Source organism: Misgurnus anguillicaudatus, chromosome 19 (genome assembly GCF_027580225.2).
Source record: "Misgurnus anguillicaudatus chromosome 19, ASM2758022v2, whole genome shotgun sequence".
Taxonomy (NCBI): Eukaryota; Metazoa; Chordata; class Actinopteri; order Cypriniformes; family Cobitidae; genus Misgurnus; species Misgurnus anguillicaudatus.
This window is the reverse complement of record NC_073355.2, coordinates 38,443,918-38,516,006: the sequence shown is the minus strand read 5'-3', so window position 1 is coordinate 38,516,006 and position 72,089 is coordinate 38,443,918. Positions and strand designations below refer to the sequence as shown.

Here is a 72,089-nt window from a genome sequence, read left to right as displayed (position 1 = left end):
TCATTCTTACAAAATGATTCATTAGTGTCTAAAAACTTTCATTTAATTTGATCTACAAAAGTTGATTGAAGCAGAAGCTTTGCTGCTTTAGTTGAGTAAATGTCTTACTGACATTAAAGAGGGGTTCAATGGTAAGTGTGCAAAGTGTCAAAAGAGCAGTTGGACGTGTTACTGAGTATTTCTGTGCCGAATGCACTTCGCCTGGGTTCGTACAAGTTTCGAAAAGTTTCTTTTTTCAATTACAGGAACTGCTGACGTTACGGGGTACGCTATATGTATCACTTCTTTTTATGAGCACTTTCCCGGAAAACCACGCCCACACGCCAATCAGCTGTTTAATAGCATATTGTGTGTTCTGTTATATTAAACATTCAATGTGGCGTCTTTCCTCCACCCTCTTGTTATCCCATTATTCATCTGGCTTGCGTTCCTATCTCTTAAATGGTTCCCTTTGGTTCTCTCTTGTACTAAACTGTTGTGTAAGCTGACCACAGTGTAAGCTGTCTGTCCTCAAGTTATTTCTCCTAGTTTATCCAGTTTATTGGTATGACCTCTAGTTAACTCTTTCCTCTTCAGTTTAGAGTAATGACTCCCCTTTAGTATGCTGATCCATTCCAGTCATGTCAGTCAGATGAACCATCAAAGTTTACGGATTAAGTGCTCATGCTGTATGTTTGAAATAAACACGTGCGATTTCAGAGACAGAAACAAGGCATTGGCATACACAGACACACAGGTGGTTTAGAAGACATGAGCTATATGGTTTATCTATTTTGCTCGCAAACTGAACTTAAACAGATCTCCCTCTGCTCTTAATATGCTTTTAAATAAATGATTTGTTATGAGCTTTTTGTTTGATTTATGGCCCACCATACCAAAATAACGTGTCACCATGGTTTCATAAAGCAATAAACCCCAAGAAGCAGTGGGTTACCAGTGCATTTTATAACAGCTAAGGGGCGTTGTTAGGCACGACGCGAAGCGGAGTGCCTAAAACCCCCTTTGCCTAAAACCCCCTTAGCTGTTATAAAATTACTTCATATGCATAACGTTAGCGGGATTTTATAAAATAAAACACAAATAAGTTGTATTTATATTACTACAAATATAACTCTTCCGCCAAACAAAGTAGTTCCTCAGAATCAAGTGTGGCTGCAACAGAGCGCAGTTCCCAACCAACAGAGATGCAGCAAAGACACAATGAAAATATGATTTAAGACTGTGGTGTTTATTTTATAAATCCCCATTCATCTAATTTATACATTAACATTTATATCGTGCAACTGTTGAAGTGATCATTAAATATGCTTGGAAGCATGCTGAACTCTTTCCCCGTCAGCGTTTTTTTTTTTTAAAGTTGCCACCCAGTTTTAGTTTAATGCCTTGCAGAAAAATTATCTTCTTTAAATAAACATAAAATATCAAATGAAAGAACAGACCATCCGCTTTCAAACAAAAAACAAACAAAAAAACTTTTGTAAGAGATCAGATTCAGAGCCTGATGAAAACACGCTGTTTTTAGTGTTGAGTGAATGCATCAGTGTTTAAGTTGGGTAAGATCGCCATCTAGTGGATAATAGCGGACGTATGAACTTGAGTTATAAACTCCTCAGACAACGTTTTCTCTTTATCGACGAGATGACTCAACAATAGACATTTATCTGGATATCGCCATTAATTGTGCAATTGTAGACAAATTAAAAATATGATTAAAGACTGTGGTGTTTATTTTCATAAATCAGTACGCAGCAACAGTGGCACAGTGATACTCTTGTAATGTGGTCTGAACCGTGAGGTTACCGGTGTATTTTATCACGGCTTAGAACGCGTTTCAAACAATCAGAATGAAGAACCGGAACTGCCCGTTTTACAATTTTGATTTTGCGCTTGTGTTTATGAGTTTCACGTCCATTGAAATGCATTGCAGTTAGTCAGTTTTCATTCGTTTTAATATGTTTTTCTTGTCATTTTAAAGGCGGAGTCCACGATGTTTGAAAAACGCGTTGGAAAAGGAGACGGGCCGACTACCAAAACACACTTATAGCCAATCAAATCAAATCAAATGCCTGGTTGCGTATGTGTGGGGCGGGTCTATCAACAGAAGGTCCAGATTCTATTGGGGTAGGGGCGTGTTTGTTTAGGCGATTTCAAATATCAACATTGGCTTTCAAACATCATGGACTCCGCCTTTAAGTTTAAAATGGTTAAAGGAGTGGTGAATCAAATACAAAATTTTAACTTGATAATTTGTTATATAAGAGGTCATCATACTTAAATGAACATCCTGCAAGTTTCAGAACTGAAAACGTTCGTGCTACTGAAATATGACAGTTTTTGGCACCAAGCCAGTAGAACGTCCGAATGAGGAATTCGGAGAAATATGATGTCAGAGTAGAATTAAAACACCTCCCCAAACCCAAAAGGACACCTCCACTTTTGTAGCCCCTCCCACAGCTTCGTGTGACACATGTGGGCCAGGGGCAAAGCAAACCATGCAGTGTCTCAACAATCAGTATATGTCTTTAGAGATTGCCAAATGTAACCAAAATTACTTGAAATAATTTTTTCCTGAGGGACTTTTATTTTGACGTGGTGATCTATTATGAGTAACCATGGAAACTGAGTCTTCGGTTGTGGAAGAACCTACTGGGAACAACACAGACGCTGTATACCTTTACTCAGAGGCTCGGAACATAACATTAGGAATGCATGGATAAAGTTTGTTTTTGATGAAGCTCCAGCTCGTATGGGGAGTTTTTGTTTACTTTGTGTACCGCGGATTCATTTGTAAAAAAAGCCAAAAGTCGATGCTGGATTTGCAGAGAGACTGTGATTAACTCTTTCACCGCCAGCATTTTTTTAAAAAGTTGCCAGCCAGCGCCACCGTTTTTCATGATTTTCACCAAAGTTTAATGCCTTCCAGAAAATGTTCTTCTTCAGATATATAAACATACAATATATCAAATGAAAGAACAGACCCTCTGCTTTCAAACAAAAAAAAACCGTTTCATCCTACCTTGAGCAGTTCTTTTGTAATCAGCTTTTGAATATGGGTAGGTTTCTGCAAAAACACCACATTTTGAGCAAAAAGCAGAGATAATTCCATTTTTGTGACGGACTTTTCATAGAGATCCCATTCAGAGCGATCTTTAAAACAGACACGGACATGCAGCAGCATGCCAGAGGGCAATTCTTCCGGGTTTAAAAAGTTGCGGAAGGGCGCCACCTGGTGGATAATAGCGGTATTGCGGAAAGACGGAAAATCTCGTCATTGGCGGGGAAGCGTTTTCTCTTAATTGACGAGACATCTCGTCAATGGCGGGGAATGAGATAAAAGCACCACTAATATTGGATCTGACAAAAATGACACAGTAGTATACAATGTAAGTAATTTTTTTTTTTACTTTATTTAAGATAACATTACTACGTTTCACTATTGCTTTGTAAGAGATGTCCTGTTGTAACATCTGTGTCTAAACACGTATGTTTGACTGTTTTAATTTACTAAAAGCATTAAACGATTAATAAAGGTGCAACACTTAACAATACGACTGTAATATAACGGTAGTAATATACAAAGTTAGTGATAAGGAAGGACTTACCACCCGCAATTTAGATTCTGATGCCAGCTTACTGTGTTGTATACGGTATGTTAGGCAAAATGCATTTGAAAGGTCCAACACTTAACAAAGCTTTTTTATCATATAACTGTGGTATGTAACGTTACGTGTAAGTAAGAGCAACCTCACAAGCACAATAAAAATATACAAAGTTATTGATAAGAACTTATCAGCCGCGGTTTAGATTCTAATGCACGCTTACTGTGTTGTATATGGTAATTTAGTTTTTAATTTTGTTTCTACTTTACTATACGTATTGTCATTTATGTGTATCATCTTTAGCACCCAGAATCTTTTGTGGCTCAAACATATATGTGTTCGGCTGCTATTTTTACACATTAATGCTTTTTAAACATTTGCCCACATGTAATGATGGGGAATGAAGCTGTCCAATCATAGCAGTGGGCGTTTACCTCCAGGTCTTCAATGCGGCCCGCCCCTTCAAACGAACCATTTCTCCATAGAGCCACTAATCCATGTTACAAAATGACCTATTACTTATTGCTTTTGATGTTTTTGAATGTAAAAACCATGCATGCATCATAAGTAGACCTCAGACAACAGTATAAAACAATAAAATTGACAAATTCATGGCCCCTTTAAGCGGTGTGCATGGGTACATGCAACTCCGACACTAGGTATCCTGAGATCCTGGGCGACGTTGTGTATTTTTTTTACACATTTTTTTACCCTTTCCCAAGCCACATCAACCGAAATAAGTGTTTGCTCTAGATTAAGTTATGCGGTAAACCACAACACCAGGTAAACGTGGATAAATTAAATAATGATGTCTATATCTGTTCTAAGTTAAGTCAACAACGTATTTGAACGTTATCTTCAACATCTTTAACGTAACATTAGCCTAACATTAGAAACCGTTAACTTTAGCTTCTAGCTGCGTTGTACATCATGTCACTTAGCTTCATTAACGTATCTGTAAATAAACGAGATAACAAATGTTATTTGTAATAGCAATGTTGTGCTGAATGATTCATGTAAATACTGAAGCACCAACCTAATGCAGAGGTACTCTTAGTAAAGATGGTAAAAAGACTTGAGGCAATGAGACGCGGTTTATCGCGTTTACACTGTGACCTGTACATTTTTTCCTGGAGCTGAAACTTTTCATCGCCCTTCTCAAAAATAAAATTATTAATATAACCCTCCAATGCATAGTTAATTCCGTTTTGGTGACTGCAAGATGATATATAGTCTTTCTGTCTCCAAAAATCATCAATTGCCTCCTGTGTAATGTCTCCTACTGTGACAGCTGCCATAGCACCTGTCACCGAATGTTGATTGTTTGTCCAAGTGAGTGGCTTAGCCATAGGTCAATTACAGTCTTGAGAGCAGTGGCGGAGTGGCAATTGGGAGAGTCGGGGCTTTTCCCGGTGGGCCGGTAGTGTTTTAAGGCTGCGAGTTGCACCCAAAAAACTATTTATCATATATTTAATATGCTTCAGCGCTCAAAACGTATCTGGCCGCACCGCTCTCTCTCTCAAGCCCGTCTCCCCTGGAGTTCTATCAGCCAATCAAAAAAAAGAAAGAGGCTACACAATAGCCAATCAGAAAATAGCACTGTTGCATCTGGGTAAGATTTAACGTAACAACCAATAAAAAAGCATAGCCTCGCACACCCACAGAGGAATGGAGCTCCGAGCATCACTTTGAGCAGCACAGAGTAAGCCTGATCTCCTATTTTAATGTTACAACAAATGCACAACTTTGACACAAACAATGACAACTTGACTGCTTTTAGAGAATGTTTCCCAGACAATCAGCATCAGCTTTTCACGAGTGTATGTAACTTAGCCAACAGTTTACAGCCTGTTCACTGACAACACCTGCTCAGAATATGTAAGTTAGTCTAAGCCTCGTTATATTTTCGTTATCACACGATGACTGACATCTTGTCACATAAAACATCTCTCTCCAAACAGGCTTAATAATTTTTTATACAACAGTTCTTTCTGGTTCTCGAATCTGATTGGCTAAGAGGCGTGCAATATTCTACTGATAACGGCACAGTAACCGCTTCACCTTTTGTATCATTCCGCCACCTAGTGAATGGAGGTCCTCTAAACAGGCTCATCTCTGAATGGAAAAACTGCCCACACACGGACACACACAAACGCGCTGTTTTGAATCACTCTACATGTGTCTCATTACTTCACTAGCTTGTAAATCAGTGTGTGAATCCCAAGTTATTATCCCGTCAAAGATCAGCGCTCTTGGATGTTACATTAAACTTAATGGAAGTTATGTCTTGTCACATCGTGTGGACGATTAACACTTGGAAAGAAGAATGTAAACTATTTTTTTCTGGAGCAATATCTCTTCCCAGAATGCGAAAACACAGTGGAACTGCAGGTAAGCACCACAGCTTTTAAATGTGGACATTGATCATATATTTAATCACAACGTGACTATTAAAACATGTTATGAGATATCGCCACTGATATATTCATAAGCAGCATGCAAAAACATCTCTCTGACACTTATAAAAAAACGTTTTATATAGTACTGACAAGAACAAAGTTTAATAATAATCGAGTGCTCGTATCGCGTTAAGAGTAAATGGGAAAGCAATAGTAACGTTATACAAGTATAGTTTTATTAACTTTTACCTCGCGCCAAAACAATAACAACACAAAAGACACTAAATATGAATAAAAAACAAGTACTAGTTTGATCATGACACCAAATACTGCTGATTTTATCTCATTTTGACGATCAAAAACAAACAAGGCCAACATGAGAGCCATGGAATCCCTGTCAGAGATGTAGCCCAGAGAGGGCGGTGGTCAACGGGGCGAGTGAACACTGACGTCCGCTCATGCTTTGGTTCTCATTCGTACCGAATCTCGCTAAGCAAACGTTCAAACAGGGGCTATCTTTACTAATCGACTGCAGATTTAAATATAATACATATACATTCTCGACTGAACTAATCTTAAAACTACACTTTGTGACCAAGAAACGGTAATATAAAGAAACGGCTTTTCCGTCCATTGAGTTGTTATGAGATTCAAAGCAGCCGAAAGTGTTACCTGTCATTCTGGCCGCCCTCAAATCCGTGGCGGAAGAAGTAGTTCTCAAACAAAGAGGCTTTTAAAATAACTCCGTTGTTGTTTTAGTTTTCGTTTTTCAAACGTGTGCCGTCGAACTGTTGTATAAAAGCAGTATCGCTCTCTGAGTCGTGTGATATAGCTCTATATCATCACGGCTGTGATTGCCTTCGGCACTTGGCCTACGGCCTTGTGCCTCTGGCCTAATCACAGCCGTGATGATATAGAGTGATATCACACTCCTACTCGAGCGATATTGCTTAAATAAGCAACTGCTTTGCAACTATAGTAAGCTTAAGCTTACCTAAAACTAGGGAACTGTTGTTGACTTTAAGATCTTTTAAATAATAATTATTACACTTGGTATTTCATGTTGTTGTGCAGTCATTTTATTGTAATTTTAGATTTCAGCATTTTCTTATTTACAGGGAACCATTTTCTTTTTTCCTTTTTTTTTTGACCACGGAGGGCTGGTGGTCTATGAAATTTCCCGGTAGATTTTTGGGTCCCACTCCCCTGCTTGAGAGGTTAATTGGTTCTCTTTTACCCCTGTACACTGCACAACAAATGACACACAACTAAGCTCAAATTTGGCAACTCAAAACAATAAGTAACACAACCCAGAAATCAGCTGTAATTCGAACGAAAAGTGCACAGTATATGCCCGGTTTTAAATGTCGCAGGATTTTTCTTGCTTTTCAGCGAGATCTCCCATTGGTGGTCACGTCGCCCCCTTTGACTCTCCTGCTACTCTTTGAAAGCTGATCGCTGTAATTAATAAATCTCAGTCTCATTCCTGACAACTACAGGTTGAAATAAAGTTTGTCATAATATAATGAATAAGATGATGATGAATAAAGATAAACAGACTCACCTGATACTGTCAGTGTAACTGCATTACTGATGTGTGAGGATCTTGATCCACCAGTCTCTGTTCCTCTACAGGTGTATTTACCTGCTTGAGACTTAGTAACAGAACTGATTTGGTAATTCTGGAGTTTACTGACATTGTATGATGATGAATCTTTATTCCAGCTGTACTGCCAGCTGCTGACTCCTCCTTCATTGATGACACATGTGAGATTGACAGTTTCTCCTCTGAATACATGATCATCAGGCCAAACAGACACTTGAGTTGTTGGTCTTTCTGTAGAATGACAACAATTCATACTGTAAATAATGTCAAAATATATAAATATTTGATACTCAACCATTTGTGCTGTATTATATTACAGGATTTATCATCTATAACTGCCACTAGTACATTCTCATATGAAATAATGTTAATTGTTCTCAGAACAAAGTGTATTATGCGCGTATAAATATTTACTCTCTACTGTCACTGTTATTGGTTCACTGTCTTGTGTGTAAACCTGAGGGTCTCCTCTTCCAGCTCTGCACTTGTACTCTCCTCCATCAGAGACTGTGACTGTTGATTGCACAGAACTGGTTGTTGTAGTTCCTGTAGCTTTATAGTATTCAGTGTTTGGAAGTTTGATAAAGAAAAACTCCCATCCAGTGGCCTGATCAACCTCACAGGTCAGAGTAACTGAGTCTCCAATGAACACAGACGTCTGTGGCTGCACAGTCAGAGTTGCTTTTACATCTGTCAATATAAAATCAATAGGAGTTGTAAAAGTACAGAAACAGGATTTGGTAAATCATTGGGCAATCCAAAAGCATTTAAACGCAGCTAAAAACGGCAGGCGGACATCAACTGCAGGGTAGTGTTGACACCAAAGCATTTATGCCGGCGGTCGGTGTATGTTTTCAATTCACGCATTTGCCTTTTTTTGTCAGTGCGCCGAGAGTTAAAAAAAAGTTAAACTTGAGAAAGAATGCTAAACTCATCAATGTCACTTCTCACTCGCCATCCAATTACAGTGGAGGAGGGGCGGAACAAATATCACAACAACCAGCAGTCACATCATTTAATGACTGAGAAACAAAGCAAAAGTACCTCAGCAACCAAAGCGCTCAGCTGATAAAAGCTGGATAGTGTCACAATAGGCGTCTGCCTGGTGTTTTCAGCTGCATTTAAATGCTTTGGTGTGCACGCACCCTAATAGCTTAAATACGGGACAGCTCTTGATACAGCTATTCATTTTCTTCTAGCATTGTTATCAGTCTTACTCAAATCATTAAAGTGACAATGAAATTGAAATGATAACTTTTATGGAATATATTTATATACTTTATGGAATACTTTATGGAATATTGTGAGATTTTATGAATGACTTTTCTGTGAGCTTCATTGTTTAAAAAAAATGAGTATGTTGTGAGGACAGTGCCGTGAGGGTTTTGAAAAGCATAATGTTTTTCATCTCAGCATATTCAAAGGTACAAAGTCTGTATGGTAGCATTTAGAAATAAACTTTTCAAAATAGATTCAATATTTGCATTTGTCTAAAGCAAAACATATAACTACTTACCAGGCTACAGCTGAAGCAGCTCTTTACGCCTTCTAACATCTCATAATCGGTCCTCATTTATGTCCAAGTGATTTAATAATAATCTTTTACATTTTAATCCTTGAATTTTTCATTTTTAAAAACAGTTGCTGCTGCGCATCCATGTGTGTGATAAGCAAACGCTCGTTGTCGTCCCGTTTGTAGGCAAATATTGCGCTTATTAAATAACAAAAAGAATATTGCACCATTGACTTTAGACTAGGTTTTAGTTGATCAATGGCGTAGTCTATTTTGGTTGCCTGAACACACCTCGTTTTTAGACTAGAACCCCCATGTGCACAAAATTGGGCACAGATGCATTTGCTACAATGTAGCGCTAAACATGAAAATGAACATTGCGCCGGGTTGAAACTAGCAAAAGACACTTGCATTGCGCTGGGTGTATGATAGGGTCCCTTTGTTTTATTTCATTATGTAAGTTTTTTGTAGTTAACAGCGTACAGCAAACATTCCAGACCCCTCCCCAATTGCTACATTTGGACTGGATTTTGGTGAGTAAACATAAAGTGTCCAGTCAACCAGATAAGACTGTCAATCAGATAATGGCCCACACCATTTCTGCTTCTCATTCTTTCAAACCCCCCTTCAGCATCTCATGAAGCCATGATGATCGTTAACATTCCTTAAGGAAAAGCATTTTTCGAAGTATTGGCTTACCAAAGAACAAATCTTTACAATTCTTCCACCACCAAAATTGACTTAAAACCATCACCTAATGACTTCATACTCGTTTAAAAACATCCACATTCCATGAGCTTCCTCTGACATCAACAGCCAATCACGGTTCCTTATTCTGAGTCTCCTGCCTGCATGCTAGAGACTGAAACAGGACACAACAAAATCCTATACGTGCTAGTGACGTAAACAGAGTACTGCGGCTCCTGACAAAAAGGGACATTAACAGAGTACACCTACGTTTTGAGTCTCAGGCCCTGTGCTAAGACACTGAAACCGGACAACCCACATTGATCAACAAAGCACCCAACTTCTGAATCTCCCGCTAGGAGTGACAATAACAGATCATCCGAAAACCAACCAAGTTTGTGAATCTCTCCTTGAGATTTTACAGCTCCTCGTTCTGAGTTTGACAACAGAGACTGAACCAGATCAACCACAAGTTCTGAGTCTCTGGCCCATGCGTCCACAGACCGAGCGAATCACCCCACGTTTCTAGCCTCATGTTCAGAAAAGTCAATAACCTGCGTCTGCAACAAGGTGAAGCTCAGATGAGCAAACCTACACTTCAAGAGGCTTTTTATCTGCATGTTCCAGATTTGTTAAGGACCTTCACAGCACTTCGTGTTCAAGGCTGTTGAACTGAACCGGACTCTTTCCCCATTGCAGAACGAAAAAGCCTGACACGTGGCCGATGGGCCACCACCGGACACCTTATTCGAACGCACAGAACATAAATATCACATAACCCAAACTCTTTCCTGAAAACATGGCATTGGTCAATTCTATTAGTAATTATTAACCATAGACGCTTCTCAATATTGCATAACTGATTTCTTTAACATTTTTTCAGAAAATTATTTGATTATTTGGGTTATTAGAAATAGGTTTTCATCTTATCAGAAACAGAAAACATTCTGCCATAAATTCAACTCAGTCACTTAAATTTCCTATTCTTTGCATTTTAGTTTCTATCTTTTTATATTCTTTAGTATTCTATTATCATTCATTAGTGTTTTTAGCTATTCTTGTTTATCTTTTGTTCATAAATTCCATTTTGTGTTGATAATACAGTTAAAGGGTTTTACAAGCTGGTCCGAATCTCACAAAATCTTTCAGATAAATTAGATGACAAACTCCCTCTAATTTACATATTTTCTTATTTGTTAAATGATCTATTTAGATCATTCTTCTTGTTAAAGTGAAATTCTTTAGCTGATGCCCCAAAGTAGAGGGGGGAGGGTTCATCTGACACACACACACACGCACACACTTGAGGTGAAACCTTTAGTGTCCTGTTTATGGCATACTAACTAATAGTTGCCCATGTGAAAATCACTAAATTAATTTGTGCCAATGTCAAAATCACTACAGTTTCATGTAATGTTCAAAACAACCATAACAAGCGAGTGTTACCATAAACAAGTGAATTGCCCTACAGACGCTATTACTTTCACATTTGTTCACAACACTGTTGTTACGTGGTTTCTGCGTCAGTAAAGGCGGTAACAAAGGGTAATACAGATATTAACGTCATTGACAGGCGCGACTGCACTGCCCCGTGTCACTGTTTAAAATTATTTTCTCATAATTTACAAGTAATTGAAAACATAGAGATATTATTAGTAATCAGCTGGATAAAATATATAATACTGGCCTAGTGGTTTTTGGACATTTTACTGCACATATCTTACAAATTGTAACTTTAAATTGTCATTGTCAAAATTTGTAATAGAGAAAACTTAGATTAATAAATAGTTTATATACTGTAGCTTCCATAATTGGAATTGGGTTCCATGCCTTGAAACCCCTAGATTTGAGCTAAGCCCCCAATGTCTACAATGTGCTGCTACATGTTCAAAATCATTCTTGTATAAATTGCCCCATTTAAAGGTCACATTCTTTCTGATCCCATTTTTTAAACCCTAGTTAGTGTGTAATGTTGCTATAATAGCATAAATAATACCTGTAAAATGATAAAGCTCAAAGTTTACTGCCAGGCGATATATTTTCTTTAAATGAGTTTACCTTTCAAAGCCTACAAAGAACGGCCGGTTTGGACTACAGCCTTCTACTTCCTGCTTTAATGACATCATTAGAACAATTTTTTGACTAAACTCCGCCCACAGGAATACGTCAGTCACCAGCTAAGCTAACGGCAAGCTAAGCTGCTATCGAATCTCAACAAACTAAACAAGCTACACAATCAGAACTCGATACGTATTACTGAAACAGAGACCTCATAGAACAAGACATACATCAGCCTGTTTTGAGGACAGTGAAAACAGCGCTATGGAGATAAGTAAATTGTGTGAAAAACACTGCGTTTTTTAACACGTGAAACATAAACATTTGTTATTTTGCGCACTGCAAACACTCAAAGCACAGCTTCAAAAACACAGAAAAAACAGGACCTTTAATTCAAAGTATTAAAAGTTTCATCCTCATAACTCATTCATTGTCATATGAAATAGTGTTCGTTGTTTTCTCAGAACAAAGTATATTATGTTAGTATAAGTATTTACCCTGTACTGTCACTGTTATTGGTTCACTGTATTGTGTGTAAACCTGAGGGTTTTCTTTTCTGGCTCTGCACTTGTACTCTCCTCCATCAGAGACCCGCACAGCTGTGATTGTTTTAGCTCCTGTAGTTTCATAGTCTTTAAGGTATGCAGTGTATGGAGGCCTGGTAAAGACAAACTCCCATCCAGTGGACTTCTTCACCTCACAGATCAGAGTAACTGAGTCTCCAATGAACACAGGCTTCTTAGGCTTCACAGTCAGAGTCGGTGTTATATCTGTCAATATAAAATCAATAAGAGTTTGAGATCTCCAACTGGTAAATCATTAGTGCATTTTAAGTTCACAGATGAAACTGAATACTCAACTGATAGATGAGATCTTATCTGATGTGTGTATAGTACATTATGTACATTTAACTCATTCTCCGCTAGCCTTTTTTTTAATGACCCGCCAACATTTTTTTGTGATTTTCACAAAAGTTAAAAAAAAATATTCTAAAAAAAACCCCATACAAATATATCAAATGAAAGAACGGACCCTCTGCTTTCAAACAAACAATAAAAAAACTTTCATCCTATATATTTTTTTCTCTATGCTTATAACTATGCTTTAACTCTTAAATATGTTGGTTTTTTTGTATTCAAAAATATCTTTTTTAGCAAAAAGCTGAAATAATTGCATTTTTTGTTAAGAGATCAGATTCAGACCGATTATCAAATCATAAACACAGTGTAACATTTATAAATGTTGTGCTTCAGTTTTTTTTATTGAGTATGAGCGCCATCTAGTATTACAGATTACCCTAAAAACTCATCAGGTGTTTTCTTGCTGACAATAACATTTAGGAACTAAATCAGTATAAAATTGAATATGATCTTCTTTATATAAAATTTATTTATAATCAAAATATTGAGTGATGCACTGCTACCATTAAAATGCTGCACTATTTAAAACAATAAAAACTGAACAAGATAAATATGTGTGTGCATTTTCATAATCATTTTAATACATATTGTCCCATTTAATCCAATACATTATATAATTCTAATCACCACTTATAAAATAATGTTTATTGTGATCTCAGAACAAAGTATATTATGTGAGTATAAATACTTACCCTGTACTATCACTGTTATTGGTTCACTGTCTTGTGTGTAAACCTCAGGGTTTCCTCTTCTTCTGGCTCTGCATGTGTACTCTCCTCCATCAGAGACTCGCACAGCTGTGATTGTTTTAGTTCCTGTAGGTTCATAGTCTTTAGGGTATGCAGTGTACGTACTGGTAAAGACAAACTCCCATCCAGTGGGCTGCTTCACCTCACAGGTCAGTGTAACTGAGTCTCCTATGAACACAGGCATCTGTGGCAGCACAGTCAGAGTTGGTGTTATATCTGTCAATATAAAATCAATAGGAGTTGTGAAAGTTTTTTAAGAAGATCTCAAACTGGTAAATCATTAGTGCATTTCTTCGAGATGTTATTTGATGTGTGTACACTACAGTGTGTACATTTAAATAGACAATATTAAATGGTGTTTTCTTGCTGACATTAAAATTGAGGAACGAAATCATTATATATAGAATTTAATCTTCTTTATTTGTTTATATATACACACATTAAAATTAATTTATAAACAAAATAGTTAAGGATTTATTACTACCGTTAAAATTTTAAATTTAATCTAAAACATGAAAAACTGAACAAGACTAATCTTTGTGTGCATTTTCATAATCATTGTAATATAAATTGCCCCATTTGATCCAATACATTAAAAATGTCCTTTTTAATTGTAATCACCACTTATTCAATGATTTATAAAATAATGTTCATTGTTTTCTCAGAACAAAGTGTATTATATGAGCAGGGCTTGACATTAACTTTTTTTGTTCACCAGCAACAGTGGCCAGTGGTTTTCCAAAGTTACTAGCCACTTAACATTTTCGCTGGCCACAATTTTCTTGTTGGAAAAATACATTTCATATGATTAAAATTGACATGCTAAAATTACTTTTTAAAGATTGGCACCCAAATTGAGACTACATACTGTATAAGCTGGTATATACCTGGTATTATTACAGATCATATCACAATCTGCAATATCACAATCTGTTTTTGAGTAACACTTTATTTTACGGTGTCTTTGTTACGCATGCTACATGTAATTATTATAGTAATAACAGTTAATTATGCATAGTTACATGCAACTAACCCTAAACCAAACCCTAATCCTAACCCCAACTCTATAGTAAGTATATGTTGTTAACGATTATTACTTAGTACTTAAATATTTAATTACACTGTAACAGTGATGCCGTAAAATAAAGTGTGACCTGTTTTTTTATCTAAAAACTAGACTTACTTTCTTAGGTCATTTTGCTAATCAAGAAAATACATCTTGATTTAAGATTGTTTTATATTTATACTAAAACAAGACAAAAATAATAAGTAAAAAAGTGTTGGTTTTTTTCAGTGCAGTAAGGCATACACTGCAAAAATGATTTTCAAGAAAAAAATTCTTGAAATTTTTGTAGTTTTAGTAAAATATCTAAAAATTCTTAAATTAAGATGCTTTTTCTTGATGAGCAAAACGACCCAAGAAAATAAGTCTAGTTTTTAGACCAAAAATATAAAATTTAAGTGATTTTGTTTATAAAACAAGCAAAAAAAATCTGCCAATGGGCTAAAGAAAAACATCTTGAAAATTTTTCTTAACCTGATAAGGAACATTGTGCCGTACACGGTACACCCCCTCCCTTGCATGTGATGCTGCATTACGTCATTGTAACTTTGAAGCATTAAATCTTCAAAATATACGGTCATGCGGCACATCTTGTAAAGCTTAGACTTTCAGGATTCCATTAAGCGCACACACAAAGCATAATATGATTTTTAGCAGTCATAAAACTGTAATCTAGTTGTAAGTTACCTGAACCGGGCGACGCCAATTTAGGATATTTACTTCCCTTTAAAATCTTCCCTTTATCCGCTTCGGTCAAATTGTCCAAAACAAATTGTTCATAAATCCCCCAAAGTCCAAGGAAATGGAATATCCAGGCCTTTTTATCCAAAACGATTTGTTCATCTCACAATCTTGACATTTCTGATCGAATTACGATATAAATAGTGTATACAATTAGTTCACTAACGGACATTCGTTCGAATCTCACTTTTCATTCACGATTTATAATGAATATATTTGAATGTCACGTTTATTGTGCAACGTCTGAGGAACAAATGCGCCCCCTTGTGGAATTTCAGCCGTTCCATAAGAGGCTACACACTAAATTCAAGAAAAATTCAAGAAAAATTCACTTACCCCATTGGAAGATTTTTTCGCTTAAAAAATGTATTAGCTACAACAGTAAACACTGCTCAGTTAGAAACATGTAGATTAATTTTACTGTTTATGCATATTGTATTTCATAAGCTTGATTATGGTTTCTTTTAAGTGATTTAAGACTTCATTGAGGGCATGTTGGGTGAAAGTAAAAAAGCACAGTATGATGCGCGAGTGCGTATCCCTCTCCTAAATGAATAGTGCTCTTTAGCACCTCGCTTTTTCCAATGCGTGTTGCAACTACGGTAGCCGTTATGAACTCACTGATCTCCTTGTCAGTTTCAGCTGGTTCACGTTTTTTGAATGAAAATGCGTTGTGGGAACGTCTTAAGGTAGGATAGTACTTTTTGTCCCTCTGCTATTATAGTTTTTCAATATGGCGGAACGACATGGTAGCCACCTAGAACTTACCCGCTCAATGTAAGTAAAGAGAAAAAATTCTAAGCTTACAAATAAAAGTGAGCTCATTGGCAGAGATTAATGAAACCAATGAGGACATATTTATGAATAAAGACATTAATTTTGACTAATAAAATACTTAAAAAAAAGGACACATTGTTTAAGGGTTTCATTTGCCATTGTACAAAACTGGACATGCGCTCTTATCTGCGCAGATCTCCATGAATTTCTCTCCGCTCTTGCTCAAAGAGTATGCACATACCTTAAATGTCTTTAATGTAATCGCATATCTTTCCTCTTGCGCAAAGTGTATGTGTGTGCAGTCATTGCTTCCTGTGCATTCGTAAATCTATCAGTGCTTGGTGCAGGAAGTGCTTATGAGAGTTGTAGTTTCGTAGTGTCACACAGCGCACTGTTTATTATTTCACATGGCTTTAAAGAAAACTACAATTAAAAAATTATATTCAACCCATCAAAGTTGCCAGTGGGAGTGGCTATCCTACCGGCATTTGTTGGTTTGGCGGGTGTTAATGTCAAGCCCTGTATGTAAGTATAAAATACTTACTCTGTACTGTCACTGTTATTGGTTTACTGTATTGTGTGTAAACCTGAGGGCTTCCTTTCCTGGCTATACACTGGTACTCTCCTCCATCAGAGACCCGCACAGCTGTGATTGTTTTAGTTCCTGTAGGTTCAGTGGATTTAGGGTATGCAGGTCTGGTAAACATAAACTTCCATCCAGTGGACTGCTTCACCTCACAGATCAGAGTAACTGAGTCTCCAATGAACACAGGCTTCTTTGGCTGCACAGTCAGAGTTGGTGTTATATCTGTCAATACATGATGTTTTATTAACGTAGTTCGGGAGGAACACGTCAAATAAACCACTTAAGTACTTCCAGCTGTCTATAATCAGTAATCAACAAATACTCTAGTACCACCAGCTGTCCTCAATCAGTTATAGTCATATCTACCAAATCAGGACAAAGGCAAGCTATATATAAGTCACAGTTTGACTCTGCAAAGATCCATGCAGACTTCAGAATCCCTCCACCACCCCATCACCTCTCACTCACCAGGTTAATTCCTAAACTGGGGGGGGGGGTACTCTGCGTTCGGGCCCATTTCCGAGCTCAGAGCCCTCTCCCCGGACAGCACGCCAAATACGTTTACTAATTTAATCTAACCAACTTATTTGTAAGTGTGAACTCGTAAAAAAATCAATAGGAGTTGTGAAAGGTTTTTTTAACAAGATCTCCAACTGGTAAATCATTAGTGCATTTTTACAACCCCAAAACAGAAAAAGTTGGGACACTGTAGTAATTGTGAGTAAAAAAGTAATGGAATAATTTACAAATCTCATAAACTTATATTTTATTCACAGTAGAATATAGATAACATATCAAATGTTGAAAGTGAGATATTTTGAAATGTCATGCCAAATATTGGCTCATTTTGCATTTCATGAAAGCTACACATTCCAAAAAAAGTTGGGACAGGTAGCAATAAGAGGCCAGAAAATTTTAATGCACACATAAGGAAAAGCTTAAGGACTAATTTGCAACTTATTAGGTCATTTGGCAACATGATTGGGTATATAAAGAGCCTGTCAGAGTGGCAGTGTTTCTCAGAAGTCAAGATGGGCAGAGAATTACCAATTCCCCAAATGCTGCAGCGAAAAATAGTTTTCTGAGTTTCTCAGAGAAAAGTTGCAAAGAGATTGACGTTATCATCATCTACAGTGCATAATATCATCCAAAGATTTAGAGAATCTGGAACAATCTCTGTGCGTAAAGGTCAAGACCGACAAACCATACTGGATGCCGGTGATCTTCGGGCCCTTAGACGGCACTGCATCACATACAGGAATGCACTTTTAATGGAAATCATAAAATGGGCTCAGGAATACTTCCAGAAAACATTGTCAGTGAACACAATCCACCGTGTCATTCGCTGTTGCCAACTAAAACTATATAGGTCAAAAAAGAAGCCATATCTAAACATGATCCAGAAGCAAAGGTGTTTTCCCTGGGCAAGGCTCATTTAAAATGGACTTTGGCAAAGTGAAAAACTGTTCTGTGGTCCAATGAATCAAAATGTAAAGTTCTTTTTGGAAATCTGGGACGCCATTTCATCCGGACTAAAGAGGACAAGGACATCCCAAGTTGTTATTAGCGCTTAGTTCAGAAGCCTGCATCTCTGATGGTATGGGGTTGCATGAGTGCGTGTGGCATGGGCAGCTTACGCATCTGGAAAGGCACCATCAATGCTGAAAGGTTTATCCAAGTTCTAGACACATTTGATTCCATTTAGATGTTGTCTCTTTCAGGGAAGACCTTGCATTTTCCAACATGACAATGCCAGACCACATACTGCATCAATTACAACATCATGGCTGTGTAGACGAAGGATCTGAATACTGAAATGTCCAGCCTGCAGTCCAGATCTTTCACCCATAGAAAACATTTGGTGCGTCATAAAGAGGAAGATGCGACAAAGAAGACCTAAGACAGTTGAGCAACTAGAAGTCTGTATTAGACAAGAATAGTACAACATTCCTATTCCTAAACATTGGTCCTCTTCCAGCTGTTCCTTATATGTACATTTATCTTTTCTGGCCTCTTATTGCTACCTGTCCCAACTTTTTTTGGAATGTGTAGCTCTCATGAAATGCAAAATGAGCCAATATTTGGCATGACATTTCAAAATGTATCACTTTAAACATTTGATATGTTATCTATACTCTATTGTGAATAAAATATAAGTTTATGAGATTTGTAAATTATTCCATTCCTTTTTTACTCACAATTTCTACAGTGTCCCAACTTTTTCTGTTTTGGGGTTGTAGTTCACAGATAAATCTGAATATTCAATTGATATATGAGATCTTTCGAGATGTTATTTGATGTGTGTACAATACAGTATGTAGCCTACATTTAAATAGACAAAATTCAAAGGTGTATTCTAGATGACATTAAACTAAATCAGTATAAAATGGAATATGATCTTTCTATTTGCTAATACATAAACATTAAAATGTATTTATGATCAAAATATTGAGGGATTTATTGCTATCACTAAAATGCTGCACTATTTAAAACATGAAAAACTGAACAAGATAAATGTTTATGTGCATTTTCATAATAATTTTTATAGAAATTGCCACATTTAATCATTTAATCGTATCCTCTATAATTGCAGTCTTATTTAATGATTTATAATATAATGTTCATAGTTTTCCCAGATCAAAGTGTGTTATGTCAGTATAAATACTTACCCTGTACTGTCAATGTTATTGGTTTACTGTCTTGTGTGTAAACCTCATGGTTTTCTTTTCTTCTGGCTCTGCACCAGTACTCTCCTCCATCAGAGACTCGCACAGATGTGATTGTTTTAGTTTTAGCTTCTTTAGGTTCCGTGAATTCAGGGTATGCAGTGTTTGATGGTGCGATAAAGATAAACTCCCATCCAGTGGACTGATGAATCTCACAGGTCAGAGTAACTGTGTCTCCAATGAACACAGACGTCTGTGGCGTCACACTCAGAATTGGTGTTATTTCTGTCAATATAAAATCATTGCGAGTTGTGAAAGTTTATCAACAAGATCTTCTTAAGCATATTATAGCAATGAATACACTGTAATGCACACAATATATGAACTTTGTGTCATGGTCCTGTCTTCAAGTCTCAGTTTTCTAAGTCATAGTGACAGGGTCATGGCAGTCCCATGTTTTGTGTGAAGGCACTGGCTAGAGTTTTCAAGGCGACCCATGGATTCGGGCCGAGTTCGGGTCAAAAATATAAGCAAATGAGTCGGGTCGGGTCGTACCTCGGGCTTCATTTTTTACGCTCAGTGAAAAAATTAATAATCATCACTGCTGTTCATTGTAAAGAAAGTCTGGTCTGGCTGCTGTGTACAACATGCATCAAGGAGAGGGGCAGGGGATAGCAATAAGCTCTGGGGCGGATCCGCAACGGATCCAGACCAGAGCTGCCGGCTTCAGAGCGGATCTATTGTGGATCCACCACGGAGCTTTTTGATATCACTGCGTGCACGCCTGTTGCCTGGAGAAGAAGAGTTGGAGAAAAGTAAACCTGCTGCAGCCGTTCCTTGCTACTACAGGAGGAGAAGCAGCTGGCTGGGTACATGTTTGAGTTATTTTTATTAATTATTGTGTGATTTTTATTTAAGGCATATTTATATAGCCTATATTTAAAGTTTATTGTTTCAGTTGTTTGTATTGTTAAAAGGCTTGAACATTAAAGGTTGATTTGAATTCCAATCTGCTGGTCATGATAATAGACTACGTGTATGAGAAAAAAGGGAGGGGGGGGTTGGCGGCTTCGGGCCGTGGGTCGGGTTCGGACAGATAAATCACGTTGATGTGTCGGGTTACATCGTCAGCTCCGGGCTTTAAAAGCCACAGGCCGGGTCGGGTTGTAATTTTCAGGCCCGTTGGGAACTCTAGCACTGGCTTTGTTTATTCGGGCCATGTGCCTTCTGTCTCGTCTCCTGACCCCGCCCCCTCGTCTCTTCGTTAATCACCTTGTTATAGAGCGTATGCATTGAGGTCACTTTTCCATGTGACCACGCCAGAGCTCGCCTTGTTGAGTGGCAAACATTAAACAAAATGGCTGGTTTTCATAGAGGCTGCTGCGAAAATGCCAGTAAAACTGACTATTATCAGCTTAAATTGAATTTAGTTGGCCTGAACAGTGACCCTAACAACTTGCCAAACAACCAGTTGTCTGTGGCCAGACATTGCTTTTCCTGACATATGTTTGTCTTGCCTAACTGCCACACCAAGATAAAGGCATTTGAAATTTTTTTTATTTGCATTTCTTATCTCCTTATGTCACTAGTTAACACAATCAATGTTTTTTTTTCAACACATCCCATCATTTTTTTTAAAATCGGCCTCTACCAAACGGTTGATATGTCACTTAAAGGAATTCAAACACATACTAAATTAGAAAATATGAACTAATACTAATTTTTTACAAACATAATCAAAATAAAATGGTTTTGTATATTAAATCTTCTTTATTTATTGAAGTATAACATATTAAAATATTTCAGGTTTTCATTTTAACACAGGAAATGAAATGTTTTCATGTTTTTTGCAATAAAAATGACTAAAAGTAACAAAAATAAGGACTTTCTGTATTTAAAACCAAAAATAAAAGAAGGCCAAAGATAGTAATACAATGGGATTTTAGTCTTTTATGATTTAAGAAACACACTGTCAAGTGTGGTAGTGCAACATATTTTTTTTTACTTTTTAAAGATAAATTAAAGGGGTCATGGCATGAAAATCTGACATTTTCCATGTTTAAGTGCTATGATTGGGTCCCCAGTGCTTCTATCAACCTAGAAAATGTGAAAAAGATCAACACAGTAACTTAGTTTTGGTAAATCATTCTCTGCAAGCATGTGAAAAAAAAGGTAATTGAAATTTGGCTCCCCTTGTGATGTCAGAAGGAGCTCTTATTATAATAATTCCGCCCCTTAATTTGCACTTTCCAACCACAGCACTGCCATTTAGTGGAGAGAGGGAGAGACAGAGAAAATAATTTACAGCACAATTAAGTTTCAATTTTAACAAACCACCATCATTGTGATCAGTGTTTGCACTTCATCCGCTCATTTGCATTTAAAAGGACACACCCAAAACGGCACATTTTTGCTCACACCTACAAAGTGGCATTTTTAACAAGCTATAATAAGTTATTTTTATGGTATTTTGAGCTAAAATATTTAAAATAAACCAAAGCTTTATTTGACATATTAAAAAAGTCTTGTGACATGGCCCCTTTAACATTTATTTGTAAACCAGCAATGCTGTGTAGAGTAAGCCAACGTTACAAACAATCCTTCAAACAATTTAAAACATAATTTAAGTAATTTTTGATTAATTAATCAGTAATTATGATTTCCATACATTAATTATATGAATTCATTATAGTTATTTCAAAAAAATATACAGAAGTGGCAAAAATACATACTTATTGAATATATTGAGATCATTTCTTAAGAAATAACAATAGCTGTGTCATATTCATAGCTGTGAATGATCAGAAATTTATATTTCATAGCAAATAGTACATTCTGACTGCAGAAATGGATGATCTGAAAACATTACTTTAGCTTTTCTACTTTTACCATAAAGTGACAAATCAACCGTTTGGTTGAGCATGTTTTTGAAAAATTATTCAAAACATACAAACAAGTTTTTTCAGGGCACCAAATAACATAATTTTGTAAAGTTAGGGCTCTTACAGTGTAATATGTCAAAAAATATGGTTTCCTTGAAAAAATTCAACAAGAACAGTTCACATAGCAGGAGTGATTTTTTTCTTTTTGACATCCACATAACAAGATGTGTTGTGACAAGTGCTGTTGATTGACACATTGATATCTAGTGGATTTTTTTGGCATAACATATCTTAAAAAAATAGTAGAGATGGCTCAATCAGCTTAAATTAAGTTAGGTACTCCTCTCAATAAAATATAGGGACTCAAAATGTGCTCAACCGTTTGGTTGAGCTGGCAGTTAAAGGGTTAAACCATCCCACCTTTGTAGAACACAAGGCTCACCATAATGGATGTTTTTTAAAAAAAAGGCTTACTGAGAAAACAAAACAAAGGCGCTCTGTTTTTATATTTCAACAGAATTTCATTACACTGCCTATGAAAGCTGTCCGAATGCATTTCACAGAGCTGCCTGTCCCTGAAGTCATTGCCTCAATGACTTTTGCTCAGCAGGTTTGTTTCAGAATATGTGAATATGTGATAAAATAAGTGAATCAATAATGAGTGAATCCTCACCTTCAGCTTGTCCAAAGTGAATGTTTAAAATCAGCACTGTAAAGAACAAAGAGAAAAACTTATTACAGTTTCCAAAAAAGCTGATATGTAATAAAAAATAAATGTATGGATCATCTTGTTTCTGTAAGTACAAATATTATCAGTGTTGATCAGAAGGCTAAACAAACTAAACACACTGTTTCTATTTCAAAGCTACATACTTTCTTTCAATCTTTTGACATATAAGAGGTCACTGTACTATAGGTTTTAGACCTCAACAGTTTCTCAATAGTTGAAAAACTTTAATTATAACCAAGCTAAACACTCAAAGGCAATTTCCCGGGCCGAGTTTAGATTAAGCCAGGACTAGGCCTTATTAGGACATTTAAGTAGTTTGTACAAAGATACCTTACAAAAAAAAAACAATACTAACACAAAACAATGGCACTAATATTATATTTTTTAAAAGATGTCAGTGTACACTGTTTTCACTTAAGACAGCTCAAAAATGCATTATAGTCTGGGACTAAACTTAAACCCTGGCTATTTCTCAATGTCAAGGAAAGCATCCTCGAAGTGCTGGCTTTTGAGGATCCATGTCATCGACATCCGTCGAAGGACTGTTCCAATATCGATGATCCGCGGAATTGCAACCAAGGACTGAGTCCTTCGTTCGAAAAATATCCCATATACAGGAAAGCATGCATATGTGTATCCTTTGCGCTCTTCGCGCTCTCAAATCACCCACATAGCCTCTGAAGGAAGTGACTTGGAAAGACCAGTCCTGCCAAGGAAGTATCCTTGACATTGAGAAACAGGAACACCCCTTCATTTAAAACATTATAGTGCTGCTAAAAACTGCCTCGGCATAAGATCAATGCCAACTTACAATGTCTCTTAATCCCCGCCCACATATTTATGCTTATCGACTTGTTAAATCTGACATCATGCATTGCTTCCGGGTTCAACTGATTTCAAATGCCATAGGGAAATAACAAAACAATCACAATAACACACACTCATATTATAATGCAAAACTCCAAAAAACACAAACAATCCTAATCTTTATCTCCATAACAAAATCCGAGATGACCAGACATGGACTTATGGACATGTGTTTTTACCAAGTATTAATATTTTGCTTGCAGGGATTCTGTGAGTATGGAGACTGCTGTGAACACTGTAAGTTTATAAAAATGTGTGATATGAATAAACAGTGCTCATAAACAGCTGTTATTCTCTACTGCAATGAGTGGGGGCTTGGATCTGAAAACAGAATTCCTTACATCATGACTTAACAAGCCTACAGCGGAAGGTCAGGATAACGATAAAGTAAGGAAAACAGGATTATTTGAGCAATAAAATTATAGAGATGCCTCTGAGGATTGTGCAGTGATTTTAATGTACACCCCCCCAAACAAGGATTACTAAATACTCACCTACTGCAATTTAACACGTTTACATTTAATTATTGCAAATATTAAAAAAAAATATTTTATTATAATATGTTTAAATAAAATATACTCTGTGCAGCCAGTTACAACATGCACTGCGAGTTCAATTCTGCTTCTATGTGTGTGCACTTAATCTTGGATGGAGGACAAATTCTGAGTAGGCTACTGTATGTGTTACGGTACATTCACAAGAGGTGTCAGCAATAAACGCTTGGCAGAGGGCGGGTTTGAATCGTGGGTCTGTTGCTTTCATCATAGTGGCAACAGCTAGTCACAGTGGCCACTACATGCTCCTCTGTTCTACAGTCTTGCATAAATGCAATTGGCTGGCTCTACACTAGGTTATTTGCATAAGGCAATCTGGTTGGCTGATGCCTTTGTTGTTGCTTGAAAAGTTGAGAAATGTTTAACTTCTGCGGCCAGTGACGTGGCGCTGATGGATCCGCAATTCAGTTTGACAATGTATGACATCAACCATTCAAAGTAAATGAAAAGCAACAAACCTGACGCACCATATACAGATTTTTACAGACGCTAGGACACATTTCTAAATATTAAGGTCACTTTTGCTAAACTCTTCACACAGTGAGCACAACAGAAATCTATAAGTCTATGTGGGCTAAACTGAGGATCAATTATCATTGCTTTGGCACAAAATGCATTCAATAACTACATCTTTCAAATTTCAGGAATTATTTTCTCACTCAGACACAGCATCTGCCAAAACTCTTTATATACATTCAATAACTACATCTGTCAAATTTCATGAATTATTTTCTTACTCAGACACAACAACTGCCAAAACTCTTTGTACGTACAGGCCAATTTGCACATGCTTACATACTGTTTTCAAAACTGTTAAACTTATGTTCAAAACAATAACATAATACAAAACTAAATAAGACAGCACGTTGGTACATTTCTACAGTAATATTTGAATTAAATATTTAAATCTTAAAATTAAATGCTATGAAAACAATTGGCCAAATGGAGAAGAATGAGTAGATTAGCATTATTATTGTATCTGTATCAGTGGATGGTGTGTTTAATTTTTTTGTATTTTGTAATTATGCGGTGCAAAAACATAAAAATAAATAAACAACATAAAATATTGAAGAATTCTGCATCATGTCTGATTCATTTCTGTAACATTGCAGTGAATTATAAACAGAGATGTGTCCTTCTTACACAAGAAAACATTGTATAATGCTATATGTTGTTAGTGTTTTTTAGGTCATTGTTTTGTGGGTTACCAAATGTGTTTGTCGGCAGTCAACCTTTGCTAGTGTTCTGGAAGAATGAGTTGATTTGAAACCTGAATAAAGTGTTTTGGTAGTTGTAGTGCATTTTGAATGTAAAACGAACTGCTTTGCCAAGCTGAAAGTTGGATAGGAGAACTGTGTGAAGAGTTTAGCAAAAGTGACCTAAGTATTGAGAAATGTGTCTTAGGGATTGTAAAAAAAACTGTAAATGTACCAAAACACATACTTAGAATTTGTCCTCCCATCCAAGTTTAAGTGCACTTACATAGCAGAAGAAGTGAACATGCACAGAGCAGTTTTACCAAGTTGATCTGGTAAAAGCCATCTGGTCATTATAAAACATTTCAATTTACAAACATTGTCACAAAAAGCCTAAAATAATTATATGTTCTTCGTATATGTATATGTATATGTTTCATTTTTAAATAACCACCCTGCAACGTTCTAGAAACGTTATGGGCTGGTCTAAGGCAAGAAACTCCCACTCCGGCCCTAACTAACAACACTATCATTACACAAGCTGTCTCACACAAACATCATGCACTCATATATCATGAGATAAAGACATTTAGTAAAAATACAGGAGCAGTAAATTTCTTGATCCTGTAGACAATGTGACAGTATTGATGTGTAGTTAAATTCATAGAGAGAAGATAATACTCACAGAGAACTAGAGGAAGAGAAATCAACTCCATACTGATCTACTGATGACTATCACTTTGACAAACATTAAACACTCTTTGTTAAAACCTCAAGACTTCCTCTATAACACCACGTACCTCCCCCACATCAGAATTTGTGTCCTAATAGTATTCAAAACTACAATTATTGTGTCACAAATCATAGTATTTTGCTATGACAGTAAGTTCACCAATAAATAATCTTTAATGTAGGGGAGAGCAGTGTTGGGGGTAACACATTACAAGTAACACGCATTACGTAATAATATTACTTTTCTGAAGTAACGAGTAAAGTAACGCATTACTTTATAAATGTACACCTTAATATTTAAGTTACTTTTTTAAAAAAGTAATGCATGTTACTTTTCAGTTTAATTAATTAAATTAAAAAATAAAATAATGTACTGAATTAAACTGAACACATTAACATAGAATTACGCACTCTGTGCGCCTGAGAGGGAACCGTTTGAGTCAGAAACGGAGATGGCAGGCCAGAGCTTGACATTTTTGCGATCATAAAAAAACACCTACAAGACCTGAAAGAGATAAAGCCTCAGCTAAGTAAGAAAAAGTAACGCAAAAGTAACTTAAAAGTAACGTAAGATTACTTTCCAAGAAAAGTAACTAAGTAACGCAATTAGTTACTTTTTGGGGAGTAACTCAATATTGTAATGCATTACTTTTAAAAGTAACTTTCCCCAACACTGGGGGAGAGCAGGGGTGAAAGTAGGCTACCATTTTGTTCAGAAAAATGTAATATTAAAAGCTAATGTTTTAGACAGAGATATATTTTTGCTGTGGTACAACGCGTTATAAGAAAAAAATAATGTTTAAGGAATTTAAAATTGCTTTGTTACCCCTGGCCCCCATTCTTCCCTACCTGGATAATCTGGAGAAAATTGATGATAAAGATGAAGGCGTACCAAGTGTGCGTGCTGAGCACCCTTCTGTACAGCAGTGAGGCTTGGACCCTACACACGCACCAAGAGCAAAGACTGAACACCTTCCACATGGGCAGACCCGGCGCCAGACACAAATTCACGGACGGGCATTTCATTTTTCAGGGGGGGCACAAATGAGAGCAACGTCACTGCAATGCATAATATCATTAAGTATGAATTAAGTGGACAAAAAAGCGAGGAAAAACTAACATACCTCTCCATTAACGCAATACAACGGAGAAGTCGTAAAGATTGGACCTAGCTTACTGAAGCAATCTAAACGCAAATAAAACACGTCGCAGGGCTCGACATCAACGCTTGTCCGGTTAATATCAGAGACAAGTGGATTTTTTAAAAGGCCAAGTGAAAGAGAATTTTACTTGCTCGACCGAACAAGTAGCCTAGTCTGATTAGAAACGCCAATAACAAGTACCAAAACACGATAATGATTCTGCATCCTTTAATCAATGGCGACCGAAAGTGCATAATGTAAAACCGCAAAGTTAAACAAATAAGCACAGCAAACACAAAGTGTGTTAACAAAGTGGGTTAAATGTACTGCGGTAAAAATGTGGATTTTTTAATAACATGATACAGTTAAGCAGCATCACATCACGGTTGAAAATGTGACAGATTTAATGACAGTTCACTAAACAAGTAATTAATATTAAGCCACTTACATTTTAGACGCAATGTTGACTGTTTTTGTTGTTCCAGCAGCGAAAATAGTGAAAGATAACAGCAGAACCATAACGTGTCAGTCTCACTGCAGGCAGCACTCCATCGTGTCTTAACATTAAGCGGTGGCGCGCTTAGCAAACAACCAAACATTTCCGTGCTCACTACTGACAAACCAATCAAATTCGTTTAAAATATATATATTTTTAAATCAGACCAAACACATTTTTATTTTTATTCATGAGTTATATATGTACAAAACAATAACTTTTAATTAATAACAGTGGCCTATTGATAAAAACATGGAGCTGGTGAACAGGTGAATGGAGACCGCAGGTTCGTCCAGGGCGGGCACTAGTGACTCACAGGGCGGGCCCGGCCCCCTAAAGCCCGCCCATGGCGCCGGGACTGCACATGGGCAACCTCAGACGACTCCTCGGCATCACCTGGCAGGATCGCATCTCCAACGCAGATGTTTTGGCTCTGGCAGGAATGTTAAGCATGTTCGCCACCCTCTCCCAGAGGCGCCTGCACTGGCTTGGACTCGTATGCAGGATGGACGATGGCCCATCGAACAGATCTCGAAACAGCAACTTTTGACCGCTCTAGCTGGAGTGCAAATGTCATAACCGGCATCAAGCAGGCGGAGGAGAAGAGAGGGATCGCCACAAGCAGCCTATCACTTCTCCCGCCATAGTACACACCACGGTCCACACTTGCAGCAAGTGCGGCAGGAGCAATTCAATACATTCAAATCAATTCAATGTGAGAGGGAGGAGTTTTGTGATGTTTCACTGAAAATTGTCAGTAAAAAAATTAGAAAATGTTACATAATGAAATAATGTATAAAGAAAAGCTGAAACGTAGCTGAGTTGTATTTTGATGTGTGTGTGTTAATGTGCGTTTAGACAATAACACTTCTGTTGCGCATTAGTATGTTGCATACAGTTTGCTGAGCATTTAATAAAGTAAATCTATAGTATTACAAAACAAAATGAGTACATATACTTTTAAGGCATTGTAAATAGGTGAAATTAGAATTATGAATGTTCAAAATAAAATCTACAAATGAAGCGTCACATAAGCTAACGCAGTATATCAAATGTTTGGCTGTGACTTTTTCTTACAGCATTGGATGGAGTAAAACAACATTTTTTTGTCACTAACTGCACATAATAATGGTGGTAGTGGTGACTTTATTTGTAAATTAATGAACTTTGAAGCTGATGACCAACTGCTGTTTCTCACACATTGGTAATACCACAGAACTGAAACTAAAACCACACTGAACTTTATCTCCATCAGACCTCAAATACTGATGTGTGCTGCTATATGTACCTGTGAACACAGACCTCAGCGATGCTTGAGAAGACAATAATACGGTAACTACTGTATGTAGCATTTGAAAAACTGCTCATCCTGGATCATTTGTACATACATAATTAATACCAGAGATCAAGCCTGATAAGGAATTTTATTCTCAGTAAGCATTTACTTGCTTACTAGATTATACAGTGAGTTAAAAACCTCACTGTATTACTACACATAGAAAGAGGAACCTGAGCTTCTGTGTATATGGACACCAGAATACCTTTGAGCACGTGTGTCAAATACAAGGGCCGTGGGCCAATCTATGTCCGCTGTGCATTTGTATTTGGTCCGCTCAGTGATACAAGATTTTAAATTGATCTTGTACCGCTTCCATTCCCAGCACTGCACTACAGTTTTTCTTTAGCTAACTGACTGTACTCATTAGTGTTCAAAATGTTTATATGCAAGGAAAAGTTAATAGTTTTATTGCCATTGGCAATTTTTTATAAGGCATAACTGTGTTCATGTTCATTTTAAGAGGACTTAATTAGTTAAATGCAGTTTTTTTTTTACTTATAAGCAGTATTTGGCACAGTTGTCTTTTAGTTTGTATTTGTTATGTCAGCAAGGCAAAGTTTGGCTCTCATGAGTGGAAATTGTCTGATCTGGCCCTCAGCATAAATGGTTTTGACACAACTTACAGGCTTCTTGCAAAGGTGTGAACTTTCAGTCAGTGAAACACTCAGAAAGCACCTCAACAGATCTAGTTAGTTTCATCTATCTCATGTTTAACAATATAACTGTCATTTCCAAAAGTTTTGTAAAGAGAATAAAAATATAGAGTGCAAATTTAAGAAGTCATTTAGATTATAGTCAGTGTTTAACTGTAAGAGAAATGAAGCTGATAGAGAAAGTAGAAAGAAAACAAACAGATGTGTATGAGTGTGGTGAGAGTGATAATGCAAGAATTTTGGTTTTAAAATAAGGAAAAGAAATACCTCTGTATCACTACCACAAGTTCCCCATCAGAAAGAGTTTTTAGCACGGGGGGAACAACATGCCTGCGTTCCGCCCTGAAGCCTTAAAATGTCGATTGTTTAGTGTTTTAAACAAGGTTTTGAACCGGTTCACGGAACAAAACCGAAAACCAGAAACTTTTGATGTTTTGCAAGGAACAGAAACGAAACCAGAAACTTTCAAAAAATATATGTTCCGAAACAGAATCGTTTATTGAAAATAATGGTAAACGGTTAATACCGTTATTTTTCTGCTCTTTGACAAGATTTCTGTGCAATATGACTTGGTGAAGTTCACTTGCCACCAGCAAGTATCCTATTCAAGCCCAAGTCTCTAATGCTCAATCATAAGAGGTAAATATTGTAGGCTAACAAGTATCTTAAGATGTTTGTTGTTTTAACGCTAATTAGTGTTTTAACGGATCGCAGTTTTTATTTATTGTATTTTTTATTTATTTATCAATTTTGCTATCCAAAGCGACTTACAGTTGCTATATATGTCAGAGGTCGCACACCTCTGGAGCAACAAGGGGTTAAGTGTCTTGCTCAGGGACACAATGGTGTGTAATAATGGATTTGAACCCGGGTTTCTCACACCAAAGGCGTGTGTCTTATCCACTGTGCCATCACCACCCCTTAAGCCGTGAGTTGATCCGTACAGGTCACGACCCACGGTTCGGCTCGCATACAATTCGCGGATTAATACGCAAATTTAAATAGGGGTGAAAGTTGATCATTTGCACGTGTTTCAAAAGTTTGAAAATGTTAACACTGAAGTGATTTTAAACAATTTAACAAAAATGCACTAAATTGAGCAAATTTCTGTACGCACAGGCGGTTGAATGTGTCCTGTCCATCTCCAATCTACATGATTATCCCTATGCCCTCCAAAGATCAGAACTCTTGATGTATAAACTTGAGAGAGAGTTGCGCTACTGTGTCTCATACTGTAGTCCATTAAAATACATTTGGCGAATAAAGCACTGAAAACAACGTAATTTTCACTTAATGTGGAGCGACTGTTTAAGCTGCATCTTCTTCACGAAGCTCCGTTTCGTCCTCTGTCTGTGTGTGTGAAGTGACGCTCACACTTGAGCTTAACAGATCTTATACATCAGCTGTGTTTCATGCTAAAGTTTACTGTGTTTTAACATAAAACCTAAAATATATTTAATATCACAGACTTAATGCCATTTTGTAAATACTGTTCTCTTTTTAGATAATTTTATTTAGACTGTGTATTAATTTATCTGGATGCTTGATGATTTAATTATTGCAAATATTACAAATAATTTATTTCTTATGTTTAAATAAAATATGCTCTGTGCAGCCAGTTACAATAGTAAACTAATGATAACAAACCTTTAAACTTCATTGATATGCTGTAGTATTGGGAAACATTTTTGGAAGATGTAGGCCTAATGGTGACAGAATAAACAGGTTTACAACAGGACACATTTAATAAAACAAGTAAGACAAGAATGTTATTCTTTTGCAAAAGAAACAAAAACATCTCTTATAACTCATTTCTTCCTCTTTAGTTGATGTGTGGTGTTTAACAGCTCATTGTGCTGAATCTGAATTTTAACAGGATATTTCACACATTTTAATGCCACTACCTGTTTTCTTACAGCTGCAGATGTGCATTAGTGGCTCTATAATAATATGTATGTGTGAAGTATGTGTTATCCAAAGCTTAAATGTGTCAAATGTTTAGAGTAACAAATAAATGAATGTCACTGTTAATACATAGTCTTTAATACTGGCCCTTCTTCAACACGTAGTTTTTCGAACTTAAGGGGGACATTTCACAAGACTTTTTAAGATGTCAAATAAATCTGTGGTGTCCCCAGAGTACATATGTGAAGTTTAAGCTCAAAATATCATATAGATAACGTATTATAGCAAGTTAAAATTGTTTCTTTGTAAGTGTGTGCAAAAATGTGTCGTTTTTGGGTTGTGTTCAATGACATTGCTCATTGTGCAAGTGAGCTGATCTCTGCACTTAATGGCAGTGCCATGGTTGGATAGTGCAGATTATGGGGTGGTATTATTCCCTTCTGACATCACCAGGGCATCCATATTTTAATTACCTATTTTTTCACATGCTTCTGGAGAATGGTTTACCAAAACTAAGTTACTGGGTTGATCTTATTCACAATTTCTATGTTGATAAAAGCACTGGGGACCCAACTATAACAGTTAAACATGGAAAAAGTCCGATTTTCATTGTATGTCCCCTTTAAAATAATGTCTCTAAAATGATTTCAGTGGTAACTCTTCACTGGATGAATTCTACTGCTGCTGCGACCTGAGGAGTCTCATAGCGGCTAAAATACACCATTCATGAGCCCCATGAGAACAAAGTTTGAGAACCCCTGGTTTAAAAACACTTTCTATAAAGGTCTGTTAACCAAGTTGACATGTTTACAGTTTCCACAAACTTATTTACTAACTACAGTAAAATGATCCTTATCTCAGCTACAGAATCATCTTTTTAATGCTGTTGTTACTCTTGAATGTTACACATAATCTCATACTGCTGTTTACAGATTTGCCTATCACACCACAAATATAAAAGTCTCTGTTCAACTGTTCTGAGAACAGCACACTGACTTTAAACCAACAGTCTGAACTTCACATCCCAAATACAGTATACACAATAACTGCTACTGTATATCTACTTATGGCCAAAGCAGTGATAGCTGTGCAAAACAAAACTGAACAAACACACTGATGCCCCTTATTCATCTACAACACAGCACATTTCTGTGTAACAAACACACAACACTATCTGCACACAAGCTCACACAAACATTATTCACTCATATATCATGAGATAAAGCTTGAGAGTAGCATGAAAAGATTTAGTAAAAATACAGGAGCAGTAAATCTCTTGATCATGCAGACAATGTGACAGTAATTGATGTGTAGTTAAATCCATAGAGAGAAGATAATACTCACAGAGAACTAGAGGAAGAGAAATCAACTCCATACTGATCTACTGATGACTGACACTTAAGACACTTCACACTGTGATAAACACTCAAGACTTCCTCTATTCACCTTATTTCTGAATGCGGAAGTAAGTGATGTGATGTATTTCCCTTCTTTGTGCGAGACGTCCGTTTCAATAGCCAGCCACTAGAAAACAGTGTGGTGGGTGCCAACCCAGTCTCACGGCAAGTCGTGTTATAGTAACGAAAAGATTGATTTTTTTTTTGTGTTTGATGACACGTTTTTCGTGTCTCTGGAGACGAATGTCTTTTTCGTCCTTCCCAGCACGAATTTCTATCAATGGCTGTTCGTGTCTGTGGCACGACTTTCTTTATCGTGTCATTTTTGTATTTTGTTTTCTCATCGTTGTTTTCTATTTTTTGACCATTGTCGCTTGGGGTTTGGGTTAGAATCACTTTCTGCGACCTCCTAACCCAAACCCCAGCTCTAACCCCAACTCCAGGCGAGAATAGTTTTAAAAGTGGACGAAAAACATGTAGAAACCAATGCAAAAAAATAACATCCTAACGCAAACCCCGGATCTGACCCTAACCCCAGGCGACAATGATTTAAAAATAGGAAACAACAATGAGAAAACCAAATATAAAAGATAAAGAAAATCGTGCCACAGACACGAACAGCCATTGATAGAAATTCGTGCTGGGAAGGACCAGAAAGACATTCGTCTCCAGAGACACGAAAAACAGCGGAAATTCGTGTCATCAAACACGAATAAATTAATCAAAATTTTTCGTTACTATAACACGACTTCCCGTGAGACTGTGTTGTGGGAGCAGATATAAAACAGGATAAAAACAGCTATGGAATATATTTAAAATATGGTAAATAACACCTACCATGTATGAACCAGAGTGAGGATGAAATGAAGAAGTGTCTTGATATGTCATATGAAAATATTGAATCATTTTGTGTTGTTGCTCAGGGGTAACGGGTCTTCAATGCACAAATATAAAAGCACAGAGACATACCAGTATCTTTACAATGGGAAAGTCAGTCAGGTGTTTGTACATGGATCAAGACTTCCAAAGTTCACCAATGAGTATATACAGTACCTGGATGGTCGGGTGAAAGTTGAGGTGTAGATCTATAAACAAACAATCTTACGGCTGATATTACCCACAACTCATTGTGAGAGGGAGAAGTTTAGTGATGTTTTACCGAAAGATTTATATCACAATTAAATAGTTATTATAGTAAATATTACATAAATAAAAAATTATATATAAAGAAAAGCTGAAATGTAGCTGAGTTGTATTTTGATGTGTTTGACTGTTGATGTGTGTTAAACTTTAGACAATAACTTCTGTTATATGTTGGTATGTTATTTTGCAAGTACGGGTGCACAGATATATCGGTCGATGATGCTTGCTATGGTTCTTAAAGGAGCGGTGAATCAAATATCAAAAATCATCATAGTTAAATGAACATCCTGCAAGTTTCAGAACTGAAAACTTCCGTGCTACTGAAATATAACAGTTTTTGGCACCAAGCAAGTATTACACCCAAGTGTGGAATTCGGAGAAATATGACGTCAAAGTAGAATTGAAGCACCTCCCCGAATTCAAATACAATGACCACTGTTGTAGCCCCGCCCACAGCTTAGCGTGACACACGTGTGTCTCAACAATCAGTAAACATGTCTTTAAAGATTGCCAAATGTAACCAAAATGACTTTTAAATACATTTTTCTGAGAGACTTTTATTTTGACGCGGTGATCTGTTATGATCTACCATGGAAACTGAGTCTTGGGTTGTGGAAGAACCGCGTGGGAACAACACAGAAGCTGAATACTTTAATTCGGAGGCTCGGAACATAACATTAGGAATGCGTGGATAAAGTTTGTTTTTGAAGATGTTCCAGCTGGCGTGGGGAGTGTTTGATTACTTTGTGTACTGCGGATTCATTTGTAAAGAAGCAAGTCGATGCTGGATTTGCAGGGAGACTGTGATTAAAAGCACCACTAATATTGAATCTGCCATAAATGACACAGCAGTAACGTATACACAGTAAGTACATTTACCTTTATTTAAGTTACTGTGTTTCAGTGAAATGGTTTCACTATTGCTTTGTTAGAAGAGATCGCTGGATATGTCTGTTGTAACATCCGTGTCTTAACACGTATGTTTGACTGTTTTAATTTACTAAAAACATTAAACGATAAATAAAGGTACAACACTTAACAATACGACTGTAATATAACGATAGAAATATACAAAGTTAGTGATAAGGAAGGACTTACCAGCCACAATTTAGATTCTGATGCTCTGAACGCGAGAGCGATTTGAAATCAGCCTCCTCCGCAAGATTTCTCGCGGTACTCTGACGCTGATGGCGCTGCGTAAAGTTGAGCACACTTTAAAAAAGCAGCTGAACTCGACAGAACTGCGCCTCGTCCATTAATTGTATATTAGCAGGACGATTTATCTCCTACTTCTCAGCGTGAGAAATACAAAGTCGTGTGAACTGACTGAAATGCGTGTGTGTCAAGGTGAATGTGTGAGACTTGAGAGCCCTGATTAGATGTATTTCCATTCACATACCTAACAACTGCTGAACAACGCCGACGCACAGTCCTCATCTTTTCCATCACTCTCTCGCCTGTACTATTGTAACTGACTGGAAAACTGAAGTTTTGCCAAACTTGTGATCTTAAAGAGGCCGGCGGAGCGTCTAACTCTTGTGGAACACCACTTGCCATCCTCGCTATTGCTGCTCACTAACTGACTGGCCCGGCGTCGACCTTACAAAAAACTGCAGAGTGCCAGAATGTAGACGGGCTCTGATAGAGCGCATACATAGGTGGAGCTCGACTGCATCGGCGCCAATCAGAGCTTCAGAGCTAAAGCGGGGCAACAGCTTTCCATAAAGCTGTCCATAAAGAACCCGCGTATCTAACAGTAGTTCCGCATTACATTAATTATTTTGCACGCAAGGTTTTTTTTATTTTCATACCGTGTATTCTCCGTTTAAATTCATGCACCGAACCGTGACCCCCGTACCGATTCGGTTCGAAACGAATACATGTACTGTTCCACCCCTACCGCTTACTGTGTTTTATACAGTTATTTTAGGCAAGTTGCGTTTGAACAGTCCAACACTCAACAAAGCTTTTTTTATCATATAATTGTGGTATGTAACGTTACGTGTATCTAAGATCAACCTCACAAGCACAATAGAAATATACGAAGTTATTGATAAGGATTTATCAGCCGCAGTTTAGATTCTGATGCGCGCTTACTGCATTGTATACGGTAATTTAGTCACGTAGTGTTTAAAGTTTTGTTTCTACTTTACTATACGTATTGTCATTTATGTGTATCATCTTTAGCACCCAGAATCTTTTGTGGCTCAAACATATATGTGTTCGGCTGCTATTTTTACACATAAATGTTTTTGAAACATGTCCCCACATGTAATGACGGTGAATGAAGCTGTCCAATCATAGCAGTGGGCATTTACGTCCAGGTCTTCAATGCGGCCCACCCCTTCAAACGAACCATTTCTCCAGAGAGCCACTAATCCATGTTACAAAATAGTGTATAACTTATTGTTTTTTATTTTTTTTAATGTAAAATCACGCGACCATCATAAGTAGACATCAGATAACAGTATAAAACAATAAAATCGACAAATTAACAGCCCCTTTAATGAATTATGATGAAATGCTGCTACATTCAAAAGCCAGAGGGCGCGCTCTCGTGCAGAAACTCAATATGCGCTGCAGACGAAAAACCATACACACCCAGCTATGACACGCAGCTCCAGATATGGCTTAACCATATATTTATATTGCTGTTCTTCAAACCTTTTCAGGTATTTTTTTATATTTATGTACAATGATTATGTTTGTTGAGTGTTGCTTTTTCAAATGCAGGTTATAAACGATTCAAACTAACATTGATTTCAGATTAATAAGGACTTATTGATCAAAAGCCGTAGTACATGAAATAGCTGTGCATAATATCAACTGTGCAATTCAGAATAGCTATAGGCCAGGTATAATTAGTGTATATCAGCATTTATTGTCATATGCCTAGTTTTAAGTTAGTATTTGCGTACTGTTTTGCTGAGCATATAAAAATATGAAGTATACTTTCACATAACAAAATGAGTACAGTAGGTGAACTGCGATGTAGCATACATGAATGTTCGACAATAAATCTTACAGCATCGGATGGTGTAAACCAACATTTATTTGTCACTAACTACACATAATAATGGTTGTAGTGGTGACTTAATTTGTAAATTCATGGACTAAATCTAGTTGAAGCTGATAAACAACTGTTGTTTTTCACACATTAGTATAAACCACAGAACTGAAACTACAACCACAATGAACTTTATCTCCATTAGACCTCTAATACTGATGGGTGCTGTGAACACTAAGATTTGTAACTAATTTCAGCTTTTGTACTCATCACTGTAACTTGTATGAGAGTGTTGGTTGCCCTTCTTTGCATAATCGCAGGTTGGAGCATTGGTATATTTTTTTTATAAGGCCATACTGTGTAGACTGACTTCTTATGTATGCTCTCTCCTGATTCATAAAGTCACTACCGGGAAATGTAATCTTAGAATAAATGGACAAATCATGTATGACATTCCACAAACGCAAACTGTTTTCGGTGAAAGTGCCTTTACATTTTTTTGCTCCATCATCCTGGTATAAACTGCAGAAACATCTTTAATTAGACTATCCACCAACATTGATGCAGTTTAAAATTAGGATAAAGGATTACTTGAGTACTATGCACATGTGCTGCTACTAAGTGATGCTGGTGATTATGTGAAGATTATGCTAATTTGACAACTTTTTTTTTCTTTCTCTCTGTTTTATGTTGTCTGTTTTTGCTGTATATTTTAAATATGAAACTTTTGTAGGCCTACTGCTATCTTGGCCAGGACTGCCTTAAAGAGATTCTGAATCTCAATGGGATTTTTTCCTGGTTAAAGGTGTAATTTTTAGAAGGATCTCTTGACAGAAATGCAAAATAATATACAAAACTATATTATCATGGGGTTTATAAAGACCTTTTTATAATGAACCGTTATGTTTTTATTACCTTAGAATGAGACGTTTTTATCTACATACACAGAGGGTCCCCTTACGTGGAAGTTGCCATTTGGTGACGCTATGTTTCTACAGAAGCCCTTAACAGACAAACTTTTTTACTAAGTTGTCTCCGACGATGACATGTTTTTCCGGTGGCGGCTACAGTAGCTTCTCTATGTGTTTTAAAAGCGAGGGGTGAGCAGTGGACTGAGCCATTGGTTGCAATTCGCAACCTCACCACTAGATGCTGCTAAAATTTACACACTGCACCTTTAAATAAAGGTTAAATAAAAAATAAATATCTAGCATTTGAACAACTTCTCAGCATCCATCATTTCTTCTACAAATATGAATGATACCAGAGATCAAGCTTATTGAGGAGTTTGATAAGCATTTACTGGATTATACATTGAGATATTCAGTATCTATATTAGTCCGATATTGGCGAAAATGGCAGGATCTAATATTGTAGAAACCGGGGAGTAAAATCCAATCAGATACCAACACGGACCTTAACTTGGTGTAACGACATAAAACGCGACATAAGCAACATGCCAGAAAGTGCGGTGAGTAGAAACCGAAGCTAAAGCACAAGCAACAGATCTGTCCGTCCTTATCATGTCCACTGTTTGGAGTTATTTTACAGTCACGGAAGAAAAAAACAAAGCCGAGTGCAATATATGGCAGGCACCCACTGCAATTTCTTTACGTCTTATGGGACACTTGAACCAAATATTTTAGTTTACATCCAAGTCTCTTTTCATTTAGGAGTTAAAGAGTTAAACATTGAGACTACACTGTAGTAGTGTCTGCCATTTATGGTTTTATTGCATCTACAGTGATATCAAATGTATTATGCTTAAAATCTAATTTGTGAGTGCCTCACATTTTGTAATGGAGGTCCTATTTTATGTTAATCATACTTAAGTTATGGTTTACTTTACACATTTACTTAACATTTGTATGGCTAACAATAGTCAAAGAAAAGAGATTTATGTTTGAGACGATAACTCACCTCATCGTTTACTTTGGGGTACGTACCTTTTGCATACTGTATCATTAAGTAAGGGATAATGTAAAGGCAGCCGGTAGTTATCGGGAAATAAGCCCCGACAGTGTGATCAGGACACTGACGCGAAGCCACTTATTACACGGCTACTTGCCACATAAGAAAAAAAGCTGGACATGAATATGAATTTGAAACATTTTATTGGCATATTTGTTTTAAATTTACATTTTTATCCTTCCGCGAAACTTTGCACAGATGCATAAAGTGATCGTAATACCTTATTAAGATCCTCTGCTTCATACTTGTCTGTCTCCATTTTTTCTCTTTTAGCCAGTCTTTGAGAAGTTTTAATGCCCATTCTGTATTTTTTGTGTGTTGGCTTCGTAGCTGTCATGCTCTATTTTATCAAGTTCCGTCTCAGTAAGTACTATGTGTCTTGTCGTTGTTCGTTCTTCTATCCACTGTTTAAATGTTTAGTTTTTTCCGTACATGTTAAAATTAATGTCAAAATGTTCCATTATTAATATTGGTTGTTCAGTGTTTGTCACAAGATGGCGCCAAACAGTAATCTTTATTGATCTTTATTGGCGCAGAGCGATATTACTCGTACAAGTAGTACCGGCTATGCGTTATTACTTTGGAGCGATTATTATTTGAAAAGAACGAACCTGCAAATGTCTCAACTGACCAATCAGAATCAAGCATTCCAGAGACGTGTAATAACATGTAATAATACACACTTACACACCAAAGGAAATGTAAAAAGGTGAATCGGACAATAGGGGCTCTTTAATAAAACTTTGTTAATGTTTTAATGTTTTTGACTTCAGGCTCCAGCAAGACAATAAACTAATATTTTAACATTGACGAACATTTAAAATACATTTTAATTACAAAGAGTTGTGCTTGATGATTGACAGCTGAGATCCTGGTCCCTGTTAAGGAGATATAAGCTGTTACTTTACTAAGTGATCTGACTTACAATTCTGACAGCGAAACAGACAAACACATCTCAGAGAGAAACAAGAACCATAGAGACGAGAAAACCACACCCACAATACCATAGCAACCATTTTACAACAGCCTAGAAACCACATAACAGCTCACTAAAAGTAACCAAAGCAGCTCCTATAGCAACCACAACAACGTGACAGAGAGCCCCTCCCCCCAAAAAAGAAAGTTTCCTACCCAAAAGTTTCAGTCACATCTGATCAGCAGAATATCATAAAGTAATGACAGAAAAGTTTTCAGGTAACATTTAAAATAAACAAATTATGATTGTGAGTCAAACTGAATGTTGTGAGGAAAAACTGAGAGATGAAAAAGCTGCTGGAGTTCATCATCATCATCCTCTATAAATATACAATAATCTAGTTGATGACTGTGTGTTGTTCATACTCAGATTGTGTTAAAATCTCATATCGCTTCATCTTTATTCTCATCTGTGTTACGGTTTATAGATTCTCTCATGAAGTCATATCTGATTTAATGTGTCCATTATGATTTTTTTACACAAACACCACTGAAAACAGTTTTTCCTGAAATGTTCATAATACATTATGGAATGGAGATTTACCAATAAAAGTAAAATGTAAAAAATATATATATTGTTAAAATGCAATAAATTGTTCCATATATGACATTTTTTTTTAGCTCAAGCAAACCCTAAATATACTGTTTCACTCAGAAATTATAAAAACAATAACAAAAGCGCGTTTAACAAATGCATGATGCTAAGAAATGCTAAAAACTGTGAGTGACTCCTGTATAAGATCCACACACATATCAATTATAATGGGATTTACTCCCAAATTCATATTTGGTAATTGTTAATGACTGCAGTTATTCAGTTTGTGAATGTGTTATTTAGAGATCACAGACTGAAGCTTCACTGCACTCACAACACATTCATATCAGATTGATGTTTCATCTTCTCTTACTGCATACTGCAACTGATCTTCAACAGATGAGTGAGGATCTGTTAAATATAGACAAACACAATTATTAACTGGATGTTAGATGTTGTTTAGTCCAAAATATAACAACCTAAACAATCAGATATTTCACCTCTTAGTTTACAGCATTTGAAAACCAGCACGACTGTTACTGTCAGATATGTACAAACTGCCAGCAGAGAAGTGATCATGTTGAAGCCAAACATCTTCACATGAGAAGCTCCTGAAACTGAAACACATGTTATCATGCAGTATATCTGAACAACAACAACAAACAAAATCACTTCACATCATTTCTAGTAGACCAATATTGCAGATGCCATTATGTCATACGATATTTGGGATTTTTTTATCGCCATCAGCTGAAAAAACTTTTCAATCGGCTGGTAAATTTCTCTAATACTTAAATTTTTTAGTCTGTAATGAAAACACAATCAGTACCACTCAATGTTAAGCGATCACAGTAAAATGACCAATCATTATTAATTTTTTAACATGACGTTATGTTGTCACACACCACACTAGTTCAACACACTTATTCAAACAGTACTGTGAGACATCAGATAACACATAAAAAAATGTTTTAAGTACTTTAAAAGGGTATATTATGCATAACAAATGTTTTTTTAGTTTCACCAATTTTCTGTTTGTCTCTTATTTACTGTAATAAGATTTGTGTTATATTTTCCTCATATCGGCCATACAGCTTTCTTAATATTGGTGTCGACTCGGCATTGGCCATAAAAAAAAACATATTAGTCGACCACTAATCATTCATATAGACTCACACCTCTGACTGAGATCCAGCTCTTTTGAGATTCTCCTTTCTCTGGGTGTTTACAGTAGTAGAAACCCTCATGTGATTTTGAGACTGTAGGGATGATCATCATGTCTCCTGTAGTCTGATTCTGCACCACTGATCCATCTTTATAAAATTCAGCTCTCAGGTTAGAGGGTTTTTTATCTCGATATAAACAGCGTAGAGTCAGATTATCTCCTTCAGTCACAGGATGAACAGGACTGTCCAGAATCACATCAACATCTACACAACAGAAGAAATAACTGATGATTAAAAATTATAAAAATATATTCTGAGATAATAAAACATAGCATAAATATTTAAAGGAATAAATTATGCTTTGTTTCCTTGCTTTATATGTTTCATTTTAAATGTCAGTCTAGTAATTTTAAAACTTTTTTTAGGTTAAATTTATAACCGTACATGTTTTTCACAAACTTCACCAGTTTATTTTTAGACAAGAATAATATTTATTAGGCTTAACTAACATTGCATTTGCTAAATTGTGAAAAGATTTCTGATATCTCAAACGCTGTTGCCATGGCATTGCGTCAAACTTTACTTTTATTTCAGGCATATTTAAGGCTCTTGGTGTGCTTAGATTAACTTGAAATTTGGCACACACATCACAGTTGTCGACTGTTAAGTGTCGACAAAAAACAAACAAACAGAAATATGTGTCTAAAATGTGGTGTTTCTTTGACCTGTACAGTTCCCAAATTGGTCAGTAACAACATAAAAAAGTCCACTGATATTTACCCTCTTGATGCACATGCCCACTGTGGATCGATTTCTGGGAAGTACCATATAGCCATGAAAAGACGTGCGAGGGCCCGCCATCACTGCTTGCAGCAATATTTTAGATTTAAGATGTCAAATAAATCTTTGGTGTCCCCAGAGTATGTATGTAAAGTTCTAGCTCAAAATTCCATATAGATAATTTATTATAAGATGTTAAAATGGCAGTGCTGTGATTGGATAGTGCAGATTAAGGGGTGGGATTATCCCCTTCTGACATCACAAGGGCAGCCAATATAGCATTCAAACATGGAAAAAGTCAGATTTTCATGTTATGTCAAAAGTCAGATTGCCAGTTGCTGACTGTCTGGCGATATTTGACTGTTTACTGTTTTTGTTATATGGTAAGTTACATGGGATGGAAAAAATCTTGAAATCAGTTAACTTTTTTTAAACACGTAATTCAAGAAAAAAATAAGAACGATTTTTTTATCTTTGTACTGAAAACAATGCAAAAATACTAGGTAAGAAAGTATTTTTTTGCAGTGTAACTTTAATATAAACATCAAGATTTTATGTAAAGAAACAATGGGAGAATATAAATGTTGAACGTTGAACTTGTTATAAGTGCATAGTTTGTCACTTTGTTTATATAGCAAACCTAACAAGTTTAACTGAGGAAACCGATCATTTGAGTTTGTAAATAAACCTTTTGTTATTTTAAATTAGTTGTTGTTGTTGTTTTTACTAAATGTATTCCTCACATCAGCGTGTACAGTTTAAGACTAATTTACTTAATCTACACATCTAACAAAGCTCCAACTGGTGGTAACTAATGTCACTATTTACTAATGTACTAATGCAGCCACGTGCAAAGCATGTTGGGAACCGGAAAATCCTCTTGCCAGTTTCTTCAATGCTACTTTAAAACAACAAGAATCATTCATCTCACAAATTAAATGGATAAATAAAAGCTGAGTGAACATGATAAAATGAAAAATCCTGAATAGGTGAATTAGACTGTTAGATTGAATTGATCTATTATTAATCTTGATTTATTGAACTATTTTGAGCTTTCGGGTTTAGCATGTGTTAGTACAGTAGCTTCTTTTAAAACACACAATAAAACTGTGCACACTAACAAGAAGCTCATAAGTTAACAGAAACTACAGATATAGCTGGTGTTAAGTTTATTTAATGAAGAGAGCTGTAATATGAATATAGACTTTAAATACAGCAAAAATCTGACAAAAACATACATTGTGAATAAAAAAATCTCAAAATCTATAACTTGAATTGAAAGATGCACATAGATTAGTACAATATAAAATGCACACATTTGCGCAATACAACCATAAACTCTAGCATTACACATTTAAACTTATAATGGTGTTTTAAAAACATTTAGTTAATTCTTGAACAAGAAAAAAAAAACGTGCATAACAATCATAGTACAATCTTATATGTACATATTAGGACTTTAAAAGGGTTTCTGGGTAAACTTGCTGCTGGTAGAGGTGTTAGTGAGACCAGCAGGTGGTCAAGTCTCAATACCAAAATCCTTCCAGTGCACTGGAACGTTCATTCCCTAAAAAATTACCACAATAACATGCAAAAACCAGTGAGCATTAATGGTCTCTACGTTCCCTTATCGGAAATCCTGTGACGTTTTCTGAAGCTGTCCAACTAACAATCAAGCAAGCCAAATCAATAAACTTTATGAAACTTGACAGAACGTTTATAAAGACAAATGTTTGTTTTAGTTTTAATATAAACACTAGGAATGGAAAGATTTCCCTATTTGCTCTGTGCATCGGTATAAAAGGTTAACGATGCGCTGCATCGGTTTAAAAACTGTGCATTGGATAAAACGTAGCATTTGCATCGCGATGCATCTTTTCTAACATATTTTGCATCGGTAAAATTGATTTATTTACACAACACATAATAAAATAAAATAACTATCAGTAATATATCTTACTGTATATTACAGAGCGTGACTACTTTGGATTTTGGGGTGTTGAAAAATTCTATGTTATTTCATAAGAATGAGGAATTAGTCTACAGTCATGTCAGTACCAGTAGGGTCCAGTAGGGTAACCTATTGTTATATGAGAATAAATGAAACATATATTTTATGATATCTCATATGAATTCTACAAACACTTAATTCAAAACCTTTGCCACTCTTATTATAGCAATGAAAATGTAATGGTTTGCTAGTACCACACAGACCATGATATTTAGCCTACAATATCTTACATTAACATCTCTGTCTAAACTAAAGTATTACATTATTCCTACAACAGTAACAAAATATAAATGAGCAACTTAACATATTTAAAGTAATGTTTATCTTTAAACTATACAGATCAAACATGTTTTTCACTCTCCAGGTTTAGGTGATGATACTGTAACTGGCAAAGGCCAAAATTATTATATAACCAACCTGATCTCACGAACTTCCGCGGCACAGCCACGGAATTTTGTGCTCATTTTTCCGAGGCATTCTCATGGATCTCCGCATTTTTCCGTGGCCCTGCTACGGACTGTTTTTTTCCGTGGCATTCTCACGGATTGGTTACTCAACTGTTTTGTCCTATTTTCTTACCATTTTGCTTCGGTTTAGGGTTAGATTTACATGAAATGACATCCCTACCCAAACCCAACTCTAACCCCAACTCCAGGCAACAATTGTTTAAAGTTTTGAAAATATAAAAGAATAAATCAGAAAAAATAGTATAAACCAATAGTTAAAGTGACATACTAACGCAAACACCAAATCTAACCCTAAACGGAAGCGAAAATGGTTTGAAAATAGGAAAAAAGCAGTTGAGTAACCAATCCGTGAGAATGCCACGGAAAAAAACAGTCCGTAGCCGGGCCACGGAAAAATGCGGAGATCCGTGAAAATGCCACGGAAAAAATGAGCACAAAATTTCGTGACTATGCCACGGAACTTTGTGAGATCATGTTGCAACACAACACTTCAGTACAGTAACTAACTAGCTTGTATCACCTCTAGAACAATTAAATATCAGGTATACATGAACAAATGAAACATTAATAGAAAAAAATCCTATTAGAGAATCAAAGATTTGCAAGCAGTTACTCTGAAGCACATGAAGGTTTGGATTAATAATATTAAGTATTGTTAGCGTATTGCCGTCTTTTCTCATCTGGGCCTTTATTTTATCTGAGCATAAGTCACATCAACAGATCCAGAAGCCACATCTGAAAAAACAAATGAATGCAAAAGACTAAAATCAGTTTAAATCATTCAATATTTAACTTTATTTTAAAAATACTAAATGATGCTGTGTTTACTTTAGTTTTTTTTTATCTCACCTTTATCTCCTATCTTCACTTTAGAGTAAACAGTGTCATCACCTTCACTGCTACTCCCTAAAAATGCAGAGAGTTAGAAAACTTCATTAAAAACAACCCAACATTTCCAGTCCTCCCTCTGCCATCAGTTTCAGTTCTTGGTAACTTTGTCTGACATGTTAGTTAATCAATATAAACTTATTTTTTATATTACAACTCAATAACAGCACCTCAAAATCATGCTGTTGTACTGAAATTCACCACAAGTGTGATTTAAATGTTACGAAAGCATGATATTACTAAGATAACATGACTAGAACATTAGGCATCTAAAGCGGTGCACTGTTAAAGTCAGCTATCAAAGACAATAATGAATAAAATAAAAATAATTTGAAATCTCTCTGATGATCATGAAGCAGATATCTCAGGAGAGATCTTGTGTTTCTTTACCTTTCTTCTCTTTCTTTTTCTTCATTTTTTTCTTAGGCTTCAATTCAATATCAGCATATGTGAGATCAGCTGATTCACTTTCATTGTCTACAATGAAGAATAAAGAAATGATTAAGAGTTTTCTCCTCACAGTCTTTAGTTTTACTCTACTAGTTGTTTTTACCTTTGCTCTTGAGTTTATTTTTCTTGAAGTTGACCTGTGAATACATGGCATCACTGGAGCTGGCCTGAGTCACAGCTGAATAAAATTGATTTGAATCTTAAAACTTTTCAACTGATTCATTTTTGTAAGATGAACTATATTAGATGAGGTTAATAATACATTACCTGAGCTTGCGTCTTTATTGTCCGTTGCATCAACAGAGTCATAAATGTTAGCATCTCCTGTAATGAAGGAACAAAATAATGAAAAAAGTTTCAATAGATCATCTATAAAAGCTTTATATCTTTATAATAAAGTAAGTCTATAGAAATATTGTTTAACATTGATATTGACTAAAAAATGCAAATGAAAAATAAATGCATTTGGTATTTTCCCATGTTAAACTCTGTATCAGCATGTGAGGCTGTTCTGGGTGATTGATTGGGTGTTGCTTCAGGTATGAGTGTTTTTAGTCTGTTGCTATGCAGTTACTAGGGTGTTCTGATGTATGTTAGAATGTCACTGCATCAGCTCTTATAAAAGCAGATTTCATACTGTATGAATGTTACTGTAGACTGACCAGACTGCACTGGAGTGTATCCATCTTCACTTTGTATCTGATTTGATGTCTGACCGATGATCTGCTGTGGACTGGCAGCTGACAGAGACTGAGAGACTTTACCTACAGTAGTCAAACACAGTCGTGCTTTAGGAATATTTACTTTTAAGTTTGATAAAAAAATAAAACATTAAACTGACTTTTAAGTCAGTTTGACAACAGGGATATTTATTACAGTATACAAGAGACAGAACTTCATGCTGTATTAAAGGTGAAGTATGTCATTTTTGTGCCTTTGTAGCAAAACCAAACAGGATCAAGAAAAATAGTGATTGTTTTAAACAGGTCTTCCAAAACATTTCAACATGACACTGCCATCTGCCTTTGTGTTAAACAAAACAGCAAAATATTTTAAAGCCAATTTCATGATTTCGTAGACAACACTGCTTTACAACACTGGTACTGTTTTAGTTTATTAGTTTTGTTTGTTTTAATTTCACATATTTAAATCCTTAATATGTACATTTAACATGTTCTGTTTGATTGTATTTTGTTCTAATGTTGGTATAGTGGTGAAAAAAATTAAAAGAGGAAGTGGTTCTGGGCCAGTGTTGTTAATGGCTTGTGAAATGGTCATTACAAACATTTAACTGTTTAGGGGCTGTTTATACTTGGCATTAAGATGGGTTTTGGTCAATCGGATCACAAGTGGACAAGAGAGACACATTTCCATTTACACCTGGTGTTTGGATCCGTCTCTTTTGTCCATTTTCAACATCTGCTGTCTTGATTTTCTGAGGGGATGGTCTGTGAGTCCCTCTGTTGTCATTTAACTCTTTCCCCGCCAGCGTTTAAAAAAAAAGTTGCCAGTAAGCGCCAGCATTTTTTATGATTTTCACAAAAGTTTAATGCCTTCCAGAAAATGTTCTTTAAATATATAAACATGTTATATATAAAATGAAAGAACAGACCCCTTTGCCTTAAAAAAAAAACTTTCATCCTATCTTCATATGTCCTCTTTTTTCACCTCTGAAATATGGGTAGTTTTCTTCAAAAATACAGAATTTGAGCAAAAAGCTGAAATAATTGCATTTTTTGTGAATGACTTTTGATAGAGATCAGATTCAAAATGATTATCAAAACATACACGGAGTGTAAAATATTCTTTTTGCCATGGATAATCGTGATATTACAGATAACCATAATAATTCATCAGGAATTGTTTTTTCATGCAAATGTTTTCTCTTAATTGACCAGATAACTCATCAATGGTGGGGAAAGAGTTAAGAGGCGGTCTTTTGTGGCTGCTCGAAAACATTTGACCACATGCGCATCTACACCACAAAAGCACATGCGTTTTCGACTGCCTCTGAATGTGGTCGAAAGTGGACGAGCTCAAAACGTTTTACACCTCGTTTACACCTGTCTTTAGCGCTGCCCCCTTGTTGAACCGATCGACCAAAATCTTAATACCAGGTGTAAACAGCCTCTCAAATGTATAAATGCTTAGCACCAGTGATTCTGAACTGCCCAATTTTCCTATCGAGAGGTTGAATGCATTCTGACTGAATTTTTTATGTGTGCATAAATGAACTTCTTAACTGTTTAAAATATCACTAAACTGCACACTGTAGTATCATCAATTGGAAACAAATAAGTTTGGTCATGTGGACTAAGGGGCTGTTTACACTTGGTATTAAGATGTGTTTTCAGCGATCGGATCACAAGTGGATGAGAGAGACACATTACGTTTACACCTGGTATTTAAATCCGTCTCTTTTGTCCACTTTCGACCGCTTCTGTCCTGAATACTGTGAGGGGGTGGTCTGTGAGACGGTGGGCGAGTCTCTCTGCTGTCATTCAAACCCGAGCGGGAGTAATTATGAGTTTATATGGACGCAAACTAATATTATCTCGGAGTCCACTGCTTGTTTAGCAAGTAAACATGCTGCACAGTGTTTTGTACGTGTGTATGTAAGAGCTTTCTTTGAATTTTCAGCGCAATTGATGAAATAGGATCGCGCAACTTTCACACGCTTTCAAAACGAAACTACGGAGATCAGCCGCTTAGTTTTATCAATGAAAGGCTAAAAATAGCGCTGTTCACCGAATGTTCACGCCAGAAGTCAAAAAAGACGTAAAACTTGTGTTTAATACCTCAGATTAGATAAATGGGCGGAGAGAAGGCGGTCGCGTGTGGCTGTTCGAACGCATTCAATCACATGTGCGTTCCGCAACTCCAAAGCGATCCGATCGAAAGTGGTTTCGACCACCTCTGGATGTGGTTGAAAGTGGTCGAAAGTGGACGAGCTCAAAACGTTTTGAACACCGTTTACACCTGGCATTAACGTCGTCCACTTGTGATCCGATCGACGAAAACACATGTTAATGCCAAGTGTAAACAGCCTCTAAAAGTGGAGGACCACGCTAAACGGCAGTCCTTTACTGTAACTTAAACAAAAGGAGTTTTTGAAAGTTATAATAAAGGATAGCTGGTGTGTAAAAGCTGTGGCTTGTAGCAAACTTCTTAGAGTGCCAGACTTAATCTCATTCAAAGGTGGTTCAGGTAGAACTGGTTACAAAAGCACCAAAATGTTTATACTGTACATTAAACTATGATAGGAGACAAAAACAAACATTACACACTTCACCTTCATGGTTTGGACATTCTGTGCAAATGTGTCATTGATGTATGATATATTTCTGAAAGGGCAGAAGATTCAAACCTTTTTTGTTTTTGTACCACCACAACAAAACCAAGAAAATGATCAAAAACAAGACGCTCAGTCCGACAGCCACTCCAACTATCAGACCAGAAGATCCTGAGAATGAAGAAGTAGAGATTCTTACACAACCAGAACATTTGCAGACTGGACTAATGCAATTTATACCACGGGTCTGTTGAATGCTGCATTCTGATTGGCTGAGAAATGTTCTATGGGTGTTGATTATTTTTCTGCAAACCGCACACCTAACTTGTCAAATGTCTTAAAAATAGTCAACAGAGCAATGTTTGTGGTAACCGTGGTATAAGCGGAATAATTGACTCCGGTCCTTTGAATTATTTCAAAATAATGCACACCTGCGGTGTAACGGCACTCCTCTTCGCGTCGTGCCGCATTACCACCTTGGTGTCATTATTTTCTTATAATTCAATGGCCCGTTGTCAATTATTCATTATCTATTATACTCATCATTAAATATATTCATGTAAATATAAAGGTGGCACCCACTCTGCTCTCAAAGTGTCTAACAACACCCCATGCAGCAATGATTATATGCGTCTTATTTCATCATTAAAATGTATTGTGTATTTAATGTGTTTATGACCTGGCCTCTGAACTAACCTAGTAAACTACAGGTTAAAACCTAAAAAATCTAATTTGTCATTGTGTGTTGATAATGACTTTATATTGTGGATGATGATGAATACAGATAAACAGACTCACCTGATACTGTCAGTGTAACTGCATTACTGATGTCTGAGTATCGTAATCCATTGATATAATTTCCTCTACAGGTGTATTTACCTGCGTCAGACTCATTAAAAGATCTGATTGTGTAAATCTGTTCATAATGCTGAATGTCTGAATCATCTTTATACCAGCTATAATTCCAGCTGCTGACTCCTCCTCTATTAATGACACATGTGAGATTGACAGTTTCTCCTCCATATAAATGTCCAGGAGGCCAAACAGACACTTCAGGTGTTGGTCTTTCTGTACAATGACAAACAATTTACACAAATGTTTACTTAATTGCAAAACATATATGTTGTATCATGTAACTGGTTTTAACCTATGTAATTGCAGTTACCACTTGTTCAATGTTTTAGGAAATAAAGAGTTTAGTTCCAAAACACAATAAATCCATTTTGACAAATTTCGGTAAAAATGTGTTTTCTTTACCAAGAAAGTGACAAAATGGAAACCACTATTTTCTGTTACAAACTTTCACATAGCATCTTTAGGTTATAATAACAATAAAAGTTCTAATCCATTTATTATATAAAAAAAAACCCCGCAAAATACAATAAATACATGAGCATTTTTTTTTCAAAATGTTATAAATCTATTAAATCAATATATAAATGTGCATTTATCTTTGCCATAATATATTCATTTAGTTGACTAGTGGTATACACTGATTTAAAAATAAACATTAGGGGTGGTTCCCCGGATCGGGATTAGCTTAAACCAGGACTAGGCCTTAGTTTACTTAGGAAATATAACTAGTTTTAGCAAACATGCCTTACTAAAAACATTACTTGTGTGCATTTTGCGGCAAAACAAAGGGCAATTATGTATTTTAAGATATGTCAGTGCAAGTTGTTTTCAGTTTGGACAGCTCTTACATTTATTTTTAGTCTAGGACTAGTCTAATCCCTGTCCGGGAAACCTCCCCTATATGGCATCATTCGAAACACTTACTTTGTCATATTAAGAACACTGTCATTGCTGCTGTTATCCTTGGTGATCAGCTGTAAAATGTTTTGGTCCTGCTCGATTTTTGTTTGCTTAAAATAATGTAAAGTTTTTCATAAGATCCTCTGGGGTCAATGTGTTAGCATGACAGAAGCTTGATGCTGTCGGGAGAAAAAGCAATGCCGATATTTTTCCGTCTCCCGAGTGCCTCTTGCGTAAATTATTTGATTTTGAAGGCTTATGTTTCTTCCCCGTCACAGAAAATCACCACAGGTTTATCAATGCCATCAAAATTATTATTATTTTTTTGTTTGTTTGTTGATCACAAAGTACAAAGTAGATGAGGAAACCTAGGATTCAAACTAGTATTCAAAGCGCCGCCATTATTGTTAAAAATGCGTGGAATGGTGCGCTGTGTTGAGTGGAGGACTGGCGTTTATCGTGTTTTGGAAAAAAGGGAGAAAAGTACACTATAAATATCAATTAATTAATAATTTACTTTTTAATACTGACCTAATGCAATACTGATTTTGGCGGTTACTAATAAAAAAAGTGTTTATCATGTTTTGGAACCAAACTCTTCAAATAATGTTCATGGTACAATTTAATACTACAGTATGTACTGTAAAAGAATTTCACAAAGTGAAGAAATGGTGAGCCACCTCTGATGTCAACATCCAATCACAGCACAGTTGACTGAAACCACTGTCTGTGTTAGGTATAATAACACCTGATAAATCTGTTACTAGTTACAGTAAGTGAAGCTATGAAGCTGGACAGAGTTAGGCAAACTATTGACAAAGCCAACTGAGCACTGAAGCAACTAAGATTATTCAATAAGCCATCTGTATTATATTTACATCACTTTGCCTCCTGTCTGCTGTTTTCCCTTTTCTCTGTATCTACCTCATGGTTTATTTAAAGTATTAGCTCACAACAAAGAGATCTGAAACTAGACTTTAATTTTTAAAGAACAATTTCAAGGAAGGCCTTACATTTCAATTAGGCTTAATGGGTTATTACTTAAAATAAAATAATGAAATGAGTGTGTAACAGAAGAGAGAGTTCAGGCACCTCTACAGACTGTAATATACTGTTAAAAACTTGATGATTACTGCAAGTAGTAAATCTCAAACATTAAGACTTTTGGATCTTTGGCATCCAACATTCCAACATTCAGCCATAGTTGAATCCATCACCTCACCATCATAACTTTAAATTTCACTTGTTTATTCTTATAAAACTAATGTCCATTGTTTTCAGAACAAACTGTAATATGTACCGTTACATTTCAGATACATTCGAACATTTATTTGACTAATAGTAAGATAAAGTCTTTCTAGTTGTTATCTGATGTATGCACTGAAAAAAGCACATGGACATTCATTGTATGACCATAAATTAGTCAGTTTAGCTCAATTAAAATATTATTAATTTGAAAACATGTATTTTAGTTTTACTGAAGAAATTTATCTTGTTTAAGTTGTTGAGAGTGAAGTTGGATTAACTGAAATTTGAGTTTGTGTCCTAAAACCCAATGAGCCTTCATTGAATGATCATAAATTGCTAATTTTAGGGCAATTCAAATATTATGCATTAATAAACATGTATTATATATATTTATGAATGTATCTTGTTAAGGTTGTACATGTAATGAGAGTGAAGTGAATTGGATGAATAAGTAAAATTTGAGTTACAAAGGGAATGCTTAGGACGATTCTAAGGGCCCATGAACTATTGAGGGCCCAGCCGAGGACTGTGCCGCATACGTAACCCTGGGACCTCTCTCCCTCGCTCCCTCCTCGAACTCCTGAAGAGAACAAGGTGTGTGTATTTATTGCTATATGCTATGATATCTGCATATGTGCACTTCTTTACTATAAAACCAGTGATGCTGGAGCAATACAATACAGTTTCATTTCCACTGTAAAGTTTTCGCTCTGTTCATCCCAGTTTTTTAAAAGAAACAAGGTGATTCATGTTTCCTGCTTTGTGTTATAATTCTGACGTGAAGTCAGGCCTTATAAGCTGTTTTCATTAACATAGCCTGTATAAGCTAATTAACATAAACTACAAATTCTATCAGTTACACACCCCAATGCTTTGTAACACAATATGCCAACACTCTTAGAACGGGTGTGTTTAAAAACAACACATTACTGTTGATCCTGGGACAACACACTAAATGCGTTGTACCAGAATCCACCCATCTCTGTGTTATTATTGAAACAACACATTTTGTGTTACTTTTAACACAGCTTGTATTTTATTTTAACACAAAATCAACAGAAATGACACATAATGTGTTAAAATTACACATAATGTGTTCAAAGCTTAACACAAAAAGATAAAATTAACACATCCTATCTAAGAGTTAAGGAAGTATTTTTATGCATTCGAGAGTCGAGTTGATTGTGATAAGAAATGCAACAAAGGCAAAACTAGTCCAGTAAAGTATATTAAAGCTTCTCACCTCACAACAGCTTTAAGAAACAACATATCATCCTACCCATTTGACTGTTTTGGTCGTTTGTCCATTCCCTAAAATACGACCAACAGATGCGTTTACTAAATTAGCGCCTCTAACAGCCACAAGTGAAACTTTATATATTAGGGTATGAAATTATATTTTGGGGTATAATTTTGCTGTAATGAAATGCATTTGGATATGATTTTCAGTTTAAACTGGCAGGATTAATTGTATTTATATTACACATTACACAATTCAGGCATTTAGGGGAAATAACGTACCCATTTATTTATTATATGATATAAAACACAACATACAAAACAATCACAACTTTTTTCAAAAAGTACTTTAAATATACCAAGTGTAGCCAAACGATCGATTTATATGAAGAAAAGACGCAAAACTGATCACAATCCACTGTAGATATCTGTGTATACTGATTCAAAAACTGCCGCCAGAAGAAGCAATGATACGTCATCTTTGATGGCTCTTGTGTGTCTCGTGACCGATTGCATCATTACGTTAGCTATAAACTGAAGCGCTATTGGCTGTCGTGACCGATTGCGTCATGCTCTAATGTTCTGGTTTATGATTGAATGAGATCTGACTGGGTTAGATGCTCCAAAATATCTATAAAACCATGAATGTTCATGAAACCAACAAACAAACTATTAGGTCGAACTTTTTGGAGGATAGTCTCTTAAAAAAATCAGTCGAAATTTATGCTGTTATCTTCTATGTACAACTGCTTAAAAGGGCAGTTGTAGCCTAGTGGTTAGAGAGTCGGTCTTGTAACCCAAGAGTTGCCGGTTTGAGTCTCATGGCCGGCAGGTTGCCACTGTGGTGCCCTTGAGCAAGTTATCTTACCCTAATTGCTCCCCGTGCGCTGGGATAGCTGCCCACTGCTCTGTGGGTGGGTGTGTGTGTGTTCATGACTTAAAGGCGGAGTCCACGATGTTTGAAAAACGCGTTGGGAAAGGAGACGGGCCGACTACCAAAACACACTTATAGCCAATAAAATCAAATCAAACGCCGGGTTGCGTATGTGTGGGGCGGGTCTATCAACAGAAGGTCCGGATTCTATTGGGGTAGGGGCGTGTTTGTTTAGGTGATTTCAAATATCAACACTGGCTTTCAAACATCATGGACTCCGCCTTTAAAGTGTGTGTGTTCACTACTCACTGGGATGGGATAAATGCAGATGTCACATTAAGACTATGCGTTGCATACTTGACAAGCATGTCACTTTCACTATAGTCATCCTCTTCATTTCATTTAAGACATTTTAGAATCCCATTGATAAAAAACTTAAACAGAGCTTTTCACACTGCACTTAACACTGGGTTATCTTCGTTCTAAACCTTGCTTTTAACCCTGGGTTAACGATCGTTTCATTTAGAAGCGGGGTTATCCCTGAAATTAACTCTTGAAAGCAGGGTTTAGCAGCGTTTTTGTGGGGTTAACCCTGCATTGCGGTGCCAAACGCATGCAGTGTGAATCAAAGCAGGGTCATAATGTTATGACCCCAATTAAACACAGCTGAAGCAGCTAATCAAAGTGTTCAGGGTTGGTTGATAATTACAGACAGGTGTGTAGGAGCAGGGTTGGAGGCTCCTGACCCAGGGTTTAGGAATACACAGTGTGAAACCTCAGATTATTAATACCCAGGGTTATCTCTTAACCCCTGGTCAAAAGATTACTCCACTTTCTTAAAAAAAAAAAAATCTAGATAATTTACTCACCCTCATGTCATCGAAAATGTAGATGTCTTCCTTTGTTCAGTCGAGCAGAAATCCAGGGTTTTCTCAATTTAATATACTTTATTGGACCCCAACACTTTACAGTTTAAATGTAGTTTAAAATGTACGTTTCAATGCAGCTTCAAAGGGTTCTAAACTATCACAAATGAGGTATAAGGGCATTTTCGGAAAGAAAAATAAAAATATCTTCTTTTAAACCACAACTTCTCATCTTGCCATATCCGTGTGACGCGCCATCACGACCTCACGTAATACGTCATGATGTAGAAAGTTCACCCATTACATATGTGAAACGCACATTTGCGGACCATTTTAAACAATAAATTAACACAAGGACATTAATTAAATCATTCCACATACAACAACGTCAGAACGGTCCTCTTCTCCACACTGGGGCGGTAGTTTTGCATACGTCATGCATGACCCTCGACGTCATGACGCATTACGTGAGGTCGCCCGTCACACGGATAGTGCAAAACAAGAAGCTGTGGTTCAAAAGTAGATTTTTTTTCTTGCCGAAAATTACAATCGTTTCACTAGATAAGACCCTTATGTCTCGTTTGGGATCGTTTAGAGCCCCTTGAAGGTGCCCTGAAACAGCAATTTTAAGACTCAGATTGCACGAGTTCAAACTCAGCTCCGTTGTTTCGCAACTAGCCGTTTCGTCACATTCAGTTTGAATTTTCCCGCCCACCACCCCACTCGCAGGTCACCACCCACCAGGGAGCTAGAGAGAGCACAGAGCAGTCAGTCACTTCGCACGCTGATACCCTCTGTGCTGTTATCATGTCTCACTGAAATAACAGCGCTATTTGGATATTATGGATTATACTCCCACCTACTTTTAAAAACAAAGTTTTAACACGTGGTTATTGGAACCCGGAGTAATCTTATATACAGTGTGTTACAACGCAAATAGTCATCAGATTGTAAGCGATAAGACCTTCATGCGAAATCTGATGTAAACAACAGACTATGTATCTATATTTCACGGATTATACGCATTTGTGGACAAAAATGGTTATTGGATGTATTTTATTGGACTTTCATGGATCATTCACACATCTGAAACAGACTGGATTCGATTTGCGATCGTTGTATCAACACAAAAGGTAAGAAGTCACGTTATATTTTGCATGTTGTCATCTTCTGTCACAAAATACTAACTGTTACATTTATGATGCTAGAGCATCTGTATCTCAAAACAGAGATCGTACATTGATGCTAATCCCGTAAATTGTACCTTTTAAATGTATAGTGATGTTAAAATTGTTTGTAAACAGTAGGCTATATAGATATTTTTGCAGGCTAGATAGTTTACAGGGTGGTTTCAAAAGTTAAAAAAAAATTAACGGCTTTATTTTACAATTCTACAAGAAGTAAGTAATAGTGCTTTGCCAAACTAAAAGTTTTTTGCCAAACTAACCGAGACCGTGCCTTACCGCCCCGGTTTTTCTGACGGTTAGCCCCCGAGCCTCTTATAACTTTACGGTCCGGAACTCCCGCTAGCTTCTAGCAATTAGCACGCGGTCCACAAGCAGTATACATCCCCCGCCGGGTCTTAATTTCTGTAATTTGCAAAAATAATGCGTTTGAAAATGTTTTATGGGGAATATGTAAGTATTGTCCAGGGAAAACGAGTTTATTGTTGTGACTGCTACATCACAATTTACTCTGGAATCATTGTGTGTCATGAGTTTCTTCTCCTGTAGTGTACTTATTAGTGATACTTTTCTGCATGAGTTGTCTGTTGGCAACATAAACCGTTAATAATAATAATAACAATAATAATAATAATAATAATATATAAAATAATAACACAGTATGGCCTGTACTGCTCACGATACCACTGAGCATGCGCACAGGCACATGACGTTAGTAGTGGGGCGTGATCAAAGGAGCAGCAGCTCATAAATATTTAATGACTAGCTCAAAACGGCACAATCTGAAATGCCCTGAAACAGAGGCTACTAGAGATGGAATCTTCTCCTACAAGCTATTTCGAGCAAACAACTTTTGAAACATGCTTTATGGAACTCATACACCTATATAACTTGTGGAAAAGCATATGGGCAGTTTAAAATAAGATGGTGACACACATTTTTCTTAAAGTGCACAAAAGTAACATCTTTTCCTAAGGCATGTTTATTAAAGATGCTTAAACATCTTAATTAACTGAGGGCGAGTCCTGGCTTTAGCTAAGCCTTATCTATGAAACCACCCCATGGTGTACTAAGCTTGACTTAAGCAAAACACATTGGTTTAACTATATATAAAAAACTATGGGGTCAGATTTGTTTCGTATTTCTGAATAAATATACTATGATCCACAAATAAATATAGAGAGTTTCATAAAAAAAATTTAAATCCACAAATGCACAATAAGCGAACCATAAATATATGTTAGACATTTCATAAAAAGGAAGGAAATTCACAAATAAATAAAATGGGATTTGCAAATGAAAAAATATTTATAAATATATATTTTTATTTTATTTATATGTGAATGGCTTCCTGCGCATGTGTGGATCGCTTTTTGTGCATTTGTGAATCGCTGCACACATTTGTGGATCGCTTTCTGTGCATTTGTGAATTGCTGCACTCATTTGTGGATCGCGTTCTGTGCATTTGTGGATTTGAAACATTTCTAACGTCAAGACGTGCACAAGAATCCACAAATAGGTGGACTCCGCCCACCGTCTACTCCAGCCAATCAGACAACAAGCACACTGTGCTTACCAATCGTGGCACGATCTCCCTTCAACCAATTACAGAGTCTTTTCTAGAAACATTGTGCAAAAGACCCAAACGGAGGAGGACTTTTATTATGACAGCGAGTATCGCTCACTCAAAGCAATGGCGGAAGAGCGCTAGTTTTGTAAGTGTCTCGCTGTGTGAGGCATGAATCGTGTTGTTGTGGAGACAATAGCACCAGATTGTTACGTGGTGTGTTCATGTGCGTCATTAGAGTGAGTACAGTTAGATTTGCATGTTTTTTTTGTTAAAATTTCCGTTATTAATAGCGCTAACATGTTATTAGCTAAACTGTGAATCTACTACGCTGTAACGTTATATAAATCACTTTCTTTTGCTGTTCATCAATGTGTTTATCCTGTAATAATGTCAGTTATATTACATACGTTGTGTAAACACTGCTAATGGGGTAAAATGTGTCATTTGAGACACGTCTGTTTATGTTATTTTGATAATGTATGAGGGGAGAAGCTGTATCTAATTTGTCAATGTTATGTATGTTTATTAGCATTAGTGTTACTTTGGGAATCCTGTTGTAATCTGTTGCAGGAAACCACATCTACACCTGCCTATGATCTGGCTAAGCTCTCAAATATAGCCAGGCACTCATGCATCTCCATTCACATGACATGAAACCAAGCTCATACATAAATCTCTGGCCTATCTCTCTTAATGGAGCATAGTCTAATCCTGTGCACAGCTTCATTAAATGACTACTACCAATATTAACCCTTACCTTCAACAACGACTGCTCTGCTATCCAAGTTGTGCCTCTCATTCAGAGTTCTGTGCGGTGTGTGCTACCTCATAAATACTGAATGCTGGCTCTCTCCTATCTAATGTATGCTCTCTTGTGTGCCTAATAAACAGCTCAAGTTGGTTCAACGCTCTCTATTGTGTTCTGACAGTCACCCTGGTACACTGCTATATTCATTCGTAACTAGTCCCCTACACTTCAGAGTAGTCTTCGCTACCATTATAGTTATGTAGTGACATTTGCTTACAGATAGTTTGTATCTAACGTGGTACATTTTATTATGACATGACAAAACAAATGTGTTTTACCTCGTCTCCTACTACAGAACTGATCATTTAATTACACATTATGCATTATGGTATCTTTTAAATGAACAAGAAATTCCTGTGGTGTCTACATCTTAAAGGGCCATTTCACCGATAGGAACATTAATCTTTATGGAAAGTGAGTCATATTTGTAGTCAAAATGTAACATAAATGTAGAATTTTGTGCCTATTTGACAGAGAAAAGACAAAATGTGACTTTAGAGCACATCTGTATGAAAAACTACAACTGCCACTATGCACCACAATGCACAGCTCTGCAAGCCACTCCCATTACTCGGAACACGGCTCAGACATGCTATTATGTACATAAATGCCACGTTAGTAAAACAAAGAAAATAGCCACCACCACTGTGTCTGACAGACACCAATCATGACTTACTTTTAAACGTGATGTTACATTGTGGTACACACAATAACACTCTGGCCTGGTGTGTAGCAAAGTCTTATTCAAACAGTAACGTGCGGTTTCAGATCCGCAGTACAAATGTCTTTCCAAGTACTTAAAAAAAGTGTATACATTTTAAATGTTTATTTAGTTTTACCAATTTTCTTTTTGTCTCGTTTACTGTAATTACATTTGTGTTATTATTGGCCTCACTGCTCTCACAATATAGACATATAAAACACCGCTCAGATATGCTATTGTGTACATAAATGCCACGTTAGTATAACAAAGGAAATATAAACACTCACTTTAGTTAAACGTCCGTTTACCCCTGCATCCTGCACACAAACGCGTCCCCTGCATAATATCTCCACAGACGCGCTGCCTCAGCTCTTGGAGCTTGTGCTCGTAAACCGAAACACGTCTTTGAAATAAACACGCGACCAGAAACATTCACAAAACAAACGTTCATATCCTTATCTGATCCAGAAATGTTAAACCGAAAGCAAACGGCGCGAGTCCGTCCAAGCTTATATACTCCGCAGCGCGTCTGCTCGTAAACCGAAACATGTCCGTGAAATAAACGTTCCAAACGCGCGCAAAGTTCCTCTCTTGCATAGAAACCTTCACCAAACAAACATCCATATCCTTATCTGATGCAGAAATGTAATAAAGCAAGCACACAGCGAGAAAACATGCAGTAGTCTGTCCAAGCTTCTCTACGCAGCAGAGGCCGATGGTTGCTGCGTCTTCACCGGGCTCCTCTACCCAGCCGACGCCCAGGCTCCGGCCTACTCCTCGGGCTTCTGTTCCTACATCTGCCTCAGCTCTTTGCAGTATTGTGGCTCATAAAGGTGCAATGCACAGCGGATTAGAGCATCACGCTTGTAAAATCACCCTCTTCCATGTAATATTGATTAACTTCCACTGTTATTGTAACATGAATTCTGGCTCGCTCCACAACTTCTGTTTAGCTTAGCTTAGCATAAAGATGGCGGCTGGTCGTTTTTTTTCGGTCTGTGTTCGTATATTTTCGTAAGTCCCACCCACTTATCTGTAATTGGTCTGAAGCGTGAGTGGGTCCCACCCATAGCCCCCACCTTGGAAAAATGAGGAATGAGTGTCTGTAGTCTTTCACACTCAATAGAGATACAGGATTTCCTTCTTTCAATGACGCAAAATGACGATTTTTACATCATTGAAAGAAGGAAGTGCCTCACTGAAATCAGTATTTCTCCCCTCTCAGGGGAAACTGAGGGAATGGTGCACGACCATTCAAAAACATGACTGGGGTTCTAACGGTACAAAGCTTAATGCAAATGGGTGAAGTTTCCCTTTAATGTCAAGAAGGTTTAATATGTCAAAGCTGTTAGATAGTCTTACAGTGTTGTTTTTATTTTCCCTTCATGCTCTGAACAAGCTTATGCTCTTATTGTCATTAACAGTAAAATTCATAGAAGTAAGATGGATTTTTACACAAGTATATTTTATTGTGTGTGTTTTTTAGGAGTGGGGGTGCATTCAGCTGATGTAGATGTTTGCCTAAAAGGGATATGACAGACGCTACATATCATTTCATGTGATTTTTATATGTTTTAAGACTTGCATCTTTACTTGACCAGGTGTTACAGATGATCAACAAAATGCCCTCTGGAAGGTCCTGAGCGGGGAATTCTCTGAAGAAAAGGATGAATTTGTGTTCATATGTCACAGGTAGGGGTGGACCCAGATGTTAATAAGGTCACGCCCCTTTTTCCACCTCGAGGAGGTTCCCAAGACCACCCCAATGACCAGACACACAAGGTAAACGTCATATTAAAATGTACTTTATTTAATTTATTTAAAATAATAAATAGGGAAGGGAGAAGGGGAAATTTAAAATAACGGCCTCTTCAGGCTCTCGTTATACTCCCGGCAAGGTTTCACACAGTTCCTCTCCATGTCGTTCACTCGCTCTCTTTCTCCACAAGCAGCAGCTTGGACACAAAAACACGGTTAATTTGGACTTGGGTGCTTCTCACCTCTCCGCTGTCTACAGCTCTTGGTAAGTGTAATTTTCCACAGTTTGTTCTCCTGACGTTCACTCTTTTTCTCTCTTTCTCCACAAACAGCAGCTGGGACACAAAGACACGATTAAGGTTTAAAAATACAAGGACTCACTCACCACACTCCGGTGTACACAAAGAGACGCCCGTCGTCCTCCACTTCGCTTCGGTTGGATAGGGGCGATGGTAATACGGCCTGAATATGTATTCCGTTACTGTGGCTGCTTAAATGGAAAGTTCCTGCGGCTCACCTACCACGCTAGTTCAGGGGTAGGGCCGCCCTCCTTCTCCTGGAGGTATTCAGTAAGTTCCCAAGTTAGTCGTTTACTTCGTTTTTAATACAGGAGTTAATACTCACAGCGGTCCGCCTTTGATTACGTTGCAAAACAACGTTACGTTTCCTTCTTCCTTTGTTCTTCTAAATGTGTCTCGTAAACCGATCTTTCTTCCACCCATAGGGTTTTCTATCACTCCAGCATTTCCACTGCAGAACGAAGCACGACAACACACTGCTCTCTTCGGGGTGCTCCTCTTCTCCATCCACGTATCGCCTTTCTTTCGCCCCTGGCGGCTCCTGTCTTCTCTCCGCGCGCTCCAAGCACAGCCCGGATCAACAGAGCCTGCGGGCTCTTCAAAAGGTGCGTGTCTACTTTATGCCTTCGGCAGAGGAGCTTTCCCTGCGTTGATCGCTTCTCGTGCCCGCCCTCCTATGTGTTCCTGCAGAGCTATTTATTTGGCTCCCTCTCACACAGCCTCCAATCACACTTCGCTCGCTTAACTCTTTGCACCTGTGGCTCATAAAGCCCCGATTATGTTGCCCTGGAAACCAGGAAGTGAGAAGGTGCGTCATCGAATGCGGCCCGGTGGGAAACCTTCCGTGCGGAACCAAACTTCCCTAACTTTGGTTCCGCCCCTAAAAAGATCGTCACCTTGTGACACATATTTCAAGTTCAAGAGGATATTGAATTTTTTTGTCATACTGTGTTAATGAACAAGGCCTGAAGGTCAATGCCATGTTTCTCAATCAGCAATTGCAGTAGACAGGAGTGAATTAATGAAATGTGTAATAAACACATTTATTTGTGAATCAATAATTTGAAGGAATAAATAAATAAACTAATCCTTTGTGCAAGCTTAGATGCAGACATTTGTTAGAGTGTGCTGAAATAAGTAGTACAGATTTATATAGATCACAATATCTTATCTTAAGTAAATTAAATATTAAATGTAAACACACACACACACACACACACACACACATCTGAAATTTCTAAATGGGGTGTAAATTTAATTTTAAGTTAAGCCAAGCCAGATTAATTAATATAGTGTTTTTTTACAAAGTTGCATTGCTTCAAAACAGCTTTACAAGAAAGAAGAAAAAACAGGGAAATTACTAAATTAATAGTAAATATAATGAGTTATATAGTATTATTCCAAACTATAGATTATAATCTAATAAAACAGTATTTTGTTCTTCAACTATTGATAATTTGGTCAAATAATATAAATAATCAGGAACAGACCAAACTATACAAGCCTTTCCAATTTCCACCTCACATTAAAATGGAACCTTAAAAGGATTAAAATTACCTGAGAACAGGAGTTTGATATTACATAAGGGATAAGCAAAATTTAAACCAAGACGTCTTTAAGATTGTAGCCGGATTATTTCAAGAAAGACTTTATTAACAGAATTTACAAAATGCTAAACTTAGTTACTGTCAGCCAGGAAACAAACCAACACGGCAACAGAAGAAACCAAAAAGCCACGTGTGGAGTAAACTACTGCTAAAAACCAGTTTTAATCAATTTAATTTGACAAATATTAACCCTGACATACCTTACCACAAAGTGTATTAAGAGAATCCCTAGTAAAGAATTATTGACAACTGTCAACAGTGCCCGTTCCTCAATCGGAAGGCTGCAGCCTCCGGAGGTCGCATATGCAGGCTGCATAAGTCATTACGTCTGGTTAATTTAAGTTAACTGAGCATTACATCCGCAAATCATAAGCATTTTACAACAATTAACGACTAACTAAGAATAATAGTCAACTTTATAATAGTTAATTTTCTAAAATAAGACAGTCTTGATGATGTATGCAGCCTACAAAAGATTGCCTGATGAAATTCAACTGTGTTCCCGACCTAACAGTAAAACAAATGTGATTGGTTGGAGGGAAATCTTGCCACGATTGGTCAGCACAGTGTGCTTGTTGTCTGATTGGCTGGAGTAGACGGTGGTCGGAGTCCACCTGTTTGTGGATTCTTGTGCACGTTTTGACGTTAGAAATGTTTCAGATCCACAAATGCGTGCAGCAATTCACAAACAGGGGCGTAACTATCGGTAAGCAGGGTAAGCGGTGCTTACGGGCCCGGACCAATCAGGGGCCCGCCCGACTGGAAGAATTTGATTGACAGTCGGCGGGCCCTATCACATATTCGTAACTATCCGCTGTTCCCAGGCTTTCTCATGGGTTTTCAATAGGCTTGTTCGACTTCATGCGGCGCCACAAGAAACAGCAGCCGGAAGACGTCAAAGTTCCGCGAGAGTGATTTAAAAGCAAACTCCTCCGTATGGTTTCGCAAATCACTCTCGCGGTCGTTTGACGCCACCCGGCTGTCAATTCTTATGGCGCATGAAGTCGAACAAGCCATCGCCCAATGAAATCACCGCTAGCGATAGAGCCCAACCAATCACAGCCCAGAGTTTCTGTGCACTTTTGAAATCGGCTGGTTTGTATCTTTTGGTTTCTTAGCACAAACAAGAAACGATAACGCTTTAAATACCCAAACACTACACCAGACACCTAAAGCAAAGCACAAAGTGCAGCAGTAAGTAAACACATGATTTTAAACGGTATGGATCGATCCTGCGTATGTAATGATTGAGCTGTGTTTTGTCTGAAGTTTAGAGCTGCTGTGTGCATCATGCCATCCAGAACTAAAGCCCGGAAAATGCCTCTACAAATTATAATGTGGTTATAATGTAACGCTATAGCCTATAATGTAAGTGAGCATCTTTTTTATGTATTTAGACCTAGGTGTGTGTGTGAAGTCATAGCAGTGAGTAAACAATATGTTATAGTGTGCTGTCACCAGCAATGTTTTTTCATATGTTATGGTGCGCTGTCACCAGTGTTATGTTTTTGTTGTGGTGCACGTAGGCTATTTCTGATTTTGTCAGTCATCTAATGTCTCTATGATCCTGTCCTGTCCTATTCATTGTAGCCTGCATGTGGACATTGCGTCATCACCTGCTGTAATAAAGAGCCCACCTTGATAATCCTGCTTAGGGGCCCGGTGTTGGCTCGTTACGCTACTGCTCACAAATGCACAGAAAGCGATTCACAAATGCACAGAAAGCGATCCACCAATGCGCGGGAAGCCATTCACATATAAATAAAATAAAAATATATATTTATAAATATTTTTTCATTTGCAAATCCCATTTTATTTATTTTTGAATTTCCTTCCTTTTTATGAAACGTCTAACATATATTTATGGTTCGCTTATTGTGCATTTGTGGATTTAAAAAATATTTATGAAACTCTCTATATTTATTTGTGGATCATAGTCTATTTATTCAGAAATACGAAACAAATCTGACCCCATAAAATTGCCATGCTCTGTTGTTCTTTGCTTTTTTGTGTTTTTTTTATTTTTTCTATTCGTTGTGAAGCTGCTTTGGTACGATGAACAATTGTTAAAATTAAATTGAACTTAATTCAATTAATATAATAAATATACGTTTGATTTGAATACAGTTTACATAAATCTAATAAAGCCAAGTTTGAGGACAATCACATTGGTTCAATGTGATTATTGCATCCAACAAACATGATATAGATACAACTATACTAATGTCATTATTTTACACAGAAATTTGCCACGTAATTAAAATACATTCATCTGATGTTTGATTTTAATGAAAATTACATTAGGTCAGCATAATAAAGTCAAGTTTTAGAAAATCACATTGGTTTAATGTAATGGAAATTTGCCACATTAAAATATGTTTAACTGATGAGGCATTTTTTTAAGTCTGAAGAGAGATAATGAGGGTAACAGGTGAGGGTGACAAAACAAACAATAAACAAGGAAACAACATGGCACACAGAAACAAACAATGGCCATGTGTTTCAAACACAGAACATGGGGACTGCTACAATCCTCTCACACTAAACCAAGGGGCTGTCCACACGGAGACGTGTATCACTGTATACGTATACATTTTTTATCGTATTGGCGTTTCATCCACACGGATCCGGCGTTTTGGGAGACTGAAACCTGAAATCGGCACCCTTGCGGTTTCGTGTGTACAGCCAATCCGTATATTTTTGTGAAGCGAAAACATCATCAAATCATGTTGTCGGAAGCGTCACACTTAACAGCAACAACAATAATGGCGTACTACGTGATTGTGTTTGTGCTACAGAAGCTACTAAGCCTACTAGCTTTATTACAGCAAAATCTATTGCTTCTATGCAATTGTGGTGAGCAACAAGCGATAATGGACAACACCATACGTTGGTTATGCGCATCTTCTTCTCCGTGTATAATGTATATCTGTGCCAGAATTACCGCACCCCATACTGGTCCGGCATATATACTACACCGCTTTCAGTCGGTTTCAGTGGTTTCGTGTTTACGGATTATTTTTTTAGAACAAGAAAAAAAAGATCGGATAGGGAATGCACTGGCTTTGTGTGGACAAAGCCTAAAAAACAGCAAGAAGACAGGATTATGACACCATAACTCTGTTTTGTTTTACACTGCACACCTTTGGCACTGAAATGTGGGGTTAATTCTGCATTATGTAAAATGAATGGATAAACCCACCATTAAACAACACTAAAAAACAGTCATCTTCCTGAGGTTAATAGCAGAGTTTAAAATATATCTCTGATATTTCATTGATTCTTGAAACTTTGGCAAAAACATTTCCCACTAAGAAAAGTGCTAATTCTCTTGGAAATTAATAACATTTTCATGAAGAAAAAGAATCAATGTTATAATCAGGGGGTAAGGTAAGGTTCTTTTATAGGTTTATTTTTATTTTTAATTTTTTATTAATTTAATGATTATATGCTGGCCCATTGCCTACAAAATCAGCTGTCCCTGGTTAAGAGATAATCATTTCAACTTGATTAAAAAAGCCTAAAGTAATAATTGAATTGAATAATATATTTACCACATGAAAGAGTACATTGTAATATGTATTAAAAACTACAAACAGTGAGTTTTGAACAATATTTACTATTATTTTGTGATTGCTCAAAATGTGTCCCACATATTCGTCAACACCATCAGATATTTATCAATAAAATCAGACAACTACAGGGTCAACTGCATTCCTGAGGACCCCATTTTCAAACCATTAGCTCTGCATGCTTCAAGATCACTCATGCTCCTGTTTGCTATTTGCTCGAACTGATTTTGCCAAGTGGTTGATGTCCTCAGGGCAACATATTGTGTTGTCCCAAGGACAACATTTTTCTAAATAAAACCTAAACCTACCCCAAACCCCAACCCTAACCATAACCAAACCCTAAAATCAGAGGGACATGATAAGTAAAAACAATGGTCTAGAAACAGCTAAACCTGGTTGTAAGCTTAAACTTAAAACAAACTATAATCTTATTTCTGAAATCTGATTGGTTGATTGAAATGTTGTCCTAGGGTCAACATAATGTTGGCCTGAGGACATCAACCACTTGGCAAAATCAGGAGAGCCTTGCTATTTTCTCTTAAACTTGTTCATATTTTTGGACACTGCTACTGTGACAACCATAACATGTCAACACCGTCATCTTTGTATAAAAAATATTAGATTAGATTATGAAATAAATTTATCATTTTTAAGAAGAGGTCTGAAGTAGCTAGCAACAGAGGGGAAACAAGATGGCTAATGTGAACAACTCATCTATTTTTTTTAATCTATATAAGGTTTTTGTCACCACTGTCAGATGTCACCACCATCAGGTTTTCTGTCTTTTCTGTCAGGTTTTATGTATTTTAGGAAGTTATGATTTGATATTTGTCATCACAGTGCTCAGGATTGTTATTTTTGGACCAAATATTTACATAAAGTTTAAGCAAGAAGCCATTGACTTGAGTGGTATACATTCTGGAATAATAAGGCCAATGTCACCACCGTCAGATTAGTGTCACCACCGTCAGACGGAGTTTTATTTGTTTTAAATGAATATGCTTACAATATGTTTCTTCAGTGCTGTTGAGTCATTCAATTAATAGTCTCTATTAATACAAAAATATGTTTATTAAATAAAAAAATCATAACTTTTTCTATTTAGGCTTAAAGTAAATGTTTTATAACTAATAACTGGAAAAACGCCTATTTTATGAAAAAACTACGAACAGGGGAGGTTGCACCAGTAAATTGCTGAACAGCCAAGACCTTGGTCTATAATGATATACCTTCATATTTTGTAATTTAACTAACTTTTTTTTCCAAAATTTAAACCTGTTTAATCCAAATTCCCAAGAATCATTGATTTAACACAAGATGTTTCTGTCATTATTTCTCTATTTTACAACAACATTAATACTGAACTCACCATTCACAGTGAGATCAACAGCAGAGCTTGATAGTGAATTCTGTGGTCGTCCATCTCTTTCTCCTCTACACCAGAACCGATCCTGATCAGATTCAGAAACTCCATAGATAATGAGAGAGTCTCTCTTTACAGTGTAATGATCAGAGTTTAACACTGCAGTTGTGTTTTTATTCCACTGATATGTCCAGTTTAATGATCTGTACTGATTCTCTATCTCACACGTCAGATTGACTGTCTCTCCAATGAAAATGGGACTTTTTGGTGTTACTCTCACTGTAGCTCTGGGTAAAGCTGAGGAAAGAAGAATATGAAAATATAAATCTCCTCACAGATCTGTTGCGTTAAATCAGAAACCTTAATTAAAAAATATATATACAGTCTTGTTCAAAATAATAGCAGTACAATGTGACTAACCATAATAATCAAGGTTTTTAGTATATTTTTATTGCTACGTGGCAAACAAGTTACCAGTAGGTTCAGTAGATTCTCAGAAAACAAACAAGACCCAGCATTCATGATATGCACGCTCTTAAGGCTGTGCAATTGGGGTATTAGTTGAAAGGGGTGTGTTCAAAAAAATAGCAGTGTCTACCTTTGACTGTACAAACTCAAAACTATTTTGTACAAATTTTTTTTCTGGGATTTAGCAATCCTGTGAATCACTAAACTAATATTTAGTTGTATGACCACAGTTTTTTAAAACTGCTTGACATCTGTGTGGCATGGAGTCAACCAACTTGTGGCACCTCTCAGCTGTTATTCCACTCCATGATTCTTTAAAAACATTCCACAATTCATACACATTTCTTGGTTTTGCTTCAGAAACATCATTTTTGATATCACCCCACAAGTTCTCAATTGGATTAAGGTCTGGAGATTGGGCTGGCCACTCCATAACATTAATTTTGTTGGTTTGGAACCAAGACTTTGCCCGTTTACTAGTGTGTTTTGGGTCATTGTCTTGTTGAAACAACCATTTCAAGGGCATGTCCTCTTCGGCGTAGGGCAACATGACCTCTTCAAGTATTTTAACATATGCAAACTGATCCATGATCCCTGGTATGCGATAAATAGGCCCAACACCATAGTAGGAGAAACATGCCCATATCATGATGCTTGCACCTCCATGCTTCACTGTCTTCACTGTGTACTGTGGCTTGAATTCAGAGTTTGGGAGTCGTCTCACAAACTGCCTGTGGCCCTTGGACCCAAAAAGAACAATTTTACTCTCATCAGTCCACAAAATGTTCCTCCATTTCTCTTTAGGCCAGTTGATGTGTTCTTTGGCAAATTGTAACCTCTTCTGCACATGCCTTTTTTTTAACAGAGGGACTTTGCAGGGGATTCTTGAAAATAGATTAGCTTCACACAGACGTCTTCTAACTGTCACAGTACTTACAGGTAACTCCAGACTGTCTTTGATCATCCTGGAAGTGATCATTGGCTGAGCCTTTGCCATTCTGATTATTCTTCTATCCATTTTGATGGTTGTCTTCCGTTTTCTTCCACGTCTCTCTGGTTTTGCTCTCCATTTTAAGGCATTGGAGAACATTTTAGCTGAACAGCCTATCATTTTTGCACCTCTTTATAGGTTTTCCCCTCTCCAATCAACTTTTTAATCAAAGTACGCTGTTCTTCTGAACAATGTCTTGAACGACCCATTTTCCTCAGCTTTCAAATGCATGTTCAACAAGTGTTGGCTTCATCCTTAAATAGGGGCCACCTGATTCACACCTGTTTCTTCACAAAATTGATGACCTCAGTGATTGAATCCCACACTGCTATTTTTTTGAACACACCCCGTTTCAACTAATTGCCCAATTGCACAGCCTTAAGAGCGTGCATATCATGAATGCTGGGTCTCATTTGTTTTCTGAGAATCTACTGAACCTACTGGTAACTTGTTTGCCACGTAGCAATAAAAAAATATACTAAAAACCTTAATTATTATGGTTAGTCACATTGTACTGCTATTATTTTGAACAAGACTGTATATATATTATTTTTTTCATAAAATGATGCCATTTGTTGTTGATATTTCTGAAGGATAATATAAAAAGAAACGTTTTACTTTAAATAGAAAAGGGATTTTTTTCAGAAGTCAATGAACAAATAATCCAGCACACTTGTATAGTCATTAACAGGTACACAAGATAATGGCAAAGCCCAATACCAAAAATATAAATGAAAAGAGAAAAAATCCTGCACGCTATTTAAACTTGCAAGTAAAAATATTATTTAAATAAACATTGTTACAGTCCAATGACCTTCTTCAGGTATTCAAACAAAATAGAACCACAAGTGTAAAATACAGTTAACCTGTCATTGTCTCTGATGCCTGTGCCATAAATGAGCACAGATCATCATTAATCAACAGTCAATCATATAAATATTATCTGTAATCCATAACACTTGAAATGAAAAAACCCAAAGATCCTCTGTCAAAAATATCCCAGAAATTATTGTAGAAATGGCATCATATGTTTTTAAATAAAATGATTTTAGCTTATTTTAAAGGCGCTGTGTGTAGTTTACAGCGGCCTCTAGCGGTGGTGGTTTAGATTGCAACCAATAAATTTACAAGCGCGTGCTCGAACTCATGAGCGACGGCCAAACTGAGATGTAACACACCGGAGAAAGCATCACACAACATGCTGGAAACTCAGGTAAACTCCCACTGCAACGTTTAATTGACTGCATTTAGCCTGTGTCATGTGGTGTTACGTATGTACATTTACGGTAAGATAACGAAAACGGTTAGTGAACTACACTGAACAATTTCAGTATAACAGTAAATACACTGTGCTATTAGTCCTTTAGGGTTGTTGCTTGCCACACTGTGTGATCAATATCGTAGTTAAGTCCATGTCACACTGTATAATCTCAGTTTCCATCAATGTCAGACTGTACGAGTTTAAAGACTTTTAAAAAGCGGACGCACGCAAACAAACGCGTTCGCAGTTTTACGTCATCGATCGACGACGGCTGGGCGAACACACGCTAAAGCGAAGGCTAGCAAACCGAAACAATGTCTAAAAACTAAAGCACAATCGAAATATATTTGACATGCTTTCTAGTAATGTTAGCTTACCTGTCCAAAAGGATGAAAGCAAACTCCGGATCCGTTTTATACCCAAAACAAAGCGGAGGTTTCTCCATAATTCAAATGCCCTGCCAATGTTAATCCGTGTTTTTGTCCGTTGTTGATCCGATTCACGTTTGGCCTTACGAGCTTCAGCAGATAACTTTTCTTCACAATATGTGGAGTTTGTGTTGTGCTGGGAGCAGGTTGTTT

The 72,089-nt window shown here is 36.7% G+C and overlaps 3 protein-coding genes and 1 long non-coding RNA gene across 4 annotated transcripts in view; all 4 read right to left on the bottom strand.

Annotated features, from left to right (window-relative positions):
* LOC129420981 (Fc receptor-like protein 5) overlaps positions 1-7,922 on the bottom strand; it is a 22,523-nt gene extending 14,601 nt beyond the window's left edge. The window contains 1 exon segment of the mRNA XM_073857599.1: positions 7,563-7,922. Coding sequence (XP_073713700.1) covers positions 7,563-7,902 — 340 coding nt within the window. The 5' untranslated portion in view covers positions 7,903-7,922.
* A 32,906-nt stretch (positions 7,923-40,828) lies between these two features.
* Positions 40,829-44,398, bottom strand: LOC141350838 (Fc receptor-like A). The gene is made up of 4 exons (XM_073856664.1): positions 44,368-44,398; positions 42,067-42,318; positions 41,389-41,505; positions 40,829-41,299 (listed from the first exon to the last, which is right to left on the bottom strand). The coding sequence occupies exons 1-4, from the start codon at positions 44,396-44,398 to the stop codon at positions 41,235-41,237; spliced, it is 465 nt and encodes a 154-aa protein (XP_073712765.1). The 3' UTR covers positions 40,829-41,234.
* Positions 44,399-47,198: 2,800 nt separating this feature from the next.
* On the bottom strand, positions 47,199-51,266 carry LOC141351124 (uncharacterized). Its single transcript, XR_012359349.1, has 3 exons — positions 50,741-51,266; positions 50,018-50,113; positions 47,199-47,414 (listed from the first exon to the last, which is right to left on the bottom strand). It is a non-coding gene; the product is annotated as an uncharacterized lncRNA (long non-coding RNA).
* A 17,531-nt stretch (positions 51,267-68,797) lies between these two features.
* LOC141351259 (uncharacterized) overlaps positions 68,798-72,089 on the bottom strand; it is a 15,121-nt gene continuing 11,829 nt past the window's right edge. The window contains exons 3-4 of the mRNA XM_073857907.1: positions 68,998-69,085; positions 68,798-68,876 (exon numbers count right to left, since the gene is read on the bottom strand). Of these exons, the coding sequence (XP_073714008.1) occupies positions 68,798-68,876; positions 68,998-69,085 (167 nt within the window). The remainder of the gene's footprint in view (positions 68,877-68,997; positions 69,086-72,089) is intronic.

Excerpts from the sequence above, each read along its gene's own strand:
- LOC141350838 (XM_073856664.1), bottom strand. The coding sequence starts at position 44,398 with ATGAACGTTCCAGTGCACTGGAAGGATTTTG. Across the intron at positions 42,319-44,367 it reads AGTGCACTGGAAGGATTTTG|ATGTTGATGTGATTCTGGAC; the intron begins GTATTGAGACTT and ends TCTGTTGTGTAG. Across the intron at positions 41,300-41,388 it reads CAAATGCTGTAAACTAAGAG|ATCCTCACTCATCTGTTGAA; the intron begins GTGAAATATCTG and ends TATATTTAACAG.